Below are 72,089 nucleotides of genomic sequence, written 5' to 3' on the forward strand. Positions count from 1 at the left end.
AATATGAGGCTCTGTCAGGAAGGTCAAAAGTGGCCAAAGGGGGAAGAGGTTAAAGAGTCTATATAATATATGTATAACGTGTTATTTTGTCTCAGATTAAATTTTGTATAAAGATCTGAAGCAAGTGTGGTCTGAATCAATACGTTCTCATAGCACTGTTTTATTAGTCTATATAATACATGTATAAATTACCTATATCTATACTATAAACTTGCACTCTAGTTTAAAGAGGCTCTGTCACCAGATTTTGCAACCCCTATCTGCTATTGCAGCAGATAGGCGCTGTAATGTAGATTACAGTAACGTTTTTATTTTTTAAAAACGAGCATTTTTGGCCAAGTTATGACCATTTTCGTATTTATGCAAATGAGGCTTGCAAAAGTACAACTGGGCGTGTTGAAAAGTAAAAGTACAACTGGGCGTGTATTATGTGCGTACATCGGGGCGTGTTTACTACTTTTAATAGCTGGGCGTTCTGAAGAGAAGTATCATCCACTTCTCTTCAGAACGCCCAGCTTCTGGCAGTGCAGATCTGTGACGTCACTTCCCCAGGTCCTGCATCGTGTCGGCACCAGAGGCTACAGTTGATTCTGCAGCAGCATCAGCGTTTGCAGGTAAGTAGCTACATCGACTTACCTGCAAACGCCGATGCTGCTGCAGAATCATCTGTAGCCTCTGGTGCCGACGCGATGCAGGACCTGTGAGTGACGTCACAGATCTGCACTGCCAGAAGCTGGGCGTTCTGAAGAGAAGTGGATGACACTTCTCATCAGAAAGCCCAGCTAGTAAAAGTAGTAAACACGCCCCGATGTACGCACATAATACACGCCCAGTTGTACTTTTACTTTTCAACACGCCCAGTTGTACTTTTGCAAGCCTCATTTGCATAAATACGAAAATGGTCATAACTTGGCCAAAAATGCTAGTTTTTTAAAAATAAAAACGTTACTGTAATCTACATTGCAGCGCCTATCTGCTGCAATAGCAGATAGGGGTTGCAAAATCTGGTGACAGAGCCTCTTTAATACTTGCCAAAAGAATTAAATTATGCTTTGGATTCATGACGTTTAAAATAATAGCAGAATTTGGTGGGTAAAAATAATTAGATAAATGTGTTACTAATGACTCATATAAATGATAATTTCTATTTTCGGATGTTTCAAACACATGCACCTCTTAGATTGGATGAAAAGCAGATCTTACCTGTATGTTTTTTAATTTAGTTTTTATAAATCCCCAGGGAAATTTACATAAGCCAGGACTCGAATTTCTGCAGATGTTTCCAAGCTACTTTCCAAAGTACAAGCAACATTCTGCTACATTTCAGAGGCACATATTTAGAGTGACTTAAATGCTTTAGAAATATATGTGTATGCCATCAACTCTATAATTTCATGTGTTCAGTTATCCATATAGTAAAGATTGGCTCAACTTCTGTATTCTAGGTTTGGTTCTGGTTGTATCAATGAGGCAGATTTATTAATCTATTTGCACCAGTTATCTAATACACCTCAGTTTCTGCAGACCTGGTTTTTAAAAATAATCTGTCAAACAATTGTTGAAGAATCTTCCACTTACTCTTCTTAAAGAGGTTTTGCAGCAGCTGCAATTCTTCTTACTATAAATTATAAAGAATATAAGAAGTCACTTCAGACTTCCATGACTTATAAATACATGGCAATACACATTAAATAGAAGTTAGCCAAACCAACCATTTTCTGCAGGTTTGGCTGACTATCTAATGTGTATGAGGGTTTCCCTGGGAGATGTCATAGGGGGGGGGGGGGCGGGGGCGAATCGAGCAAGTTGGATTTTAACGGAAAATAAGTTGCTGCAAGAGGGGTCTGGCAGCGGCTTAATTCCTTCTTCTATTGAAAAACAATATGCACCTCAGCCGGGGGTGTATCATAAGGGCATGGCCAGACGTGGCGTATTTCTGCCGACACTGTCCGCATCAATGCCGCACATAATCTGCGTTGCAGATTCTGTTGCGGCTTTGCCTAAAATGTGCAGTAAATTGATGCTGATTAGCCATTGCGTATAGTACTTCCTGCTGTCTTTTAAAACATTTCATCTCAGTCTGACTATAGACTTAGAAATACATAGGTCCAGCCAGAATGAAGAAATATCCTTTTCTTAAAACCAATACGCAACGCAACACACATAACATCTGCAGATTTCATTGTGGAATTTTGAATCTCCATTGAAGTCAATGGAGAAATTCCGCAATGAGTCTGCAACAAGTCCGCTACACGTCCGCAACACGTCGGCAACAGCCAGTGTATGCTGCGGACACCAAATTCCGCACCCCAGCCTATGGTCCGCAGCGGAGTTTTCCGCCACGTGTGCACGAACCTAACTAAAAATGTGTGGAAACCAATGGAGAACATGTCCGCTGCGGATTTCCGCAGCGGACTGGCCGCAGCGGAATTCCAGAGCTATTCCGCCATGTCTGGCCATGCCCTATCAGTGGAGTATCTGCTAGCTAAGCGAGCATTCAGTTGTGAGCTGTCTAACGTGTATGGTCAGTTTTAGACTCCAAGATCCTAAACATTTGCCTGCACGGGTATGTGCTGATATTAGAAAATATTGAACAGCCAAGCTACTGGCAGGCACAGCTGGAATTGCTTAAACTTTACATATATAATAGGGTAGTGTCGGGCAAGTTTATTTGTAGGGTCAACGGAGCCGCATCCAAATGTGGCAAAAACTCCACTCGCATGCTCACTTGCTGTGGCCAATGGCACCACGATTTTGCAGGTAATACCCAACAAAATCGTGCTGTCAGTGGAAACCTCAAGTGAGCAGAGTTTCGACTGCATGTTGACACGTTGCACCGTACCCTAAGGGTTCTACCCATCAAAGACATTTATGACAAATTCACAGGATATGTCATAAATGTCTGATAGGTGTGGGTATTTTGGGGCATTTGTTGATAATAAGTAGTAACAACTACATCTGCAAAAAAAAAACAACATATATTGTACAAACATTTATTTGTCCATACTTCAGTTTGGTATATGGAAGGAGTTGAAATTAAAGTTAATATGTAAATTAAAAATGAAAGATAAATTTGTGACTGATGCAGATAAAACGAAAACACAATCTATTGACATACTTAATTACTACTTAAATGCTAAGAACACCCTAAAAAAATAATATATATCTGCAAATAAATGGCCATGATTTGCCCTCTTCCGTCAAGTTCTGATCATTATATTCAAGCATTTCCTAATCATATTTCTTTGAAGGAAAGGTGGGTGACAAACTGGTATGGCCACTATTACATCCAGTTTTCCTAAGCCCCTAAATAACAAATGTTTCTAGTAAACCAGTGATATACAGTACTCATTGCATAGCTAAGAACATTTACCATTCAGGACACCATTAAACCCCATGTGGCAGCAAAAATACACAGCCCGTGAAGGCAAAATGAAAATGGTGAAGGCAAAAAAGTGGAGTTCAAATAATACAACAAAACAGCAACCTGCGAACCGCTGAGCTCCTGCATTAGGAAATGTTGACAATGAGTGCATTTGCCGCAGATTTTGTGCATGGATTCTGCATGGAAAATATGCAGCAAACTATAGTGTCATGTAAGGGAATGCGATTTTGGAAACACCATTCATACATTAAATATAGTGAGTGCACACATATGTGCCCATGTATACTTCTATATAGTGTGCATGTTACCATGTGCGTGCGTGTGAATATACATAGTGAGGCTACATTTGTTGCATAAATGTATGTATGCAGTGAGCATGCATGCATGTGTGATCATGTATGCTACTCTGCTCATGTGGGAGTGCGTGTATGTAGTGAGCATGCACAGCAGATGTGTGGGAGTATGTATTGAATGTGCATATATATCTAATGACTACGCATGTGTGTGCTTGTATGTAGCGATCATGTGTATATGTACTCATTTTAGGTTTATGTTTTGTTTCTGTTGCGGTCCAGGGGCACTGTATATTGGTATTATTTGGACACTCTATCATGGTATTTTTTTGAGAAGCACGGTTAGCTAACTATACTATATATAGCAGAGGCTACCCTGGCTCAATGATTGGGGGTGATCCTTACAAAAATTTGCTATGGGGCCTAGTATTTTCTGGTTACGCCCCTGTGGCATATGTAATGGTACACAAGGTTCTTACTATGGTTCTCACTTAATACAGTCAACACATGAAATCACAATTATTAAATACATTAAGCTGAATATGAGATATTTAATATAAACATATAAAATGGTAGTTTAGTTTCAGGTAAATCCAAGTACTATTATACAGGTAAACAGAGTTTATTTGTGAACTGAAGCAGGAATAGCACCCATATTTCCATTACATCAGGCAAATACCATACAGCTTATTGAAGAGCAGCCCACATCAATATACCGCGGCTATGCCTGAACTATCTATTGCCTATTGAGTAAAGCTTTAGATGTACAGTATTCTGTCATTGCATAGAAATAGCATTATTTCATTTTACTGCAGCTCATGCAAAGAAGCCTAAAGTGTTATTTCTGCATACTGCCAAAAATGTTTATGCCGTTTTTTAGGACATACTTTGTAGGACATGGTTAACAAGTAATCCCAGCCATATTAATTATTATTAGTACATTCTACTATTTACATCTATTAGGAACTGTTTTCTGCCATGTTTTCTGCCAATGTTAGAGTCTTGATGTTTTGGTGATTGCAACGATCTATGACCATTTCTGTGACTGTCTTACAGTAGTATATACCCAGTCACTTGTTCACTTATCTTCGACTGCAGATGTAAGCACTAGCAGTATTCTGTCATGGGGATGTGCAGCAGGGACAGTGAAACCTGATATAGAGGGGACAGTTTCACTACTGCGTCCATATTAGTACCAAAATGATAAAATTGGGAGATGTAGTCTGCAGTCATGTGGGCTGAGGCTCTATGCCATTCAACAGACCAGAACTGCTGCAAGAAGTCCATGGGAACCACAGGGTACTTGTGGGAGCAAAAAAGGGAATGTCCACTTATCAACACCATAACAGAAGTCTGGCTGTTTAGTGTGGACCACCCCTTATAAAGCAGTCTGACTGTGTAGTCTGGTCTACCTCCTATAGCAGCAGTCTGACTGTGTGGTCTGAACTACCTCCTATAGCAGAAGTCTGGCTGTGTAGTCTGAACTACGTCCTATAGCAGCAGTCTGGCTGTGTAGTCTGAACTACCTCCTATAGCAGTAGTCTGGCTGTGTAGTCTGAACTACCCCCTATAGCAGCAGTCTGGCTGTGTAGTCTGAACTAACTCCTATAGCAGCAGTCTGACTGTGTAGTCTGAACTACCCCCTATAGCAGCAGTCTGGGTGTGTAGTCGGAACTACCTCCTATAGCAGCAGTCTGGCTGTGTAGTCTGAACTACCTCCTATAGCAGCAGTCTGACAGTGTGGTCTGAACTACCTCCTATATCAGCAGTCTGACAGTGTAGTCTGAACTACCTCCTATAGCAGCAGTCTGGCTGTGTAGTCTGAACTACCTCCTATAGCAGCAGTCTGACAGTGTGGTCTGAACTACCTCCTATATCAGCAGTCTGACAGTGTAGTCTGAACTACCTCCTATAGCAGAAGTCTGGCTGTGTAGTCTGAACTACCTCCTATATCAGCAGTCTGACAGTGTAGTCTGAACTACCTTCTATAGCTGCAGTCTGAGTGTGTAGTCTGAACTACCTCCTATAGCAGCAGTCTGGCTGTGTAGTCTGAACTACCTCCTATAGCAGCAGTCTGAGAGTGTAGTCTGGTCTACCTCCTATAGCAGCAGTCTGACTTGTGTAGTCTAAACTACCTCCTATAGCAGCAGTCCGGCTGTGTAGTCTGAAGTACCTCCTATAGCAGCAGTCTGACTGTGTAGTCTGAACTACCACCTATAGCAGCAATCTGGCTGTGTAGTCTGAACTACCTCCTATAGCAGCAGTCTGACTGTGTAGTCTGGTCCTCCCCCTGTAATAGCAGTCTGACTGTGTAGTCTGGTCCTCCCCCTGTAATAGCAGTCTGATTGTGTAGTCTGGTCCTCACCCTATAATAGCAGTCTGATTGTGTAGTCTGGTCCTCAGAGTATAATACCAGCAGTCTGGCTGTGTAGTCTGGTCTACCAGCTATAGCAGCAGTCTGGCTGTGAAGTCTGGATAACCCTTTATGTAAGCAGTCTGGCTGTGAAGTCTTGTCCATCTTCTATATCAGCAGTATGGCTGTGTAGTCTGAAGCGTGCTTATAACAGCATTCTGGGTGTGTAGTCTGGCACTTCCCCTATAATAGCAGGCTGGCTGTGTAGTCAGGTCTACATCCTATAGCAGCAGTCTGGCTGTGTAGTCTGGTCCTCCCCCTGTAATAGCAGTCTGACTGTGTAGTCTGGTCTTTCCCCTGTAATAGCAGTCTGATTGTGTAGTCTGGTCCTCCCCCTGTAATAGCAGTCTGACTGTGTAGTCTGGTCCTCCCCCTGTAATAGCAGTCTGATTGTGTAGTCTGGTCCTCACCCTATAATAGCAGTCTGATTGTGTAGTCTGGTCCTCAGAGTATAATACCAGCAGTCTGGCTGTGCAGTCTGGTCTACCAGCTATAGCAGCAGTCTGGCTGTGAAGTCTGGATAACCCTTTATGTAAGCAGTCTGGCTGTGAAGTCTTGTCCATCTTCTATATCAGCAGTATGGCTGTGTAGTCTGAAGCGTGCTTATAACAGCATTCTGGGTGTGTAGTCTGGCACTTCCCCTATAATAGCAGTCTGGCTGTGTAGTCTGGTCCTCCCCCTGTAATAGCAATCTGGCTGTGTAATCCGGTCCTCCCCCTATAATAGCAGTCTGATTGTGTAGAGTGAGAGTGTGCGGCTGAAGAGTGAGAGCGTGTGCACCATGTAATGCTTAATTTTCACTGTGGCACTGCAGGGGAACTGAACATTTGCTGAAAGATCCCCCCACAGACCACAGCTGATTGCTGGGGGTCCCCGCAGTGTGACACCCTGTGATCAGATTAAGATTCTGGGACCCCTCTAACAAAAATAAATTGTCCTTAGAGGATCCCTTTTATGCTAAACTATAATCTGCATACGGGAGGCAAGCTATAAAGTATTCTACAACAGTCTATAGTTTGTTGTCAAGCTGCGCGTAAGTAAAGGGAATATGAATTACATCTGTCTGCCATGCGCAATGTGCCTTATGAATGGAGTGATTGGGCTAATGCAAGTCACTAATATTTCTGCTCATTTCCTAGGGTTACTGCCACCGCTGTTTTCATGGCATCATCTGTTATAGGGGGTGGCTGGGGTCTCGGGAGCGCACCTCCTGGCGCATATATTTTAGAACGCTGCCCAGCTACCTCTCTCCAGCTCCATTGAGTTGTATAGATGGCTCCAGGGCATGCGTAGTAGCAGCCCTGGAGCTATTGAACATATGTGCCAACCACCTTGAGCTGCTGAGTCCTTATCAGGACTTTGATAGTCTTATATACTTATATACTGCCGATGCTTCTATGGGGATTGCATATAGCAGCGTCGGGAGCGCGCACATTGAAATGTGCCTTTCAAGATGTAGTGTCCCGCTCACCAAATACTAGAGCGATATAGGTAGTGGAAGGCAGCGGTGGTCATGACACCAAGGAAACAAGGGAGAAACCCCTTTATTAACTGATATGTAACTAAGTGTTGTGAACTGAACATATCATAGGCAACTTTGATTTTTTTTTTCCCCCTGATTTTTTCTCCATTCTGAACTACCTAACATGCTGGCATATATATTGACCTTTATAGACCCATAAGTATATGCATGGCTCAGTATCTTCATTAAAACTGTCTTATAACTTAAAGAAAACCTTTCATCTGCCCATACATGTGCAGCTGACAATTTTTTTTATACCCTCCTCCGTTATTTAGATATCGGTGGCAAGGGGCGTGTCACTGCTGCGGACAGAGCAAGAGCTAGAGAGAGGAGAGCGCGCACACTCTCACTCTTCAACTCTCGGCAGACAAGGACAAGACTGTGATGCGTATGCGCGCTCTCCTCTCCCTAGATCTTACACTGCCCGTAGCAGTGACACGCCCCCTTGCCAGTTCGGCAGACAAGTACAAGACTGTGATCTCTAACAAGAGTGCAAGAGCTGAAGTGGAGAGCGTGCATGCGCGCTCTCCTCTCTCCAGCACTTACACTGTCCGTAGCAGTAACACGCCCCCTTGCTAGTTTGGCAAACAAGTACAAGACTGTGATCTCTCGCAAGAGATCGGTCTTGTCTTTGTCTGCCGACAGCTGAAGAGTGAGAGTGTGTGGCTGAAGAGTGAGAGCGTGTGCACGCACATGCTCTCCTCTCTTCAGCTCTTGCTGCAACACTCTCCTTAGCTGATTGGACAGTGTCACAGCCATAGTAACACGCCCCCTTGCCATTACATGCTCCATTGACAGTTCAGGGGGTTATTTAAATATCAGGTGCCAACTATAACGGCACCATTATCTAAATAACAGAGGAGGGTAGAAGAATTTTTAAAGTGCCCCAGGGTTTGTGTAGCCCTGCCCATTACATGCTGCACTCAGCTGCACATGTATGGGCAGGTAAAAGGTTCTCTTTAAGGCGCTTTTACACCGGCCAATTATCAGGCAAACGAGCATTCACAGAACACTCAGTCCCGATAATATCCCTGTGTAAACAGGTCAACGATCAGCCCATGAATGAGCAAACACTCGTTCATCGGCTGATTGCATTGTTTTAAATGCCAAAACTATTATCATTATCAGCAGCACATCTCCCTGTGTAAACAGGTAGGTGTGCTGACGACATGATAAAAATAGATGGGGATGAGCGATCAGAATAACAAATGCTCATCCCCATACACAGCTCCTTATGAAAGGAGTAAACTAGCGCGATCAATGAGCTGTCTCCTGGATCGGCGCTAGTTTGCACGGCCCACATCATGTAATTTCACCTTTTGCTGGTAAGGGCATTTATGGGTCATGTGAAATTCTCATTTTAAATCTAGAATTGCAAGTATTTTTCTACATAATATATATTAGCAGCTTAGTATAAGACTTGCAGCAGTACAACAGGGCAAAAAATTCTATAATTATTAAAAAAAAGAATTAGTAATAGATATACATCTTAAGACAGGGAACTTTTGATTGCTTCTGCTGTCTTTAGAAGACGTAATATTCGATCATTTTTGGTAAGATCTGCTGGTTGTTCATTGGCCTGCAATAAAGATAAATAATGGAAAAATTATAACCTTTTGTCTTACAGTGTATCGGAGTGAGAAATTAGTTACCTCACTTCTCACGTACCTTTATGTAATCTTGGACAACACCTTTAAAGTGTATCACTGGCTTTCAAATACTCTACTAGGGAATTCTAAGGTAATAGAGGAAGGTCTCCAGTTCAGGACCTTCATCTACAAGCCAGAATGAACGGTGTCTACAAAGAATGTATCTTGCTGGAGAGGACCTAGGATGTCAGTGCATTACATCGACAGCCAATTGATTTCAATGTGCACCATGTAATACATAATTTTCCCTGTGGCACTGCAGGGGAACTGAACATTTGCTTCCAGATTCCCACACAGATCACAGCGGATTGCTGGGGGTCCCCGCAGTGTGACACTCTGTGATCAGATTAAGATTCTGGGACCCCTCTAACAAAAAGGAATTGTCCTTAGAGGATCCCTTTTATGATAAACTATAATCTGCATATGGGAGGCAAGCTATAAAGTATTCTACAACAGTCTATAGTTTGTTGTCAAGCTGCGCCTAAGTAAAGGGAATTTGAATTACATCTGTCTGCCATGCGCAATGTGGCTTATGAATGGAGTGATTGGGCTAATGCAAGTCACTAATATTTTGGCTGAGATATCTTCAAATTCTTCTAATATTAAAGAGGCTCTGTCACCAGATTATCAAATCCCTATCTCCTATTGAATCTGATCGGCGCTGCATTGTAGATAACAGCAAAGTTTTTTTTTTTTTAAAACGATCATTTTTGCCCAAGTTATGAGCAATTTTATATTTATGCAAATGAGCTTTTCAATGGACAATTGGGCGTGTTTTCTCGTTTTACCAACTGGGCGTGTATTGTGTTTTTACGAACTGGGCGTGTATTGTGTTTTTACCAACTGGGCGTTCTGAATAGAAGTGTATGACGCTGACAAATCAGCCTCATGCACTTCTCATCGTTCCCACCCAGCTTCTTTCACTGCAGACACACAGCGTGATCCCACGCTCAGGTCCTTCAACCTTGGCGTCGGACAGAGAAGATATATGGGCTCCAGCCGTCGGAGAAGGTAATATGCTCGTCTCTAGGGAGTTTGCTATGCTTACCTGCACACGGTGATGCTGCTGCAGATTCAACTGTACCCTCTGACGCCTGGAGCCGATGTATCTTCTCTCTTCTGACGACAAGGTTGAAGGACCTGTGGGTGACCGCATCATTCCCACCCAGCTTCTGTCACTGCAGACACAAAGCGTGACGTCACCCACAGGTCCTTCAACCTTGACGTCGGAAGACAGAAGACACATCGGCTCCAGGTGTCAGAGGGTACAGTTGAATCTGCAGCAGCATCACCGTGTGCAGGTAAGCCTCTTTAAAACTGGCATTCTGTAAATCAGATCTATTTGGCAATGTCTTGGGATACTGAAATCACAAGTCATAAAGTTGTAACTCACTTTATTTCTAATTGTAGGGTTAGATCCGGCTTCTAAAAGAAGAGAAACTGATTTAATGTCCCCGCCAAGAACTGCAGCATGGAGGGCTGTGGATCCATTCTAGGGAAAATAAGATATGTTATAACATACAAAGTGAAGTAACTAGTGTTACTTGATGATAATTCCTCTTACTAAGTCGAAAAATTAGCTAATTGTCTAATGAATAAATAAAACTAAGTTTTGTTTCAGATTACAATCTGTAACATTTAGCAACTATACTAACAGGTAGAATACAGGACAGATTTTTCCAGTCTGATCTATTTATTTTCTTGGAGATAAGCGGTCTTGCAGCCACTTCATTATAATATTATTGCAGCAAATTGCATTACACAATAATATATTTTGTACCCATGATTTTAGTACCAACATGCATTAATATTATATAGATTGTGGGACTGTTCTGGTATCCCAATTAAGGACTGTGTATGGTTCTAGGTTTTATATTTCCAGCATTATAAATGATTATAAACCGCACATACCTGACATCATGGAACAGCAACCTGCGGTCTCTGAGCTGTGATCTTTGATTATACAATAATTACGATTTCAGAGCTTCAGTATAAGTTATTTTTTACCTTTAAAACACCAAGTGTTGGAGAAAACTTAAGCAGCTCTTCTATTACATCACTGAAGCCTTTAGCCGCAGCTTTGAACAAAGCAGAGGTGCCATCCTGCATGCAATTGGAAATCACAAGACATGGAATAAATAAAGACATAGCTTTTATCTGCAGCTTGGCACAAACATTCGTCTTTGCTAATGGTAAAAATCATGCCCTTATCTAATGTCCAGATTTCTGAGTAATAATCAGATATTTTTTAATTGACTTTAGAAGGGTTGACCCATGGGATCTCCCACTAGGAACTTTTTGCCAGCACAGAGAGCCGCTGTAAAGAGCAATTCTCACTCAAGAGGTTTCAGTGTGGTCATTTATTTGGCTTCCCCTAGGGATAACAGAGGATTGCCAGGGGTTTTGCTACAACAGACAACCCCTTTTTTTTTAATAATAATAATAATTATTATTATTAGTAGTAGTAGTAGTAGTAGTAGTAATAATAATAATAATAATAATAATAATAATAATTAATAATGATAACAATACCATAAGTGTTTTATTCTCACCTCAGTCATTTACTAGAAATATAGAATAAATCCCATTTGAGGGAACTGAGACTCTTTTACTCATGACAGATATCTTAAAAATGGAAAAATTGTATGACATTTTTTTAAAATTAGAACATCAATGATAATAGTAGAGAACCTGGCTTTTTCAAAAATAATTATTATTATTATTACTACTACTATTATTATTGTTATTATTATTATTATTATTATTATTATTATTATTACAACAAGAAAGATCTATGCTGTACCTAAAGGCTACGGACACCTTTGCACTCACATTGTTTTCTTTGTCCATTTCATTTCTAAATGATAAATGATGCAACTTTCTATATAATCTTCATTAAAAAATTCTACAATTTTGCTGGTGTAGAGTCTGTGAAGCTTCTGGTTGTGCTACTCTTTATGACATAGAACCGACAGCACACTGCTCCTGACTATGTCATCTTTCTCTGCTCCCCCCTTCTACCCTTCTCACAGGACTCACAGGATTTATGAGTGAAGGGGAGAAAGGAGTGAATCAAAGGCAAACTGTACATGGGGAGTGACTTGTAAGGGGCAATGGTTTAAGGTTCGCAATTGCATAGGGTGTAACTGGGCCAGAAGAAGACGGGGGCCTGCCCCAGATCCCCTCTGACTCTGGAAAAGGTCTGCTCCTCGGCACACACAACGTCCTGACTTTAAGCAGCATCAGAAATTTGTATGTAGCATCAAACAAAGACATGCGCATCTAGTGTCGGGTCTTGATATGGCAGCCTGAGGGGATCCAGGATGGGCCCCATCCAGGCAAGAAAAGAGGACCAGTGAGTAAATTTTTTTATGTACGATCTTGGGGGTATGAGTATAGGACCTGGCACAGGGCCTGGCTTTATTTTGTTAAGTGCCTGGTAATTGGGGTAGGGATCTTAGGGGCAGAGAAGGGTACACCTAGGTTGTGTTGTATCTTGTCTGCGCCTTTATGTTTCCTCTATTCAGTGTTTTCCCCCTGTGGATGTTTGTTGTTGTGACACCTGTTTGTTTTACCTGTCTGCTGCTACACTGTGCCATCCTGATGGGTCCGATACTGCCAAAGCGCATTAAAAGGCATCCTGGGTTGCTATGAGACCCGCTCTCCTAGCAGCGCTGCAGGGTGGGAGAGAAATCCCGGGCGAGCTCCTTCTGAGTTCAGCCCCGACGCTTGGACAGGTGTCTTCACCGTCCTTGGGGAGTGGTGGAGCACCTGGGAGGGAAGTGCCTTTTTTTGTGGAAGGCAGGCAGGGAGGGGCAGAGAGAAGCCCATTCTAAAGTGTGAGAGAAGGACCCTGTGAAGTACAGATGGGTGCCCTAGCCCGCAACACGCGGTGGAACGTATGGATTGCAGGGATCTATAGCTGGGCAAAACAAGCCAGTGTATGGTGTAGGAAGGAGAGACTGCTTCCTGAGACAAGTTTAGGTCTTGGGACAGATGAGAGAATTTTTTGAACCCTCCTCCTCCACTCCTGAAATGAGCTCTGAGAATAAGGACTGCACTGTGATGAATAAGCCTGCTACGTTCTATTGTGCGAATTTGTGCATTTTGAAAATTGTGTGAGAACAACCTGAGCGGCTGAGGAAGACATGGTACCCCAATAAGTACTCAACTGCATGTGTGCTACTTCATGCTTGGGCCATTCTCTGTGTTGCGCGTAGAAAGTACGCAATGTGCACATTGCGCATGGCTAAGGGAGTTGAGATACGTGAAGGTAGTGACTTAGCGGCCACAGTGACCCACGGAGGCACAGTACATTCACACTTCAAAGTGACTGATGCACCCTGGGAATACTCTATACTGAACAGGACATGCTGTGTGGTAGAGGGCAGACCCTCAACCCGTAGGGGCATGGTTGTGTCAGGTTGCGGAGCCTGCATTCACTTTAGTGCAGCCCAATTTAGTGGGAACTCCTACAGTCGAGATCCCCAGTCTGATGGCTGCTCAATTAAGTAGGTGCTACTGTTAAAGGGGTTGTCTGGTTTCAGCACATTAATGTTATTTTTTGTATAATGAAAAGTTATACAATTTTAAAATTATATATTAATTCCTCACAGTTTTAAAAATCTGTTTGTGGTTTGGTGATGGTGCTGGTATTGTTAAAAGACACAGCTCTGATACACATACTGTAATTGTAACGAGTCATGCACCTGTGTGTCCATCACATGACCATGGACAGGATTTTATCCAAGCCATTCAATCAAAGAAGCAATTTGTTCAACTGTGACATCCATGTAATCTTCTGGAAGACCCTGTTAAGCCCTGTGAAGAGATTCCTTATGGGCTGTAGAAGAAGAAAGAAGTACAGGGATAAAGTTGTGCTGAAACATGAGAGCTAGTGAAGACAGCAGTATCCTGGACACACAGACGCCATATCCAGCATCTATTACTGGGAGGGACACAATGAGAAAAGTATGAAGCTAGGAGCAGGTTGCAAACTGAATATCCAGGGGTCTGAAAATTAATGAAGTAATGAAGATTTCAGACTATTTCATGTCAAAGATGTCCGTAGACTTTAATATCAGTATACAGACCTACCGAAACCTAGTGCCACAGATTTTATCCCTGATAACTATTGACAAGTCACTGTGGTCTTACATTCCTCACAGCATCACGATCGGCTCCTCTCAGCAGAAGGACTCTCACCACCTCACTGTATCCCAGCTGTGCTGCTATCCAGAGAGCTGTCGTTCCATCCTGATTAGAAAGAATGTTGCTTTAAGTTATTTATATAAAATATCACATTTGTGACAAAATTTTAAAGTGTAGCTAAACATTCGACAAACTTCTGACATGTCAAAGTGACATGTCAGAAGTTTGTATTGGTGGGGACTATCGGTGTACGGACTCAATAGAAAGCCTATGAGCCCATACTCCAATACATCATCTTTCCGGAAAAAGCCGAACAGAAACGAAGCAGCTGAGCGCTCACACGAATGCTGCAGCTGCTTCGTTCTAGCAATTGGTGGGGTTCTCCGTGCTCGGACCCCCGCCAATACAAACTTCTGACATGTCACTATGACATGTCAGAAGTTTGTCGAACATTTAGCTACACTTTAAGCACAGTGTCAGACTGGCGTTCCTTGGACCAAACAGAGGAAAAGATTCTGAGTCCCATTCTCTATCTATACAGAACATGTACATGTCCACTTGTTACTACATTATAAACTGTGTTGTTATCGTTACCCACATACAGTGGTGCTTGAAAGTTTGTGAACCCTTCAGCATTTTCTATATTTCTGCATATATTTCACCTAAAACTTCATCATTTTCACACAAGTCCTAAAAGTAAAGACGTTAAGAGAACCAAATCAAACAAATGAGTCAAAAATATTGGACTTGGTCTAATATCACATATCTGTGAGTGGCAAAAGTATGTTACCTTTAGGATTAGCAGATAATTTAAAGGTGAAATTAGAGTCAGATGTTTTCAATCTTTGGGATGACAATCAGGTGTCAGTGGACGACCTGTTTTATTTAAAAAGAGGGATCTATCAAATTCTGATCTTCACAACACGTTTGTAGAAGTTTATCATGGCATTAACAAAGGAGATTTCTGAGCACATCAGAAGAAGAGTTGTTGATGCTCAACAGGCTGGAAAAGGTTAAAAAAACAACTCTAAACAGTTTGGCCTCCACCAATCCACAGTCAGACAGAAATGTGTACAAATGGAGGAAAGTCAGGACCATTATTACCCTCGCCAGGAGTAGTCAACCAACAAAGATCAACCAAGAGCAAGGCGTATGATAGTCCGCGAGGTCACCCGAGGTAACCTCTAAGCAACTAAAGGCCTTTCTCACATTAGCTAATGTTTATGAGTCCACCATCAGGAGGACACTGAACAAAAATGGTGTACATGGCAGGATTGCAAGGAGAAAGCCGCTGCTCTCCAAAACGAACATTGTTGCCCGTCTGCAGTTTGCTAAAGATCACCTGGACAAGCCAGAAGGCTATTGGAACAATGTTTTGTGGACGGATGAGATCAAAATAAAGCTGTTTGGTTTAAATGAGAAGCGTTCTGTTTGAAGAAAGGAAAACACTGCATAATACCTAATACCATCTGTGAAACATGGTGGTGGTAGTATCATGGTTTGGGCCTGTTTTGCTGCAACTGGGACAGGACGGCTTGCCATCATTGATGGAGCAATGAATTCTGAATACCAGCAAATTCTAAAGGAAAATGTCAGGACATCTGTCCGTGAGCTGAATCTCAAGAGAACATGGGTCATGTAGCAAGACATCGACCCCAAGCAAACAAGTCGTTCCACTAAAGAATGGTTAAAGAAAAATAAAGTTAAAGTTTTGGAATGGCCAAGTCAAAGTCATGACCTTAGTATAATAGAAATGTTGTGGAAGGATCTGAAGCGAGCAGTTCATGGGAGGAAACCCGCCAACATCACAGAGGTGAAGTGGTTTTGTACGGAAGAATGGGCTAAAATTCCTCCAAGCCGAAGTGCAGGACTAATCAACGATTACCAGAAATATTTAGATGCAGTTATTGCTGCATAACGGGGTCACACCAGATACTGAAAGCAAAGGTACACATACTTTTGCCACTCACAGATATGTGATATTGGATCATTGTCCTCAATAAATAAATTACCAAGTCTAATATTCTTTACTCATTTGTTTGATTTGGTTCTTTTTATCTACTTTTAGGACTCCTGTGAAAATCTGATGTCGTTTTAGGTCAAATTTATGCAAAAATATAGAAAATTTAGAAGGGTTCACAAACTTTCAAGCACTACTGTAGGACATATCATAAATAAAGTAAAATAGGTTATTTGTGAATGAATATATAAGAAATAGATCCTAGTGGCAAGTGATTAGGGATGTCTTCTGGACCTTTGTGTCAGAGCCTGGGCCCACCAAAGGCAGTCCAACCATTTTTAAACATCAATGATGTTTAATAGCTTTATTGTAAACCTTTGACTTTGTATTGTAAGGACGCAATTCAGTGTATATATACAGCCACATAGCACTGTAGACTATTACCATATTTTTTTTTTTTTGCTGTAGTAGTATAATTCATCATAAAAATGTAATACACTATTTCTGCTGAAATGCATGCATTAACAAACATTTTATATAGATTCATTCTATATATTACATGTAAAATGGTTTCTAAAGATGGAAATGCACTTTAAAGAAAACGTTCACCTTCACAACCATTTTTATTAATATTTAAAAGTATCTAAAATAAAAAATGAAGCAACTTTGCAAAAAGTCTTAATTAAAAATCTCCTGGCATCATCCTATACTCTTTGTACACTAATGACACAGTCACACTGCCATCTGTCCCCTAATTCTTAAGTTATTTTCACTTACTGCAAAAGACTACATTTGTATACCTTTTTTCTAATTATTTAGGAAAGCGTAGACAGCTGCACTTTCCTATACAGAGGTATCGCGCAACACAACATATATCAGATTATATACTTTTTTCATCATGGGATCCTAGGAGCGACATATGCCCCTGTATGCCTGCACAATAGCATATGTCGGTGGAGGTTTACATTGGAAATATTACCAACTTATACCTCCGAAAGGAGCCTTAAACGTGATTATCTTTTACATATGAATGCTAAATTATAGCAGTAATGCCCAAAAATAATTCTGCAGGCTGGGCATAAATTGACATGTGTACATGTCACAATTTACTATAAGTATATACCTTTTAATTAGCAACTTAAAATTCTGTCACCTGATAGAACGCTTAATATTAAGACATACCCATACTCCTGATCCTCCAATCAGGAGGCTGAAAGATGCGTCAGGAGTTCTCTTGAAGTAATGCTTCCTTAATTACTCCTCTGGGGCTGGAAACTTAGATTTGCGTAAACTCTTTCAGAACTGAATGTGACCGCTATACAGGACTAAGTTGCCAGTATAGGAGACCTCTTGGCGGGCTGCTCCAAATTGCAAATGTAGGATCTGTAATTGTTTATGGGCATTTATCTCTGGTCTAACATCACAAGCCTAGTAGGTGACATATGCACTTTAGTTTTATGGTAATTTATTGGAGCAGATGTAGGTTATCATATAGGAACAACCAGTGCACATATAATCACCATTGTCTTGATGTGTATTGTGCTGTACTTCTTCAGAAAATACCTGTGAAGTGCTATGGTAAAATTACCAGCAGATGGCGATGTGTACTTTGTTATAATTTTAGTGTCTTTCAACTAGCTCACTGTCATTTCAATACTAGATTTATTAAGGCTTATGCTAGTAGTGCCACAATGAGACCCACAGCAAAAAAATAATAGCGTGTAAAAATTGCAACAGTTTTTCCTAATAGTGCTATAAACGCGCTACAGAAACACCAGGGATAGTGCTGCATTTTATAAAATATATTTTTTACACTCCTATTCACAACTATGTAACATTTAGCCTGCAGACGGCGATTAGATACAAAGGTTGAACCAGGGCCGACCTTAGGTTGGATGGTGCCCTGTGCGGGACTCTCTATTGCTGCCCCCCACAAACCAAAAATTAACCACATTTATAGACATACTGCGCATACATAAAGGCAGATATTTAGACAAACAGGCAAATATATATACACACATTCTGGAATATATACATACATAAAGGTAACTATATAAACACACATAAATACACAGACAGGAACATATACAAATACATAAAGGCACATATATAGACACACAGGCACATATATACACAAAGGCACATATATACAAGCACAAAGACACATTCAAATACAGACCCATTTATACCCACATAGGCACATATATACAGAGTACAAATAATGTAGTAGATGTTGCCTGCAGTCCCATGTAACACCACAATTAACACAGTGATAACTCTGAGTACAAATAATGTACTAGATGCTATGTGCAGTCCTATGTATTGGATAACACAGTGATAACTCTCTGACTAAACAATGTAGTTGGTGTTACCTGCAGTCCTATGTAACACCACAGACAACACAAAGGGCTACCTCTCTGAGTACAAATAATGTAGTAGATGTAACCTGAAGTCCTATGTGACACCACAGATAACACACAGTGATAACTCTTTAAATACATATAATGTAGCAGATGTTACCTGCAGTCCTATGTAGCACCACAGATAACACAGTGACAATTATCTAAGTACACATATAATGTAGTAGGTGTTACATGCAGTCCTACAGTATGTAACACCACAGATAACACACTCTGATAACTATACCCACACAGGGTACCCAAACACACAAACATATACACAGTTACACAGAGACATATATGCACATGTAGATACATATATAGACACACATATAGACACGCATACTGGAACATATTCACATACATACAAACATACACACAGAGACATATATATATATACACACAAACATAGGCACACATAGGCACTTAGCTCCTCCCTTGCTGACAGGCTTCTTGCAGGGGCGGACACAACCCTAAGGCCGGCCCTGGTTTGATCGAGGCTTTAGGTTTTTGTTTATTACAAAACTACAAACTGCAGGATCTTAATGATTTATCTGCTCACTGCAATATATGCCAATAAAAGCAAATGCATAGAATTATAACTTAGAGCGTAAAATCATTTGCTGATGTAAAACAGTAAAATAATTATGGCATGTTAATTATGTTCAGCCAATTTCTGTATAAAAGTGCAGGCAGAGTAAGTGGCCACCTAGGGCACCTGTGGGGTTTTTTTAAACTTAAAAACTCTAAGAGAAGTAGAGGATAGAGTTGTGGGAAGGAGTCAGGCAAGGAACTGCAGGAGCCAGCGGACTCATTTACATATACGTGGTAGGGTGGCCAGCTGATCCTGCATTGAGAATTGCTGATGTGTTAAGGGATAAGGCTATATGGAAATGGTGAGTATGTATTATAAATAAGAACACTAGGGTTTGGTGGGAGAGAAGAGGATGACAGAAGGTAATATACTATTGAGTTGTCATCCAACAGCTATCATGATAAACTTTATGAATCGAGGTTAGAAGGGTGCACTCTAAAACCCCTGCCTTGGGCACCAAGACAACATGCCATGCCCCTGTACTGGCTGGTACAGATGAATGGAGATTATGATCCATGAAGCTTCGCCACCATCAGTCGAGTTATATAGTAGAATATTGGGTGGATAGGAAGACCATGAAGACTAAGGGTAATTATCACGATCACAGGGTATGTGGACCCACTAGGCCGCTCCGCCGTAGCGGAGAGGCAGCTGACCAGGTCACAGTCTATATGAAAGTCAATAGTAGATAGTAACGCTTGGGTATCTGAAGTAGTTCAGACGGTGGCTGTGGCTTCAGCACGAATGGAGGCTGGTGCAGCAGGTAGCGCCAGACGTGGCGGGCAGTATCCGATGTGGCAGAAGACACTGGACGTGGCAGAAGACACTAGACGTGGCAGAAGACACTGGACGTGGCAGAAGACACTGGACGTGGCAAACGACAGCAGGTGCAGTAGGCACGACTCCAACACTGGTATGCACAGGAACAAGAACAGTATGGGACACATGAACAGGAAACAGGACACGGGTAAAAACTGGAACGGGAAACACTAAGGGACCATTTGAAAGACAGACTGGGATATGATGATGACGATTTCCTACGGGACACAGCAGAACCGAGCGGAAGTGAGCGCTGGCGTCTCCTAGGAAGGAGATGGGGACAAGCGCTCACGGATCCATGGATGCGGGCATTGGGAGGTGAGTAAACCCGACGGCCCATGGCCATGGACGCTACAGTATCCCCCCTCTTACGCCCCCTCTTCTTGGGGCCAGAGCGAGAGAGGAACTTTTTAATAAAAACAGGAGCACTGAGGCTCTCTTCTGGCTCCCAGGACCTCTCCTCAGGACCAAACGCTCTCCAGTCCACCAAATAGAAAGTCCTTCCTCCTACCCTTTTGCAGTCCAGGATCTCCTTTACCTCGAATACATCAGAAGGACCGATGGGAACAACTGTGGAACTAGAAGTCTTGCTGTAGTGGTTCAGGACCACTGGTTTCAGGAGGGACACATGGAAGAAGTTGGGGATTCTGATGGTAGGAGGCAGCCGCAGCTTGAAGGAGACAGGGTTGATTTGTTGCAGAATCTCAAAAGGACCAAGGAACCTGGGAGCAAACTTTTATGAGGGTACCTTCAAGCGGATGTTTCGAGAGGACAGCCAGACTTTAGTACCGGAAGATAGAGGCGGCTCTCTTCTCCTAGTATCTGCCTTTCGCTTCATGCGATCTACTGCCAGCAAAATAGAGGACCGGGTCTGTTGCCAGATTTGCAGGAAGTCCCCATATGCAGAGTCAGTAGCGGGTACTTGAGATGTGGTCGACACTGGAAGAGGGACTCTAGGATGTTGACCGTATACAATGTGAAATGGAGTGGAAGTGGTGGACTCACTTGTGTGGTTGTTGTATGAGAACTCGGCCCATGGAAGAAGCTGTACCCAGTTATCGTGCTGTGAAGAGATGGAGTGGTGGAGATAATTTTCCATGATCTGTTTGATCCTCTCAACTTGCCCATTGGACTGGGGGTGATAGGCTGAGGAAAAGTCCAAACTCACATCCAGGAGTTTACAAAGGGCTCTCCAGAACTTTGAGTTAACTAAACCCCTGGTCGGACACAATGTGAAGAGGCAAGCCATGCAAGCGAAACATGTGTTGAATAAAGAGACTCGCCAGTCGGGGAGCAGAAGCTAGGCCGGTCAGCGGGACAAAATGTGCCTTCTTAGAGAACCGGTCCACCACCACCCAGACGGTGTTGCATCCTGCTGAGGGGGGAAGGTCTGTGAAAAAGTCCATCGCAATGTGCTGCCAGGGGGCATTGGGTACAGGCAGAGGTTGAAGAGACACTGCAGAGGATTAGCAATGACAATACAGGATGGGTCTATGATAGTCTGAAGGGACTCCACCGTGTCTTCCGTCTCAAACTATCTGGACAGGGCATCGGCCCTCACATTCTTGTCAGCGGGACGGTAGTGGAGCAGAAATTGTAAACGGGTGAAAAACAGCGACCACCTGGCTTGATGAGGATTCAGTCTTTGAGCGGACTGAAGGTAGGTAAGGTTCTTGTGGTCGGTGTAGATCAAGATGGGGTGAGCTGCGCCCTCTAGAAGATGTCTCCACTCCTCCAGAGTCAATTTGATGGCCAGTAGCTCCCGATCTCCAATAGAGTAATTGCGCTCAGCAGAAGAAAAAAGTCTTGAGTAGTAGCCTTTCCTTTGGAGCTCCTCTGGAACAGAAGTGCACCTGCAAAAACAGAAGAAGCGTCCACCTCCAATGAGAACTGTCGAGATACGTCAGGGTGATGGAGGATCGAAGCTGAAGTGAAGGCTTTCTTGAGGCTAATGAATGCGGACTCTGCCTCTGGAGTCCATACCTTGGCGTTCACATCCTTTTTGGCAAGGGTAGAGATGGGAGCCATCAGAGATGAAAAGTTCAGAATAAACTGCTGGTAGAAATTGGCGAATCCCAGGAACTGTTGTATGGCCCTTAGGCCCTGAGGTCCTGGCCACTCCAGGACACACTTTAGTTTCTCAGGGTCCATCTTAAGACCTTGATCCGAGATGACGTAGCCCAGAAAGGGCAAATACTTATTTTCAAAGACGCACTTCTCCAACTTGGCATATAAGCGATTCTCTCTTAGTCGCAGAAGAACTTGACGGACATGCCTCCGATGGGTCATCGGATCTGGGGAGAAAATCAAAATATCATCGAGATAAACTACAACATACATATAGAGGAGATATCGGAAAATATAATTGACGAATTCCTGAAATACTGCGGGAGCGTTACACAGTCCGAAGAGCATCACTAGGTATTCGTAGTGTCCATCGCGGGTGTTAAATGCCGTCTTCCATTCGTCACCCTGGTGAATCCGGTTTAGGTTATAAGCCCCAGCTTAGAAAATGTTTTGGCTCTTCGTATGCGATCAAGCAGCTCGGCTATAAGTGGCAACGGGTATTTGTTCTTGACCGTGATATGGTTGAGATCACGGTAGTCAATGCAGGGTCAAAGAGATCCATCTCTCTTCTTAACGAAGAGGAGGCCGGCCCCAGCCGGGGAGGAAGATTTTCGAATAAAACCCCTCTCCAAATTCTCCTTGATATAGGCTGACATAGATAAAGTCTCTGGCAAGGAGAGAGGATATATTCGTTCACGGGGAAGAGAAGCATTAGGAACCAGTTCAATGGGACAGTCATAATTCCGATGTGGAGGCAACATCTCAGCCTCTCATTTGCAGAAGACATCCACAAAACTGGCATACTGAGATGGTAGAGCGGAGAGTGACTGAGGCAGAGGGGGCATTACAGGACGGACTTGTGACAGGCAATGGCTATGGCATCTGGAACCCCATTGAAGAACTTCTCTGAGACTCCAGTCAAGAAACGGGGCATGTAAGCGGAGCCATGGCAGACCCAGCAGGATAGGATTGATAGCCTTAGGTAGTACCAGGAAGGTGATATGTTCAGAGTGAAGAGCTCCGACCCGTAGTCTCAATGGCTCCGTGATGAGCATTATCGGATCAGGCAATGGTAGACCATTCACAGAGGCAACAGCCAGGGGTCTCTCCAGACGGACTGTGGGTAGACCTAAACGATCCACTAGATCCTGCTAGATGAAATTAGCAGCCGCTCCAGAGTCAAGATAGGCGGAGGAAGGATGTGACGTCTCTCCGGAGACGATGGCCACAGGAATCGATAATCTGTAAGAGGTTTTAACATTTGGAGACATTCCACCTAGAGTTTCCTCTTCAACCAACCCTAGGTACTGGAGTTTCCCGGTTTCTGTGGGCACTGGCACACAAAATGACCTTTAAGGCCACAATACATACATAGTCCAGAGGAGCGTCTGCACTGCTTCTCCTGTTCAGATAACCGGACTCTGTCTACCTGCATGGGTTCTTCAGGTAGCGCACTAGGGGAAGGCAATAGTGGTCTCTGGACCGAGGGTGCTGGTCTGTGGACCCGGCTCTCCTGTCGAACCTCTTGAGTGCGCTCCCGGATTCTCATATCAACCCGGGTGGCTAACAGGATGAGTGCATCCAAGGTAGAAGGAAGGTCGCGGGCTGCCAGTTCGTCCTTGATGGGAGAGGACAGACCCTGCCAGAAGGTCGCCACCAGTGCCTCATTGTTCCATGCCAGCTCGGCTGCTAGGGTACGGGAGATAGCATAATCCCCTACTGTGGAGCCCTCTTGCTTGAGGGTCAACAGAGTGGCTGCGGCAGAGGATGTTCGACCCGGCTCCTCGAACACGGCACGAAAGGACTGCAGGAACAAGGCTAGGTCCGAGGATACAGGTCCCTGTTGCTCCAAGATTGGGTTCGCCCATGCGAGGGCCTTGCCAGTGAAGAGGGAGATAATAAACGCCACTTTGGCCTCCTCGGAGGGGAAGAGATGAGCCCGTAGCCTAAAATTAACTGTGCATTGATGAATAAATCCTCTACATGCTCTGGGATCACCGTCATAGCGAGGAGCAACGGGCAGTGGCACAGCAACCGCTTCAGGAGGAAGAACCGGAGGTTGAACATTGAGTAGATCCAGACGGACCAGGATAGAATTCACAGCCTCAAGGAGTTGATCCTGACATGTGCGTAGGTCATGCATCTCCGTCTGTATCTTCTGGACTGCGGTCTTGGGCTGGCCAGCGGGTTCATGGCCTGAGCGTAATGTCGCGGTCACAGGGTATGTGGACCCACTAAGCCGCTCCGCCGTAGCAGAGAGGCAGCTGACCAGGTCACAGTCTATATGAAAGTCAATAGTAGATAGTAACGCTTGGGTACCTTAACTAGTCCAGACGGTGGCTGTGGCTTCAGCACGGATGGAGGCCGGTGCAGCAGGTAGCGCCAGACGAGGCGGGCAGTATCCGATGTGGCAGAAAACACTGAATGTGGTAGAAGACACTAGACGTGGCAGAAGACACATGACGTGGCAAACGACAGCAGGTGCAGTAGGCACGACTCCAACATGGTATGCACAGGAACAAGAACAGTACGGGACACAGGAACAGGAAACAGGGCACAGGTTACAACTGGAACGGGAAACACTAAGGGACCATTTGCAAGACAGACTGGGATAAACTAACAACGCTCAGCCAAGGATCAGAAGGCCTGGGGCCTTCTTATAGACCAGGAAATTATGGCAGTGGATGATGACAATTTCCTTTGTGCACGCGCTGGCCCTTTAAGGCCGGGCACAAGCGTGCGCGCACCCTACGGACACAGCAGAACGGAGCGGAAGTGAGCGCTGGCGTCTCCTAGGAAGGTGATGGGGACCAGTGCTCACGGATCCATGGCTGCCGGCGTCGGGAGGTGAGTAAACCCGATGGCCCATGGCCATGAATGCTACAGTAATTTAGCTACGCTGTGTATTGACTTTGTAGGCATCACAAAGTTGTACAAATTCGTACTGCAGAATCAGTATGAATGCATGACGGGCTCTAATCACATTCTTAGCGCTAAATATATGACTCCGCTCTAACGTGCATTATGGTCATGTGTGTGGTAATAAGGAGAACAGTATATTCAAATGAACAAATTACAAGTTACGCTGAAATTTTGCTGTGAAAAAACTATGTATCAATCTGCTCAGCTCCCTCTGAGCTATAACATGTTGCATACAGCAAAAGAGATCAGCAGCCCATCACAGTTCCAGGAAACACTCATGAGGAACCAGGGGCGTAACTAGGAAAGACTGGGCCCCATAGCAAACTTTTGACTGGGGCCCCCCTCCCCTGGGTGTCACACAACCCCCCCCCTTGTAGATAGTGCCTTTTTTACAGCCCCCCCTGTAGATAATGCCATACAACCCCCCCTGTAGATAACGCCATACAGCCCCCTCTGTAGATAACGCCATACATCCCCCCTGTAGATAACGCCATACAGCCCCCCCCTGTAGATAACGCCATACAGCCGCCTGTAGATAACGCCATACAGCCCCCTTTGTAGATACCTACAGAGGGGGCTGTATGGTGTTATCTACAAGGGGGTCTGTATGGCGTTATCTACAGGGGGCTGTATGGCGTTATCTACAGGGGGCTGTATGGCGTTATCTACAGAGGGGGCTGTATGGCGTTCTCTACAGGGGGGCTGTATGGCGTTATCTACAGGGGGGACTGTATGGCGTTATCTACAGGGTGTCTGTATGGCGTTATCTACAGAGGGGGCTGTATGCCGTTATCTACAGAGGGGGCTGTATGGCGTTATCTACAGTGGGGGCTGTATGGGGTTATCTACAGGGGGGCTGTATGGCGTTATCTACAGAGGGGGCTGTATGGCGTTATCTACAGGGGGGACTGTATGGCGTTATCTACAGGGGGGGACTGTATGGCGTTATCTACAGGGGGACTGTATGGCGTTATCTACAGGGGGGGACTGTATGGCGTTATCTACAGGGGGGGCTGTATGGCGTTCCCTAGAGGGGGGCTGTATGGCGTTCCCTACAGAGGGGGCTGTATGGCGTTATCTACAGGGGGGGACTGTATGGCGTTATCTACAGGGGGGGCTGTATGGCGTTCCTTAGAGGGGGGCTGTATGGCGTTCCCTAGAGGGGGGCTGTATGGCGTTCCCTAGAGGGGGGGCTGTATGGCGTTCCCTACTGGGGGGGCTGTATGGCATACAGCCTCCCCATGTAGGTAACGCCATACAGCCCCCCCTCTGTAGAGAACGCCATACAGCCGTGGATAGGGGATACATGTCTTTTGTTTAATGGCAGAGCAGGGAGATACCTCCCTGCTCTGCCGTAGTGTTCAGTGGCGTCCCGCTGTAGCAGCCATAGCGGCCGCTAGCGGAGCCTCCGGCCATGGTGGGGGCCCGTGCCGGCGGGCAACACGGGCCCCCTCATGCTGCCGGCCCTGTAGCAGCCGCTACTGCTGCTACGGCGATAGTTACGCCACTGTGAGGAACGTTATATCAGAAGACAATTTTCAACCGGTGCAAGCAGTGTCGAGTCGTAGCCAGTCCAACTCCAAAATAGACACAAGAAAGTAGAGAGACCGCAGCACACGTTGTTTTCAAAGTAACAAAAAGGTGTCTTTTATTTCACCATAATAAATAGCGACGTTTCGACCCAAGTGTAGGTCTTTCTTAAGCGATGATTAAGAAAGACCCACACTTGGGTCGAAACGTCGCTGTTTATTATGGTGAAATAAAAGACACCTTTTTGATACTTTGATAACAACGTGTGCTGCGGTCTCTCTACTTTCTTATGCAGCCTACAGCAATGCAATTTCAGATCCATTCGACTTTTGCTTTGAAAAAAAGAAAAATGTATAAAAAACGCATAAAAATTTCAAAAAAGTGTGAACTGGGCCTAACAGGCAAATTTTGAAACACCACGTGTATGAGAGCTGCACATTGGTTGGCTAACTGTATAGTCTAGATTACAGAAACATGTGAAAAGTGTCGAAAAAGTACAAGTACTTTGGAAAGAACCAGGATTAGTTATGACAATTATAATCATCATCGATATTTTACTGTAACTGTTTCTTGAGGTACACTAAATATTATATTACAATATATTCTCAGAGAAGGAATCCATTAAATGAGGTCTCATCTTTTATTAATGTCCTGTTAAACAGTATCTCACAAAATTTTTACCTGAAATGAGTCTTTCGTGTGGTTCTAGCTCTTACTTGGGGCCAAAGGCTGGAGCTTTAGAATACCTCCCAAAGTCACTTTTTGCAGGATTGTCTCATGAACAGGTCTCAAAGTGGGTAGGGTTTCTGGAAATTCGCATAAATTTGGGTGTTTCCTGGGCGCATAAGGGGCAGGCATAAAAGTGTTTCACAAATAGGGATGCAAATGTTAGGAGGTATGTCTTCAGTGATGGCTTTAACCAATCACATTAAGTGTTACACAGAAGTGAATTGGGAGGTCACCTGACAGGCCAATCAGCTGTTGACGTGTAGAGGAAGCTGCTAAATTATGTATTCTAGAAAGGCAAGATATCTAATGAATATTTCCGAGGAGCCATTTTGATTAAGCTATACAGATGAAATTTAGGCGGATTACAGTTATATGAAGACAAAACACTTCTAATAGAGTAGAGTAGATTTATTATATCATTCCAACATATTTTCAAAATTTATGCAAAAACAAAAAAAGAGGATTTTGGTGACATACTGTATTTTCTTTAAGAAAAATTGCTATGAAAATTGTTGATAAATTAAAAGCACTTCTTATAATAACCATAGGAAATCAAAGGCCTCATTAAAAGGCTACATACACCTTTGAAGTGAAATTTTATTTGATTGTTAATTTGCTTCCTAAATGCAAATCTAAGCAACTTTCTAAATAGTCTTCAATAAAATGGTCTTACTATTTGGCTGCTATAGAGTCTATGTAATGCCTGTAGACAGCAGATCTCCTCCAAATTCTAACTCAAATCCGTCAGTCCACTGCTCCTGACGGCTGACTCTACTGCGCTCCCTCCGCCCTTTTCTCAGTGTTAGGCCGGATTCACACGAGCGTGTGCTTTTTGCGCACGCAAAAAACGCGCGTTTTGCCTGCGCAAAAGGCACTTAACAGCTCCGTGTGGCATCAGCATTTCATGCGCGGCTGCGTGCTTTTCGCGCAGCCGCCATCATTATGACACTCTGTTTGGATGTTTGTAAACAGAAAAGCATGTGGTGCTTTTCTGTTTTCATTCATCCTTTTCACAGCTGTTGCGCGAATCACGCTTGTCCCACGGAAGTGCTTCCGTGTGGCATGCTTGATTTTCACGCACCCATTGACTTCAATGGGTGCGTGATGCGCGAAAAACGCCCAAAGAACGGACATGTCGTGACTTTTTCGCAGCGGACTCACGCTGTGGAAAAATTACACACCTGTCTGCACTGCCCCATAGACTAATATAGGTCCGTGCGACGCGCGTCTGAATAAGCCCTTAGAGATAGCAGCAGGGGGGGGAGGTTGTACACAGCAGACCAATGTGTGAAGAGGGGTGTTGAGGGAGGGCAGATCACACAAGCCGTTAGTATCATTGTGTAGATAGAGAGGAGAGTACACGGGCTATCAAGATGCTTTCTCTATACTCTGACCTGCAGTGTACAACACCCCCCTGCTGCTATCTCTAACACTGTGAGAATTGAGGGGGGAGAGCAGCTGACTCAACCTTCAATAGCAGTGGATTGAGGGGCTTGAGTTAGAATTTGCAGGAGAACAGCTGTCTATAGGAGTTACACAGGCTCTACAGCAGCCAAATGTTAGAACATTGTTCATGAAGACTATTTAGAAATTTGCTTAATTTTGCATTTAGGAAGCAAATGAACAATAAAAAAAAATTCAGTTCAAAGGTATACATAGACAGTGAAATTCCATAATATGAATAAGGGGTTGCGGTTAGCTTATAATGCGCAGCTGACTTTTGGTCATCTGAAACAATCCATATTCTTGTAACTAGTTCATAAATCTATCCATACGTTTTAGCTCTCAGAGAAACAGTTTTCTTTGTCAAACATTAAACTTATAAGAGTCGAGAGCGCGTGGAGTAGAAAAGTACACAGGCTAAGCAGGTTACACTGGCTACAGATGAAGTACAAAGTACAGGAGGTATACATTCACCTGTCGTTGTTGATTTGCCTTTGCTCCAAATGTCAGCAATAATCGAACTACATCCACAAAGCCTCCCTGGGCTGCTAGAAAGAGTGGAGTTGCCCCATCCTGAAAAATAAAATAAAAAATGAGGGTATCAAAAGTAACATTTATCCACAGCAGATCTCGATGTACTTGAAATCATGTTATATAAATATATATATATATATATATATATATATATATATATATATATATATATATATGCAAATTCTACTGAAACAGGTCAGGAATGAAGATAAGGCCTCATGCACACGACAGTAGTGTTTTTTACTGTCCGCAAATACGGATCCGTAGTCATCTGCAAGTCATCCGCATATCTGGCACTGTGTATGCAAATATGGTCCGTAGTTGTCCACAATTTTGTACGCGCCCATAGACTTCCAAGGGCAAAGCCGTGCAGCAATTGCGGACAGAAATAGGACATATTCTATATTTTGCAGATCATTTCTCCGGTCTGGACAAACATCCGTAAATATACAGAAAGGTGTCAGGGGCCTATAGGAATGAATGGGTCCGCAGATAATCAGTAAATTATGGATAAAAACTACAGTTGTGTGCATGGGTACTAAAATAAAGTTTTCAATATAGTAATCTCACTGTGTGATACTGTGGCCAGCCTAATAATGGACATTAGATATTAGATCTCTAAGATCCACCAGCAATCTAATATAATTGGGGTGCTCCAAAACCTCGTCTGACTTCTGTTGTCAAGACTGGAGAATAAATAGGACACCTTGAGGCCAACTACTCCACTTTTCCTTTGCACCAGTTTTGATACATCTTATCCAATCTATTTTTGTTTCGTCTTTTATTATTTCCCCTGCGATAAATGGCAGCAGAGGTGTATGGTAGGTGCTATTCTCATCCTTCCTCACAAAATGTGCATGTATTTTTTTCCCTGCTAAATATTGTCTACGGCCCACCTTACACAATATCAATAAGTATTGATGCTAAAAGCAGGTTAAGGCCCCGTTCACACAGTATTATTTTTGCCTTTTGCCTGAAGTCAATAGGAGGACGACGGCAGGAATAAATACGCTGCAGATTTTGCGGCAGGACCCACCACGCAAAATCTGCTGCTTTTTTGTGCATTTTTGTGGGGGGGTTTAATGGCGTATTTTAGTGCGGCCAGATGTTAATTAGAGTCTTTAGTAAAATATCAAATGCACTACATACAACTGTGGATTGCTTTGTGGCATGTAGGAGGGAATTTTTTTTGGTCTGCGGCTTTTTTATTCAAACGCAGTGTGCTCTGGGTAAGGGTTTTTTTCCAGGCGCTTTTCCCATAGACTTCTCTTTAGGACTTCAAAAACACTAGAAAAAAAGCATGTACAAAATGACACTAAATGAAAAACCTTTACAAAAACGCCATTAAAAATGCATGTTTCATTTTAATAATGCTGGAATTTTAAGAAGCATTTTGGCTGCAATTTTGCGCAAATAGCATCAAAATAGCACGGTTTTGCCACGAATTTCGGCATAAAACGCTATTTAAACGCGACTTTAGAATCAAGCCTAACAATAAACAATTAAACTATCATTTATTTTGGATGGATTTTTCAATTGCTTGTGATGCTGAATATTTTTCCCATCGGATTACATTGAAAGGTTTCCACAGTGTATTTTTTACGCTGTGGAAATACGAGGAAAAAACGCCACGTGTGACTGCACCCTTAAGACGCTATCTCAGACTGTGACTAGTATTAAGAAGCAACGCAGAATGCAAAGTGTGAATTACATTTTACTTTAGAGTGAATTTCTGAAAGTTCAATAGTAGAGAAAGTGTAAGCCTAAGGGCTTATTCAGACGAACTTGATATACGTCCGTGCAACGCGCGTGATTTTCACGCGCCTCGCACGAACCTATATTAGTCTATGGGGCCGTGCAGACAGTCCGTGATTTTTACGCAGCGTGAGTCCGCTGCATAAAACTCACGACATCTCCGTTCTTTGTGCGTATTTCGCGCATCACGCACCCATTGAAGTCAATGGGTGCGTGAAAATCACGCGCACCACACGGAAGCACTTCCGTGGGACGCGCGTGATTCGAGCAACAGCAGTAAAACTATGAATGTAAACAGAAAAGCACCACATGTTTTCTGTTTATCTGTTTCCAAACATCCAAACGGAGTGTCATAATCATATGGTGATGACACATGGAGCTGTTAAGTGCCTTTTGCGCACGCAAAATGCTGCGTTTTTTGCATGCGCAAAACGCACACGCTCGTGTGAATCCGGCCTAGAGCAGAGCAATGTATAATTTATCAATATGTAAGGGTATGTTCACACGAGGGCATCCGTAACGGCTGAAATTACGGGGATGTTTCAGCCTGAAAACATCCCCGTAATTTCAGCCGTAACGGCATGTGCAGGCGCTTGAACGCCGCGTCCATTACGGACGTAATTGCCGCTGCTATTCATTGGAGTCAATGAATAACGGCTCCAATTACGCCCAAAGAAGTGACAGGTCACTTCTTTGACGCGGGCGTCTATTTACGCGCCTTCATTTGACAGCGGCGCGTAAATTACGCCTCGTGTGAACAGACAAACGTCTGCCCATTGCTTTCAATGGGCAGATGTTTGTCAGCGCTATTGAGGCGCTATTTTCGGACGTAATTCGGGGCAAAAACGCCCGAATTACGTCCGTAAATAGGCCGTGTGAACATACCCTAAGACCCATGGTCATTTTTATAATCCATCATATTTTATTCCTTATACTCATATAGGATCCATAACACATGTTATGGTGGTTTCAACTTCCCAATATATATTCAACCAAAAAAGACCCAAATGGGAGCATAGAGGCCATGAAAGTAGTTTGCAAATATAAAAGATATATTTTATTTAAATTTCTTAAAAACAGCAATAGAATGTCACATATGTATATAAATATAAAAGAATGTATCAAAAAAGGAAGTCAACAATAAACAAGGTACACAATCGCAGTTAGTAAGTAGGGTAAATAAAACAAGACTCAAGTCCAGCAGATAAAATCTAGTTGATGCAAAAAATATCAAAAAATGTTACAGCCCAAAAATAGGGAAAGGAAAAGATGAGGCTGGGTTCACACAGAGTTTTTTGATGATTTTTTTGACTCGGAAACCGCCCCGCAAAACGCGTCAAAAACGGAACTAAAATGCCTCCCATTGATTTCAATGAGAGGCGGGGTCGGTTTTCTCCCGCGAGTGGTAAAACCGCCTTGCGGGAAAAAGAAGCGACATGCCCTATCTTCGGGCGTTTACGCCTCTGACCTCCCATTGACATCAATGGAAGGCAGAGAAAGCGTATTTCGCAGCGTTTTATGCCCGCGGCGCTCAATGGCCGCGGGCGAAAAACGCCGCGATAATCGGTGTGCAGGGAGAGGAAAATCTGCCTCAATCTTCCAAATGGAATTTTGAGGCAGAAATTCTGCCTGCAAAAAACAGTGTGAACATAGCCTAAGTCTCCAATGTTGTGATAATGATAAACAATACCAATGGTCTGTTTCAAAAAGTAAAGCTACATGTGTTATAAAGACGTGAAAAACATTGTTTCCAAACACAGACTATACGTGTCAAGGGTAATGACATCAGTATGGATTATCGAAAATCAAAAATAAAGCATCACAAATAAGTAAAATACAGCAAATAGTGCTTTTCAGCTATGAACAGGAGTCAGTTAGTGTGCAACATACTTGATCAGTATAACGCAGTGATTTCTGCAAGTGTACTGCGCCTCGACGCACGTTTTACTAAGTATTCCTCAGGAGGCGTGTTATCCTGTTCCTGTTGTTACCCTTGCCCTGCTACCTGTATCCCATATCCCATGCCGTGTCCTTGTTTCTGAGCCTGTTAGTGTTGAAGTCGTGTCCTACTGCACCAGTGTCATCCGCCAAGTCCAGTGTCATCTGCCACATCCAGTGTTATCCGCCACGTCTGGCGCAACCTGCTGCACCCACCTCCATCTGTGCTGAAGCCTCAGCCACTTTCAGGTACCCCTGTGCTTTGAACTGTTATAGACTCTTGCATAGACTGTGACTAGGCCAGCTGCCTCTCCGCTATGGTGGAGCGGCCTAGTGGGTAAAATATATATAGGGTACCTGGTAAAAAAGTGGTAATACATCTCACTCTGAATGCAACACAATGCCTTGGGTATGGGATATTCGGCATCCTGTAGCACAGCAATTATGCGGGTGTTTTTAAATGCAATGGATTTGTTCCAGATTTAAAGAATCTGGAACAAAAATAATCCAAGTAGGGTTTTGTAAAAACCCTATCACCATTTGCAATGCATTAGGGAAATCTTTCCCTAACTATGTATACTTAGGCATGGAAAATAAAGTAGTACAAGGAGCACTCTTAGTCTTAGTCTTGTGTTTACTTTGGTTGCTCTATGTACGCTTTGAAGTCTACATTTACATTTTAGAGTTGTGTTCTGCTGTCCAGCTTTCTTTATTAAGAACAGATTATTTCCCTTCTCTCCTGTATAGAATAACATATAATGGGGGAGGGTGTGGGGGGTGGGGGGCTTCCCAGAATTCTCCTGTAAATGCTGTTTTCTCCTATGTATGAATATGTGGACAGCAATCTGACTCTTTTTTTACAATTTAATTTCTGCAACTTCTTGCATGCAGGTTTCAAGCACTAGTTTATTTATCCAGACAGCAGTAATTTCAGTAATAATTTCCCTGATGAACAGAGGAAACAGGTTGCTTCTACTTTCAATCCATGTATGCTATGCTAGAAATACTGTATTTTCTGCTATTAAGGCCCTCTTCACATCACATTTGGTCTTTCCATTCTTCAGTTCTGTCAGAGAAACAGATAAACAGAAAGACAAACGGAAATTAGTGTTTCCGTTTGCAATACCATTGATTTCAATGGTATATTTTTCTCCCAGATCGTATCAGTTTATGTTGTATATGCCAGCTACCGTCAGCCGCGACCACATGCCTCTGGATCCTGGGCGGCGTATCCTCCCACAGAGATGCCGGCACACACTGCCTCTCCACCTGCTGTTGTCTGCAGGGTGCTCGTCCCCATCTTAAAGAGACAGCGCGCACCAGGAAATTCACCCCAAGCTAATCCCAGCATAGGACTTTAAAAGGAACCCTGCCTACTTCCACTTTGCCTGAGCAATTTTGTCTTTTTCCAGTGCTTGTGATGCAAATGGTTCCTTAGCTGTATCCTCTATCCCATATCCTGTATTCTGACGACTCCTGTGTTCAAGTCCATTTGTCCGAGACAACTTCTGTGTTCAAGTCCATTGTCCGAGATGACTTCTGTGTTCAAGTCCATGGTCCAAGATGACTACTGTGTTCAAGTCCATTGTGTACTGTGTCAAGTCAAGTGTCCGAGATGACTGAACCATCTGTGTCTGATGTGCTTGCCAAGTCCATTGTCCGGGACGACTTCTGTGTTCAAGTCCATTGTCTGAAACGACTTCTGTGTTCAAATCCTTTGTCCGAGACGACTTCTGTGTTCAAATCGAGTATCCGAGACAAGAAAATTTTCGCACTGTGTTTGAAGAACCTGGCCGAACATCTTCTGCAGCTGCTTCACTTCTAACTCTCCGACAAGAAAAGTTGAGGGTAGGTGAGTACGCTATCCAGTTCCGTACTTTGGCAGCAGAGGAATAATGAGGCCTTGGTGGCAACCTTCTGGCAAGGATTAGCTCCTCAAATCAAAGATTAGCAGGCGGTCCGAGATCTTCCATCTTCCGTGGATGCCCTAATTCTTCTGCCTACACGGATAAGGGGGAATAGCCTTGACACCAAATTCGAAAAGTGCATATTCAAAAATAAATCCTTGCCCTTTCTGGGCTATATAATCTCATATCGTGCACTCCAGATGGATCCGGGGAACGTGAAGTCCTTCTTAGAGTGGATACGTCCTCAAGGTCTCCCTGCCATACAGAGATTTCTTTGGTTCGCAAATTTCTACCGTCAAATTATCCCAAACTTCTCATCTTGTACTTCTCCAATCTCAGATCTCACCAAGAGGGGAGTGAACGCTTTGGTCTGGAGTCCTAAGGAAGAGTCGGCATTCACCAACCTCAAAAGAGCATTAACTTCAGCTTCCGTTCTTCCCCATCCTGATGTGTCTTGGCAGTTCTCATTGGAGGTTGATGCTTCTTCCATTGGTGCTGGAGCACTTCTCTTTCAAAGAAACTCCAAGGGTAAGGCAGTAAGCTGTGGCTTCTTCTTTAAACTCTTCTCTCCTGCAGTACGCAACTACTCTATTGAGGACTGTGAGTTACTGGCCGTCAAATTAGCCTTAGAAAAGTAGAGGCACCTGCTAGAGGGAGCTGCCCAACCTATTATCATCTACATCGATCACAAGAATCTCACTTATTTGTAGTCTACACAACGACTAAACTCTCGTCAAGCCAGATGGTCACTGTTATTTGCCACATTCCAGCTCCTACTTCACTTCCGTCCTGCTGATAAAATATAAAGCCTCTGGATCCTGGTCGGCGTCTCCTCCCACAGAGACAACAGGAACACCCTGCTCTCTCCTCCTGCTGATGTCTGTAGGGTCGTCCCTGGTCTTAAGGACCAGCGCGTGCACCAGGAAATTCACCCCAAGCCAATCCCAGCATACCCAGGACTTTAAAAGGAACCCTGCCCACTTCCACTTTGCTTAAGCAAAGTTGTGTTTTTCCAGTGTTTGTCATGCAAATGGTTCCTTAGCTGTATCCTGTATCCCGTATCCAATATCTGAGTCCATTGTCCGAGATGACTACTGTGTTCAAGTCCATTTGTTTGAGACGGTTTCTGTGTTCAAGTACATTGTCCGAGACAACTTCTGTGTTCAAGTCCATGGTCTGAGATGACTTCTGTGTTCAAGTCCATTGTCCGAGACGACTTCTGTGTTCAAGTCGAGTATCCGAGACATGTTCCGATAGTCCGGCAAAAGCCAGCTTCCAATAGTCCGGCACCAGCCTGCTTCTGATTATCCAGCACAAGCCAGGAACCCAGGTACTTTCTCCCTAGTGACTGTCATTGACATTTTGTTTGATCGGGTGCTACTCCACTACGGCGGAGCGGCTGAATGTGTCCACATACCCCATAGCCATTACAATATATACTTAACCTATGTTATGTTTTGGCTGTACGCAGTCATCAAATAGGGATTATTTTCTTGCCCAGCTGTACCAAGCAGTATTTTACATCTTCAGGTTGGTACAGGATTTATGACTAAAAATAAAGTTATCTGCAAGTGTATGTAGATTATTAGTTTTGTTGGCAAGCTTTTCCCACCTCACCCAAGTGGCTTCCTTAGCAAACTCATGTTAATATTGTAATTTATTTTAAAAGTAATAATCGTTCTGGTTAAATAAGGTCACCCAACTCTCCCTGGGGCGACAACTTTCATTGTGGAGAGGAACAGAAATCTTACATTGCATATACATGTATTGTGGAAGGTGTGCAATAAGCAGAGGCTCTGTAGTAATACGATCATTTAGAAGCTACAGGCTTCTTGTACCTTAAATTTCAGTTGTCACATGACTTGCCTGCAGCTTGATTGCAATTTGCTCTTCAACAGTCGCATGAAAATCTCACAAAAGTCATATGTACCTGCAACTCCCCATATCCCTATGGACTGCAAATTTCGTGTTAAAGCTGTCGCGCTAAAAAATCAAGCCGAATAACAGGGTAAAGGTCCACGTTTCTTGTCATGTACATGGTCCAATCAGGCAAGATCAGCCGATCACCCCACTAAGTTGCATCATGTTTCTGCAGTTTTCAAATCATGCAATGGTGCATCAGTGGCCAACTTATAAACATATATCTTCAGAGAATATGGAGGTCACATGTGGTAGATACTATAGTACTGGGCTTATTGTCTAACATCAACTTCAATATCCAGTACCAGGTTTACATCTCAAGAGAGGGAGGATCGCCCTCAGGCGACAAGCCAAATTTCCCAACTACCCAAAAAATAAATTTAAAATTTAATCTTTATTAGCTACTTGTAGCAGGACAAACCACACACACAGATTTAAAATTCTCACTATCAGAGGATCGGATGACAGTAATTTGCCTGTACAGACAAGCATTAGGTAGCTACCAATAAGGCACGTATCAATAGGTCCAGTAAGTTAGATTTTAACAGTAGTCAACTAAATGGATAGCATAGTGGATCCGATCAATGATAGGAATTAAAATGAGTTAGACAGCCCCCCCGACATGTTTCGCTACTAAGTAGCGTTCTCAGGGGTACACGTAGCCCTGTGTACCCCTGAGGACGCTACTTAGTAGCGAAACATGTCGGGGGGGGCTGTCTAACTCATTTTAATTCCTATCATTGATCGGATCCACTATGCTATCCATTTAGTTGACTACTGTTAAAATCTAACTTACTGGACCTATTGATACGTGCCTTATTGGTAGCTACCTAATGCTTGTCTGTACAGGCAAATTACTGTCATCCGATCCTCTGATAGTGAGAATTTTAAATCTGTGTGTGTGGTTTGTCCTGCTACAAGTAGCTAATAAAGATTAAATTTGAAATTTATTTTTTGGGTAGTTAGGAAATTTGGCTTGTCGCCTGAGGGCGATCCTCTCTCTCTTGTAAATTAATAGTGTGCCTGCCAACTACCTGGGGTCTCTCTCTTATTTCTCTAGGTTTACATCTCAGGAGCCTGCAGGTGCAGATTGTCCGTCTTCTAAGCCTCCGCCCATCAAACAGGTCACACCTTAAAGGCTATGTAAAACTTTGCACACTATATATTTATAGTGTTTTAGGTGGCACTGGTGTTTGCAGAGTGCTGTTGACATTTTCTTGTGTATTGTTTGCAGTCACAGGCGTACTTGCACCTCTACACTTTTTTTTCTTTTTTCATTTTGCTGGAATGTACTGACCAATCTTTCTTGTGTATTATCTATCTGCCTATCTATCTTTCCATGTCTGTGTCGCTCTCTCCATCTCTCTTTCTCTTTCTTTCTTTCTTTCTTTCTTTCTTTCTTTCTTTCTTTCTTTCTTTCTTTCTTTCTTTTTTCTTTCTCTTTCTTTCTTTCTTTCTTTCTTTCTCTTTCTTTCCTTTCCTTCTCTCTCTCACTTTCTCTCTGTCTCTCTCTCCTTCTTCGAATCTCTCTCCCTATTTTTTTTTTCTAGCTCCTATTTATCAGTTTATCTATCTTCTATTTATATATCTAGCTCATAATCTGTTTTATAGAAAATCTTGAATAATCCTTACTACTCAGTTTTATAAAATTGAGATATGCCCTAGAGAAAACTTGCCCGTTCTTGAGCTCATTATTCCAATGTAAATACATAAAGTTATTGCCTAACAAGCTGTACTTTACAGAAGATAGTAATTCCAGCCTTCCAGCAATACAGGAGGGAACCGGAGATATTAATTCACATGTTGATTTTTTATTATAGCTTGTTGATGTCGAATTCATTATCATAATGCACAAGACCACTTGTTTGTTTAACCCAAAATGCTTTCTACTGTTGTCTTTCAGCTGGTTTGGACCATATATTCAAATGCTTCTATGTCAATTTGGCACGCCCAATTATCGTAGTTAAGTAATTTTCCTAGTATACTCTATATTTGTCTATACTCTTTTTGTCTAAATGCCCTTTTGACTACTAAAAAGAACTGTTTCAGTTTTAACATGGTTATGTTTAGGCGCTGAAAACGGGACTTGGGCCCAGAACTTTGTTGGTGGGAATTATTTAGCCCCGTTATCACTGCCCACACAGGCCATCAACAATTGATCCCCCCCTTATGCATGCTAGTCCAGTGCTTTATATTTTTCCCTGATCACTCAATGGTGTCATGATCTATTCTAGTGGTTTAGTGGTTCTTTTGCAGCGCTGGTTATCCAGTGGCCATCATTAGAGGTCCGATTGTTTAGTAGCATACCTGGTGGCCACTAAGGTCAATATTGCAAAGGTTGGTCAGTATTACAGCTTCTAGGTGTGCCCAAGGGCATAGCTATGTGGGGGTGCAGAGGTAGCAGTCGCACCCAGGCCCCGGAGCCTGAGGGGGCCCAAAAGCCCCTCGGCCACATAAGAAGACACCAGTATTATAAATGATATATAGTGTGTTTGGGTCCTATTATAAATTTTGCATTGGGGTTCAAGAGTTTCAAGTTATGACTCTGAGTGTGCCCACATTATATGATTGGGTCATATAAATGGTATGTCCGGACAGGAGCACTCCTGTATCCTCTCTTTCTTCCCTATCATGGTACAGTTGCACATACACGTATATAGGGAGTATCCCATGTAGGCATGATTGTTTATGCAGGAGTTTGAAGTTACAATACTGAACAACTCCTTTTATATCCTTGGTGAGCTATGGAGCCAGGGTGGTTTAGGGTTTAATATTGACATCTCTTGTAGCTGGATAATGGCTTAATATTAATGTGTTTGGTGGTCTAGAGTAGTTTATGGGTTGATAAATAATTGTCCTAGTGGCATAGAGTAATTACTCTGAAGGTTAGTCGTTTTTTGTATTCCGATGATCTAGGACGGTTCTCAGAGGTTCATGACGGTTAGAAATTTTTTAACAGGGTTCTCCACTTTGGACAAACCTAACTTGTTAGAAAGGTCCCTTGACAATAAGCAAATCACAAAGTGTCCCCCTGCTGTAGCCCTGGTGATTAGCTGTAATCTGTAAAAGTTTTAGTAGCAGAACATTCCATCAATAAAATATATATTTTTTAAATTACAGTTGTTGCCAATATTTTGAAAGTAATTTATGTTCAACACTATTATTAGTACAAAACATTATTCTGTTATGGAGTCCATAAGCTTTACAAGGCCGATCAAAGGTTTCAGGGCACAAAAATTTTAAGAACTTCTATTTTTGTGGATTAAGTTTAATAGACTTTTAGGCCTAGGATTATATGGGGGTTAAAATGCCCTGTTGGTATAGGGTAGTTTAGAGGTTAAAATTAATATCTTTATCTTTTAGGTTAAATGTTTTAACTGTTGCGCAACATAAATTGTAGAGTATTCTAACATTATTTATAGTTTGCATTTTATACGCTACTTCTATAATATATTTTTTTAAATTATTATTATTTGCATATTAAGGGGAAAAATCTGGTTCCCGTTAATGAATGTCTTCTGATTTCCTAAAAAACATTTGTAATTTAAAATATTTTTATTGTACATGGACTTAGTGGACATCCATTCATCCATAGTAAAGTCAATTGGTTCATTAGTACATACACAAAGTTGATCATGAATGTTGGCTCCATTTTTTAGCAGGGTTTCAACGACTAGACAATGTCCATGCTGACAGGCTGCTAATAATGCTGTACCTCCATCCTATGGAGAGAAAAAGGCACGTAAGTACTTGATATTCTGACATGGTGGACTAACAAATCCACAACAAAATCTGCGACAAATCCACAGCAAATTCGCGATGTGTTAACTCTGAAAAACGGAATCAAAATCTTCAACAAATCGTGATTTGTGAAAATAGCCTGAGATGTATGTGGAAATGACTGCCTGATTGTCACCCATTGTCTCCTGTTGGAATAATAAGGGTGAGACAGGTTGGATTTTAGCCTTTGTTGCCCATGAGGATAATTAGGGATCCGGCAGCTACTTTTCTCTTCCCCCATTAAAAAAGTATGCATGCTTGGCCAAGGGTGCCCATTTTTCTGTTTTTAAATAGTGCCATTTACAGTGGCGAATTATATCTATATTTTTATTTGCACTAAGCCTTAAGGTGCCCATACAAATTAGATAGAAATGTAGCCAAACCCATCGATTTTGACAGAGTTTACATGTTAATGGAGGAGTCGGGAGGAATAGCTTGTTCGGCCGACAGCTTGATAAAATGTATGCCCACATTTTGAAGCGAACTGTGATTTATATATCTTGACTGCTGGACAATTAATCCCCTTATTCCAAACACCAGGCCTGGCACTGAGTAGAAATGGCAGTGTTACATAATGTACTATAATAGGACAGAAAAAAATTTGACGTAAATGATGGCTTTCTTTGGGTAATCCAGCACATGATGACTATTGCAAGGGGTTGCCTAGTTTCATCAAAATATATTGTAATAATTGCATGATGAATTGTAATATATTAATGTATATTTAATGTATGTGACTTTCTAATATACTTTGTGTGTTCCAATTTCCCAGTATTCCCAATATCGCCGACTGCTGTCATTGAATGGAAACTACCAGAGTTAGATTCTCTATACAGACCTAGTTCTTTTTTAGAACAGCCATAGAGCGTTGCAATGTATCATAGTGCGCAATTCTTTGTGAATTTAATGTCTGTCCTTGAATGATACATTGTAACAGACTTACGCTGTGTGAATAGGACAAGGTCACGACAGGTTTGTAGCCTCTGAAGATCAGAGATCTTAAAATTGGTGAGTACTTGAAACACAAAGTATATGAAAAAGTTGCATAACTTCGGAATGATAACCTTAAAGTGTTTCATTTCCATACATGGGAACATTGAATCAAGTCTGGCATGTCTATTTTAAATAGTGCATTGAAACATATTGAATTTTGTTAAGTAGTTGAATTACAATCTTTCCAACCAAAATTAAACAGTTCCATTTAGCCAATTCTCTCGGATAAGAAACACTGGCCATGAAGTAAATATCTTCAAGCTGGTACCTGTAATCCAGCCTCAGATGCCCTTTTACTGTCCGGAAATAAACGTGTGCATTAAACCGTAACATGCCAATGAGCCAAGTCAGCACTTTTCTGAATGGGTGCCAGGCACTCACTGAGCACAGATTCAACACCAAATGGATTTCATCTCCTTTCATAACATTTCACATATTGACTTATTACCAACTCGTAGAACAAGGCAGCCTGTTATTTATTTTTACAGGCTTTCTGCATCACCCCACGTGCACTAGTAACTTGTTCAAGCAGGATCACAACACAGAGTGATTCTGACAAGTTTCTAAAAGTTTATGTTAGACAAAGATGGTTGTAATTAAGAATATAACAAACATAATTAAGTCTTTCTTTGGATGCATTTTAAAGAGCATCTGATGCTGTTTTATGAGTTAGACTCAAAAGTATCTTATAATGTAATCTTTTCAGAACATTCAATTATATGATGTCTCTTATATCTAATCTATTGTCCTGTTTTTGTTTTTTTAGGACATTCTAATTGAAAATGGGTGTAAGGATTTTGCCAATCTCTCAGTAAAGCCTCTTTTACACGGGCCAATGTTTGGGTGAAAAAGGACGCTCCTTCATTAGCTAATCGGATCTTATGTAGCCCTAAAAATGGTCACTTGTTGGCAGCATATCTCCCTGTGTAAATGTATGGGGACGATCGATCGCAGTAACGATCAATTTCCCCCATACTCTCGATCATTTCTCCGTTTGAAGCAAACGAGTGCCGATCGACAAGGTGTTAAAAGGGCGAACATCTGCCCGTGTAAAACCATCTTTAGTCTCTGAGGTGAAGTTTGCAGGCAGAGTTTCACTGTTTGTCAGCAGTGAATCTGAGGCCAATGTGATAGGCCAAGTAACTCTTAGGATATTCATTAAATGATGTATTTTGAGAGGGTTGGACAGGGACAAGAAATAAATATATTGATACACAGTCATCTTGATTTTACATTTTTGGTGACATTTTTATGTTTTTTTTCATGTGACTCTCACATAAAAAAATCATAGTTTGTTGTAGGGCCTTAGTGGCTGTTGTGGGTATTATGTGTGGCATAATAGGCATTGTGGCTACCATGAGCAACATTGTGCCTGTTGGGGGAAGGGGGCAGCTCATGGCTGTCATGGGGAGTATGTGGTGTAAAAGTGAGAAGCCAGAGATATCTGTGTGGCAAACCCTACAAAGGTGTGTCATAGTTTGAAGTAGCCTTCATGCCAGTGTGGGTCAGATGGAAAAGACAGGGAAAGCGAACCACTACAATCAGAGAAGTCATCAACTCTTTCAATGGATTTAATGTTTATTTATTCTCTCTCTGATTGTTCCTGATCAATACTGTATCCAGTGTATGGTGGTTATAAACATTATTTATTTTATTTAAATTAAAAATATATTATATTTAATGAATAATAATAATTATTATTATTATTATTATTATTATTATTATTTATATTTAGAAGTATGCAATATGTAATTTTGATGGAACATATTTTTATAGGATCGAGCTCAGGAAGGATATATGCGAATGGAAAAAATACGACCTGAACTCTTCTGCAAAGTTGACTTACTTCCCCATGGTATCGGTGCCCCACGGTGACCCAGGTGTTGTCAAAGTATAACAATACCTCTAGGGGGCCAAAATTTGCTCCAGGACCATAGGTTATTTATTTCCCTACACCGCAGAATTCATTAACATATATTCCCCACACAAAGGTCCTTCCAGTTCCTGTATAAGAAGAGATGTGCACAGACTATAATGCATGCATCCCTACATAGGTTACAGGTAGTTAAATCTGAATTATGCTCTTTATGCACATTAGATTGGTTAGCCAAATTATAAAATATGCTGAACACGCGACTACCAATGGTGGCATGGAGCCATGTATTGAGGTAGCCAATCTGATTTCTTGGTGCTCTGAGAATCTTTACCTGAATCTTTACCAACTAAAGAATTTAACAATCATTCACAGAACGCTTGTTCCCAATCATTGCCCTGTGTAAACAGGGCAACAATCAGCCGAAGAACGAGCAAACGCTCGTTCATTGGCTGATTGTATAGTTTATGCAGCAAAATATTATTGTTGTTGGGAGCACATCTCCTTGTGTAAATAGAGAGATGTGCTGCCGACATGATAGAAATGTATGGGGACGAGCGATCATAGTAACGAGCGTTTGTCCCCATACTAAATCCTTGTGAAAGGAGCAAACGAGCGCCGATCAACAAGCTGTCTCGTTGATCGCCGCTCGTTTACATGGCCGTGTAAGAGGACCCTTAGAATCATCTTTTAACCCCAGGGTAGTGATCCGTATTCAATAATATACTGACCTTTGGTAGTATAGTGGTTTGGATCTTTATCTGTATATGATATGAAATTACTATAGAAAATTGTGACCTCCGTGGAGAAAAGTGCAGGTGGTAAACTCACTTGCATTGAACATATGTACAAAACTAGATGTTGGCAGCGAATGAAAAAGACCATGCCAGGTCATTCAGGTTTTTCATGCTCCGTTCAGGGCAAAAGAGACCAGAACCGATAGATCAGTGTCCCTCGACTTAGTTTTCCTCAATTCCCTCAAATAGGTCATGTTTTAAAGATTTCCTTTAGAGACAACATCTGATGCACTGACAGTAATGAAATCCCCTGTTCAGTCTTAAAGGAAATCTGTCACCAGTTTTATGCTGCCCTATCATAACCATAAAGTAGTGCCAGAGACCCCGATTCCAATGCTGTATTACTCACTTGTCAGCGTTTAGTAGTTATTCTAAAAATCCCTTTCTCTCCAGCAGCTTCATTTATGAGATTTGGCTAGCCCCGCCCACCGGCCACTGATTGACAGTTTTCTCCCTAAACTGTGCATGGGGAGAAAGTTGCCAATCAGCAGCTCATGAATATTGAGGACTCCTGGGAGCGAGTACATCATTAAGAGGACTCCTGGCTCGCCTCGGCTCGTCCTGCTGGAAATAAACAGCGATATTATAATAATGACTGAATATTACAAAGTAAGTGATACACTACTGGAATCAGGGTCTTTGGCAATACTTTCTGCTGCACTCAGATATGGCAGCATAAAACTGGTGACAGATTCTCTTTAAATAAGCCCTGAATTTTTAACAAACGTTGCATAAATCAATAGTACAAGCAAATAAAAAAAACTTTATGATATATCTTATTAGAGAAAAATGCCTATTTCTACACTTATCATGCTCCCCACCCCCCTCTCATAACTAATTTGTTCACACAACATAATTTGGATGCTAACAGAAAACGACTCTAAAAATGCATCATTTTTTCATGTGTTTTTTGCTTCCCATTGAATTTAATGGAATACATGAGGCATAAAATGTTCAGAGAATAGACATGACACTTTTTTTATTACACGACGCGTAATTTTATTTTACACGTGTTAAAAAAGCTCCATATGCACTAACGACAAATATTCCCATGAAAGTGAATGGGAGGCTTAATCCAAGCATTTTTTTAATTCATATTTCGGCACGTAAAACACATCAAAATACACATCGAAAATACTGCACGTGAACAAGGGCTTAGACAAGACGGACTCTAAGCTCATCGAAGGATCAGGTTATAGCTGCCCATAGAAGTCTATGGGGAGTGGGGGAGGTGATGGAGCAGGGAGAGAGAAGATTCAGGCTGCTGGTAAGATGTATATCTCACCCCCAGTGCTGGATTTACAGCTACACCTCTCTTTGCTGCTGTGTTATCTCCTCCATGTTTATATATATATATAGATATGAGAGCAGGAATCTCCTTTTCTCTGTGTGATGTGTATGGCAAACATGATAGCAATTGGGCTCCACCCACTAGCTCGGAGAAAACTGCAAAGGGGAAAAGTGCTAAGAAAAATGCAGAATGCAAGTCTTATAATAGTCAGAGAGTTATTCCTCCTGTACACACATATAACAGCTTAGGCTAAGTTCACATCTCGTTTTTACTGCACGTCTGACATGCACTTTTTGACATAATAAAACAGTGTCAAAACATGTACCACAGCATGTACATTGATTTCTTTGGTCAGGACGGATGCCTTAATGGTGTAGTTTGGTCATACGTTTTGTGTGCTTTAGTCTTATCCTTTTTTTTCCATGTCCTGAAAAACGGAGTCTACTACGCTTTTCAGTACTTTTCCAAAACGTATACCACACGTATACGTTTTAATTTGTTTTGAAGTCAAGCACTTTTCCACAACGTATACCACACATATACAATTTATTTATTTGGAAGTCAATGGCGATGTATGGGCGCATACGTAATGTATGTTTATGTATGTTTGCATAGGTAAAACGTATACGTTTGTCAGCATATATGGGAAGTCTTGACTTTACAAAGTTTGATTTAGCTAAAGAACAAAAGAAAAAGTACATGTTTTTAGAAGTAAGAACGGACACAAACGTATAAAAATGTATACGACGTATACTACAAAAAAACATAAGTGTACGTTACAAATGCATACGTTTTTGTAACTTTAAAAATGTATACGTCGTCGTATACCACAAACGTGTGAACTTAGCCTTATTCTGAAGAGTCACCTGAAAAGTTACGTATGCTTTAAAGAAATCCTCAATATATGACCTGTTGGAGGCACTTGAGGACCAGAAATCAAGGCCATTATAGAGTGTACTACAGACAGCCCTCGTCATGTGCCAAATTATGGCATAGCTAATTTATAGAGGGGTCAACAGATTTTAGTGGTAGCTCTCTTATATTATTTTCCCAACAAGGAGGCCACTCATGAACAATAGTATCAGCATACTATACCTTTTGTGTATCTTACCAGTTAATCTAATGGGGAAAAAAGGGACTTCTACAGTTACTATAAATTTACTGGAAATTCTAAAGAAAATATGTGTATACTCCCAATGATGTTATTATTTCCAGTCGAAGGTGCTAAACATATAATACAATTGCAGATAAGCAGGTAAAAAGGAAGGGTATGCCGGCAGAGAAAGAAACGCTACACTCTGAGTCTATTAGGGGGAGAACAGTAATAAAACCTTGAAAAATTAAATACACTCATGCAGGAAAAGAGACAGATAAGGAGCAAATAAGGGTTAACAATGTCATGCTTCACTTAACTTCATCAGATACATGAGGCTGAAATGATGGCATCATAATGCTACAACATTCAATATTTTTATGTTATTTTATAGATCAAACAACATCAGTTTAAGATCAGGTCAAATATGGTAAGGTACGGTAGGATGAATATAATAAATATTTTATCTATGGACTTTATACAGGGAAGAAATTAAAAAGAATCTACCCTATTATGAACCTCCATGTAACATCAACAGTGCCCAAAAGTAAGGCCTCATGCACACGAACATGCTTTTGCGCCCGCAATTCCCCCGAAAATCCACCGGAGAATTGCGGCCCCATTCATTTCTATGGGGCCATGCACACAACCATAGTTTTTACGGTCCGTGCATGGCCCAGGAGCCCGCACCGCAGAAAGAACGGACATGTCTTATTACAGCCGTGTTCTGTGGTCCGGGCTCATTGAAAATAATGGCCGCGGCCATGTGCATGGCCCGCGATTTGCGGGCGGCTCGCGGCTGACAGTCCACTGCCGGCCGACCCGAAAATCTCGGCCGTGCACATGGCTACGGTCGTGTGCATGAGGCCTAAAAGTGAAGTGCAAACCACATCACAGTGTCAGACACAATGCCATCTAAAAGTGTGAGCCGCGGTGTCCCCCATAACATTGTCAGCCACAGAGATTTCATAACATTACTCGATAGTGCCACATCACAGTAACACCCAGTAGAAAAGTTGCAAAAGGGCCAAAAAGTCACAATTTGCATTGCAAATTGCGACTTTTAGCCTTTTTACATTGCCCTCGCCAACTTTGCAAAAAGGGTGCACGGCTTTGCCAAAGCAGGCAGAGTCACAGCAGCCGCCAAATGTATTAGAATTTACGCCTGAAAACTGGTGTAACTTTTACTGGAAATCTACGCCAGATCTTAGCTGGCATCCATTTCACATTGTAGGGCATAGCAAGGAAGGGGCAATGCTGAGCCCCATACCTTGCCGCCCCCGATCCAAGCTACCCTCTTTAACCCTCTCCATTCTTTCAGACAATGAAAAAATAAATGATGCTCACCTCATTGTTTCTTTTCTCCCCTCAGTATGCTGTGTCTCATACAAGGTCCTAAAGTCGGGCAGCCTCAGGACGTTGTATGTGAAACAGCACTGATGACGTTGAGGGCTGCATCGCATTTAAAGCCCTCACACTGCTTATATGAGCCACGCGTCATGATGAGGAAGCCTGAGTGGACCCGGAGTGGTGAGGTGAGAATACTTTTTTATTTTATGTGGGGTGAGGCTGGATGGGGCATGGGAACGCCACATGGCCAGCAGCAAGATGAGATAGATTTATGCGTGCGTTTCGTAATAAATTTGTCGCACCTTACAACAGCACCACAGATATCTAAGACTGGCATATGAAATGCGAGTCTTAGTAAATCTGCCCCAAAGTTCTAGGAAAATGTTTCTTACCTTGGTAATAAATTCTGTAGACGCGCCAAATTCAAAGAGTAATTTCACAATCTCATTGTAACCTTGCTGGGCAGCAAAGAACAAAGCAGTAGCACCAGACTGCAAGACAATAACAAGAAATTATAGATAATACCAAAGAGCACATTACATTGTAGCAGCAATCAGACTTATTACAGAGTCCTCCCATATGGGCTCACAATTTTTCGTCTTTATTTTGCTTATCTCAATAATACATTGCAATCGGGTACATAAAAACAAGAACACAGCCATGTAATATTTATAGGCAATCATTGGTAGTAGAATAGATATTAACTGAAGCGCTCAGTGACTTTAAAAGTGACACTAAAAAGGAGATTTTTGAAGCAGCACTAGTCCCGAGTATGGTGCGGTGCACGCTGTCAAGCCAGGCAAACCCACTCCAGCACGATGTATATCCAAAGAAGTAGTAGGACAACAGCACACGTCTTCAAATCAGCAAAGTGGTTTTATTGTCAAGACATCCACAAACGACAAGCAACGTTTCGACCCATAGTGAGTGAAGGGTCTTGACTTTGCTGATTTGAAGACGTGTGCTGTTGTCCTACTACTTCTTTAAAAGTGACACTGTCATAGAATGCCACATTTGCCACAACGGGAATGTATACGGCGCTGCTACTCAATAATGATGCATAGGTATATTGCGATGTTTATTATATATAAAGGCTACGCGTTTCAATGCCGCACCGGCATCTTCCTCAGGCCATATAAAAACTTTATATATGGCCTGAGGAAGATGCCCGTGCGGCATTGAAACGCGTAGCCTTTATATATATAATAAACATCACAATATACCTATGCATCATTATTGAGTAGCAGCGCCGTATACATTCCCATTTTTTACTAATACTTGTTCAATTTGCACGGAGGCCAATTGGCGTAACCGTTTGGGATTTCGGCAGCAGCACTATCTGCTATTTACTTGTCTTACGTGATTGATCTACCTTCCTGTGGTAAGCATCCATTCGTCATTTATTTGAATGTCATTCTGGGCTTACTCACGCTATGTGGCGCCGTGTGTGTTTCTTGCATTTATTTACATTTGCCACAAGTCAGTTTGTGACATTTTTTACGTGCTACCCCAGTCAACTATAAACGCTATTATTGTACAGTGGAATCGTCTAGGGGTAACAACAATTCAGCCAAACAGTGGTAGACCACGAAATCTCACAGAGCAGGGCTGCCAAGTGCTGAAATGCATGGTGCATAACAGTCGTCTATGTTCCCATCACGTTTGTGATATATGTTTAGCGTGTACGCACAGAAAGCTTTCAGTGTACATGCTAAATGTGTCAATAGGGTTACATTAGCCTAATTAAGGCCAAAAAATTGTCCTTCTGTCCTCCGTCAAGCCGGTATATGATAGTAAAGTATACTGCAAAAAAAGGTATGGTATGGCATAGAGTAGTAGACTATGCTATACATACAACAGAATCTTGTGAAAAAACGTATGCCGCCCTTTTATGAATGATCCACTGTATGACATCTGTCACAGGCAGCCTTTTTAAAATATGCTTTATGAGTTTTTCATGTTGTAAAAGTTAAACGTATGCCATAATAGCCTATAAGTGATGGATGCTTCATGAAAAGCTCATGACATAAACGTTAAACTAATCCAATGATAGTCTATTGGTGACGAATGCCACTGTTAGCCTCCGTTTAACTGAGCTTTTTCTGGCATATAGCCTAAATGAATGGAAAAAACCTGATGTGAACGGCTCCTAAGATCACCACGCGCAAAGCCAAGCGTCAGCTGGAGTAGTGTAAAGCACGTCGCCACTGGATTCGGGTGCAGTAGAAACGTGTTGTCTGGAGTGATGAATCACATTTTATTCTCTGGAAGCTGGACAAACGGATCTGGGTTTGGCAGTAGCCATGAGAATGCTATGTATCTAAAGGCATAGTGCCTACTGTAAAATTTGGTGGATAGTGGTCTGTAGCTACTTTTCACTGGTTGGTCTAGGCCTCTTATTTCCAGTGAAGAGTAATGTGAATGTTACAGAATGCAAAGACAGTTTAGACAATTGTATGCTTCAAGTTTTGTGGGAACAGTTTGGGGAAGGCCCTTTTCTGTTCCAGCATGACTGTCCCCCCACTGCACAAAGCAAGGTCCACCATGGCATGGTGTGACAAGTCTGGGAAACTCGAGTGGCTCGCACAGAGCCCTGACCTCAACCCCATCAAACACCTTTAAGATAAATTTAAACATTGATTGCGAGCCAGGCCCTCTGGTCCAACATCAGTGTCTGACTTCACAAATGCTCTTTTGGCATAATAGGCACAAATTCTCACAGGCACACTCCAAAATCCTGTGGAAAACCTTCCCAGAAGAGGGAAAGCTGTTAAAGCCGCAAAAGAGGGCCAACTCCATATTAACTTCCATGGTTTTAGAATGTGATATCCAACAAGCTCAAATAGTTGTGATGGTCAGGTATCCACATATATTTGACCATATAGGATACATATATATATATATATATACAGTGGAGGAAATAAGTATTTGATCCCTTGCTGATTTTTTAAGTTTGCCCACTGTCAAAGTCATGAACAGTCTAGAATTTTTAGGCTAGGTTAATTTTACCATTGAGAGATAGATTATATTAAAAAAAAATACGAAAATCACATTGTCCACAGACTCAATTAATCAGTCTGACTCTAACCTCTACAACATGGGCAAGACCAAAGAGCTTTCTAAGGATGTCAGGGACACGATCATAGACCTGCACAAGGCTGGAATGGGCTACAAAACCATAAGTAAGACGCTGGGTGAGAAGGAGACAACTGTTGGTGCAATAGTAAGAAAATGGAAGACATACAAAATGACTGTCAACCGACATCGATCTGGGGCTCCATGCAAAATCTCACCTCGTGGGGTATCCTTGATCCTGAGGAAGGTGAGAGCTCAGCCGAAAACTACACGGGGGGAACTTGTTAATGATCTCAAGGCAGCTGGGACCACAGTCACCAAGAAAACCATTGGTAACAAATTACGCCATAATGGATTAAAATCCTGCAGTGCCCGCAAGGTCCCCCTGCTCAAGAAGGCACATGTAGAGGCCCGTCTGAAGTTTGCAAATGAACATCTGGATGATTCTGAGAGTGATTGGGAGAAGGTGCTGTGGTCAGATGCGACTAAAATTGAGCTCTTTGGCATTAACTCAACTCGCCGTGTTTGGAGGAAGAGAAATGCTGCCTATGACCCAAAGAACACCGTCTCCACTGTCAAGCATGGAGGTGGAAACATTATGTTTTGGGGGTGTTTCTCTGCTAAGGGCACAGGACTACTTCACCGCATCAATGGGAGAATGGATGGAGCCATGTACTGTCAAATCCTGGGTGACAACCTCCTTCCCTCCACCAGGACATTAACTAATGGCTCGTGGCTGGGTCTTCCAGCACGACAATGACCCGAAACATACAGCCAAGGCAACAAAGGAGTGGCTCAAAAAGAAGCACATTAAGGTCATGGAGTGGCCTAGCCAGTCCCCAGACCTTAATCCCATCGAAAACTTATGGAGGGAGCTGAAGATCCGAGTTGCCAAGCGACAGCCTCGAAATCTTAATGACTTACAGATGATCTGCAAAGAGTAGCGGGCCAAAATTCCATCTAACATGTGTGCAAACCTCATCATCAACTACTAAAAACGTCTGACTGCTGTGCGTGCCAACAAGGGTTTTGCCACCAAGTATTAAGTCTTGTTTGCCAAAGGGATCAAATACTTATTTCTCTGTGCACAATGCAAATAAATATATATAATTTTGACAATGTGATTTTTTTTTTTTTTTTTATATAATCTATCTCTCACTGGTAAAATTAACCTAGCCTAAAAATTCTAGAATGTTCATGTCTTTGACAGTGGGCAAACTTACAAAATCAGCAAGGGATCAAATACTTATTTCCTTCACTGTATATGGAAAAATAGAGCAAAGAAGCAGCACTCAATAGCAAAAAATGAAATTTATTCACCCAACACAGCAATGTTTCACTTCCTCCATGGAAGCACTTTCAAGCGCTTATATATTTTTCCATATACTACATTGGGAGAGCGTCACTCCCTGTTATTTGAAGCATAGCACCAGCCGCATTTGGTTTTCTGCACAGTGCTGCTCCTATTGTATGTTTGATCTTACATATATATATATATATATATATATATATATATATATATATATATACAGTCCAGAGTAGATGAACACAGCACTCCAATGCTATAACAAATCAGGCCATGTGCACGTTACCTGGGGGTGAATCAATTCCCCAAAATCCAATAGAGAAAAATATAGAGCGCAGAAACGGCACCAGGACTTCAAGGTAGATGAAAGCAAAAGTGGATTTATTTCACCTCAACACAGCAACGTTTCGGTTCAACAGGAACCTTTCTCAAGCCTTTCTCAAGGCTTGAGAAAGGTTCCTGTTGAACCGAAACGTTGCTGTGTTGAGGTGAAATAAATCCACTTTTGCTTTCATCTACCTTGAAGTCCTGGTGCCGTTTCTGCGCTCTATATTTTTCTATATATATATATATATATATATATATATATATATATATATATACATGCACACAGTATAAGCTTCTGAGAATAGTATATACATACATCTCTCTGGAGATTGATGTCTGCTCCTTGTAGTACCAGCTCTCGTGCACATTGTATATGTCCTGCATATGTTGCCACCATCAAAGCTGTAGCCCCAGTCTGTGAATGCAGGGTACAAAAACACCACAAAAAAGAATATATTAATTCACTAGAAAGGGCAAGTGCTGTCATAATATTAACTTCTTATAGAATGAGTTTTATTTTTTTGGACTGGAAGAACTTTGTGGGTCAAGTTATTCCTCACTTAAAGAGGCTCTGTCACCAGATTATAAGTGCCCTATCACATACGTAATGTGATTGGCGCTGTACGCTGTAATGTATATAACAGCAGTGTTTTTTATTTTGAGAAACAATCATTTTTGAGCAAGTTATGAGCAATTAAAGGTTTATGCTAACTAGTTTCTTAACAGACAAGGGGGGGTCTGTATGGAGTTATCTACTGGGAGGGGCTGTATGGCGTTATCCCCTGGGAGGGCTCTATGGCGTTATCTACAGGGGGCTGTATGGCGTTATCTACAGGGTGCTGTATGGCGTTATCTACAGGGTGCTGTATGGCGCTATCTACAGGGGTCTGTATGGTGCTACCTACAGGAAGGGGGCTGTATGGCGTTATCTATAGGGGGCAGTATGGCATTATCTACAGGGGAGCTGTATGGCGTTATCTACAGGGGGCTGTACGGCACCATCTACAGGGGGCTGTATGGCGCTATCTACAGGGGGTGTATGGCGCTATCTACAGGGGCTGTATGGCGCTATCTACAGGGAGGCTGTATGGCAGAATCTACAGGGAGGCACTATTGACAAGGGGGGGTAGCCCTGTCAATAGTTTGCTATAGGGCCCAGTATTTCCTAGTTACGCCCTTTGTTGTCCATATGTGCTTTAAGCTTGGAAGCCCCCTCTATAACCTAGAGCTATGAGCCACAGTGGAGAACCACTCTAAGAGCAAATTATTTTCAGGTGGACTTAAATAGAAGGGGGAAATGTCTGTCTGTTTTCACCCGGCTACATTATCCGCAGTGGCTCCAATATGACAGAGTCTGTGTCTGTGCTGAGATAACCCTGTTAATAGGTAAAAAATTGAGATAGGTCCTGTTCATATTTGCATTGATGAAGTCTGTCGTTGTTTTCTTTGAGCATCTGTCAAGCTTTCTAGACATTATTAACCCCTTAATGACAGCTGATAAGCCTTTTCACGGCAGTCACTAGTGGGCTTTATTCTGATGCAATAGCCTTTTCACGGCGCTGCATCAGGATAAATAAACAGAGCAGGGAGCCGTTAAATCTCCCTGCTCTCAGCTGCCAGAGGTAGCTGAGAGCTGGGGGCGTCCCTGTTCGAACGGGTGAGATCAATATTAGTATCGATCTCACCTGTTTAACCCCTCAGATGTGGCGTTCAATAGCGTGCACCGCATCTGTGTGGTTTTGGAGAGAGGGAGGGAGATCCCTCTCATCCCACTGACACCCGGTAATAAGATCGCCGAGTATCTGTGTCTCCGATGGCAGCCGGGGCCTAATAAAGGCCCCCAGGTCTGCCTGTAGTGATTGCCTGCTAGGTTATGCCGGAGGCATGGCCTAGCAGATGCCTGTCCGTTTTAAACGGACAAAAAGTAATACATTGCAATACAAAAGTATTGCAGTGTATTATAAATGTGATCGGAGGATCGCATATTAAAGTCCCCTAGTGGGACTAGTAAAAAAGTTTAAAAAAAGTTTAAGTTAATAAAAAAATATGTGAAAAAAAAAATGAAAAACCCACATTTCCCCTTACAAAATGCTTTACTATTAAAAAACAAAAGAAAGCAAGAAAGTTACACATATTTGGTATCGCCGTGTTCGTAATGACCCGAACTATAAAACTATTACATTATTTAACCCGCACAGTGAACGCCGTAAAAAATAAAATAAAAAACAATGGAAAAATTGCTGTTTTCTGTGAATCCTGACTTTAAAGAAATGTGATAAAATGTGATCAAAAAGTCGCATCTACTCTAAAATGGTGCTATTAAAAAATACACTTGTCCCGCAAAAAACAAGACCTTATGCAGCTATGTTGACGCAAAAATAAAAAAGTTATAGCTCTTCGAATGTGACGATGGAAAAACTATAATAATTTCTTGGTCATTGGGTCCCAGAATGCAAGCAGGGGGAAGGGGTTAAATCAGGTAAATAATAACATCTGGTGTACTGCTATTCTTATCTTGGCTCAATATCCTAAAACAAAATGTAATTAAACTTGAAATAAAAAAATTCTTCCTAAGGGCTCATTCAGACGAGCGTGTAACTCATCCGTGTGACAGCTGTTAAAACAACGGCCGTCACACGGACACATTTATTTAAATGGTGCCGTTTACACGGCCGTTGTTTCAATGGAGCGTGTGAAGGGTATGTGGAAAAATAGGACATGTCCTATTTTCTTGTGTTTTCCCTCATCCCCCCATAGACTGTAGTCTATGATGGATCCGTGATAATGCATCCCGGACGGCTGCACCTCGGTTGTGAAAAACGTCCATTTTTCACGTCCGAGGTTGCACACGCTCGTCTGAATGTAACCTTATAGTTTAGCACTGAGGGAGAATTTGAGGGGCACTGCGATTCACCAGTGGGATTCATGGGTACACTCTTTCAGGGCCTAAATACGTAAAAGAGAGAAACTGGGCAAGTATATAATTCCTTTCTAAATGCATATAATTATAAAACCAAAAACAAGTATTAAACATAAAATAAATTTGGAGTTGACCAGAAAATTAGCAGGAGCAGTGTATAGTAATATAGTTTCTGGAGTGTGAACCCGTATACAGAATAAGCAGATCAGCTTCCATTAACAGCAAAAACAAATTATCACCTCTTTGGATAATGTGAGTAGAACATTAAATTATATTGCTCATGCTTAGTCTCTTCCTGTGAAATACCCCCAAGGGCAGTACATTTATTATCACCTGTACTTTGATCTGCTGCTCAGAGAGATTGTTCCGCAGATACTAAACTGAGTCTGCTGAAAGGGAACAAGACAGCTAGAAAGCTCGCTCACATATAGCGTGAGATGATAACAAGAAAACGTGAGATTGGACGGGTGGAGAAAGTTTCCATAGCAGAGAATTTTTATGACTCATGCAAAACATGTTTTAAGCCAGAACTTTTCTTTCTCCCTTTGAATAGGTGTTTGTAAGAGCATGCCAGCGATCTGCAATCCTGCACGATACTCATTTTACTGGGAAACATATGAGATTGAAGTAGTATAAGAAAATTATTTTATGATAGGATCATAATTTAATATAACTATACTATAAATGTAAAGTGCATCTAGATTTTCTGTATATCATAAAAGTCTGATGTTTACAATAAAATCTTTTTGATCTTTTCTCTATATTATTATAACGAGTGACCGATGGTTTCCATAAAAGGTGAGGGTACGTTTTTAAATACTGTAGAAATCTCATTTAATAACGAAATGCTATAACCCATGCAGATATATAAATGGGACAACAGTGGCACGATGCAGACTTATTAAAGAAATATGTTCCAGAATTATTATTTCATAGGAAATACAAGTATTTACTAAAATCAACCTGTCAGGAGACATGACAGGTCCTCTTTATGGAGCATCTAACAGGATTGAAAATGTAATGAGTTCTGTTCTGGAATGTTCTGGACACCGAATAAAATATTCTACGTGAAGGTATTAAATCATTTGTGCCGACCTTCCTTTAGTTGTTTCTTTTATTTGGTTACTAGATGGCACTTTGCATTACTTAACACATAAACCACAAATCCATTACAACATCCTAGAGCCTTGTTTAAACCATTGAATAATATTGACGCTGGAAGAATAATAACAGGCCTGTTGTCTGGCCACTGTGCCATTCTGATGATGAAGATAGTGATCTGGAATTCTTGGCATACACAAGTGAAGGGCATACACTGTCTCTGCAGTCCACATCGATGCGGCCACTGTTCAACAACAGCTGGAGTAATGCCAGGTTTCCTTTACGAGCAGCCCAGAAAGCAGCATTGGCAAGAGGTGTTTCCTTCTGTGTAAAATAATAGCTCCATATTACTTTCATGGCATCCTGATTTAAAAGGCAAACGAAAACACATCACTGAAGGGATTAACACAACAATGGAGAATATATTTGGCATACAATGGGTGGTATTTGGGAAAAGTCCATGTAAAGTTCATTACCTATTAAGTGAGGTATTCAGCAGTATAAAGTAAACTTTGCTAAACTTACTGGAAGGTGAAATGTTCTTACAAGTTTTTTTAGATAACAGATCTCAACAGGTCTAGCTGTACTTTATAGGGACCAGAAAGGCTTCACACATTCCGTAAAAACCATCGAAAAGATTTGCGTGACTGGGAAAGCATCATTAAATGTTAAAATCAATGAATGTGCTAAAACATGACAATTGTTTACCCATGAAAATTAACATTGAGTACACTACACTGTACTTTCTATATGTTAAAGTAATGGGAACAATGTGCTATATCACAGTCATTACAGGATATCAGTCAACAGGAGATATACATAGACGGTATGTTGCAATTCCAACAACCCACCCCTGATTGAGCCCAAGACATCTTACATGATACCTTTTAGGCCATGTATTAGGAAAACGAGTATATTAAATATTTTTTTAAACTATATACTATATCCTCTAATATGTGATACTGTCACAATGATTTTGTAGGGAATGGTGTGATGGTTTTAATGTGATTGGGTTCTGTGGGCTTGTGCCTGTGTTATTCAAAAATGCCCTGAATATCTTAAACCATTTCTGTATTGTAGCTCAGTTATACAAAATGAATATGTCTAATATTCTAAACCTTAAAGAGGCTCTGTCACCAGATTTTGCAACCCCTATCTGCTATTGCAGCAGATCGGCGCTGCAATGTAGATTACAGTAACGTTTTTATTTTTAAAACACGAGCATTTTTGGCCAAGTTATGACCATTTTTGTATTTATGCAAATGAGGCTTGCAAAAGTCCAAGTGGGCGTGTTTAAAGTAAAAGTCCAAGTGGGCGTGTATTATGTGTGTTACATCTGGGCGTTTTTACTTCTTTTACTAGCTGGGCGTTTTGACGAGAAGTATCATCCACTTCTCTTCAGAACGCCCAGCTTCTGGCAGTGCAGACACAGCCGTGTTCTCGAGAGATCACGCTGTGTCGTCACTCACAGGTCCTGCATCGTGTCGGACGAGCGAGGACACATCGGCACCAGAGGCTACAGTTGTTTCTGCAGCAGCATCAGCGTTTGCAGGTAAGTCGATGTAGCTACTTACCTGCAAACGCTGATGCTGCTGCAGAATCAACTGTAGCCTCTGGTGCCGACACTATGCAGGACCTGGGGCAGGAAGTGAATGACGTCACAGCGTGATCTCTCGAGAACACGGCTGTGTCTGCACTGCCAGAAGCTGGGCGTTCTGAAGAGAAGTGGATGATACTTCTCGTCAGAACGCCCAGCTAGTAAAAGTAGTAAAAACGCCCCGATGTACGCACATAATACACGCCCACTTGGACTTTTACTTTAAACACGCCCACTTGGACTTTTGCAAGCCTCATTTGCATAAATACAAAAATGGTCATAACTTGGCCAAAAATGCTCGTTTTTTAAAAATAAAAACGTTACTGTAATCTACATTGCAGCGCCGATCTGCTGCAATAGCAGATAGGGGTTGCAAAATCTGGTGACAGAGCCTCTTTAAGGCTACATGCACACGTTTCGTATTTTGCTGTGGAAAATACGCACCAAAACCGCATCAATACGCAGGAAATACTCAGGTAAAAACCGCACCTAATCGTGTGTTTTTCAATGCTATTTCATGCTGCGGGTTTTGGTGCGGGTTTTGGTGCGGTTTTCCTCAGCACTAGGCATATACAATTCGCAAGCGGAAACGCAAGATAAAATCACATGCTGCGGATTTTAAAATCTGCACCGCAGGTCAATTTATGTGCAGAAAAATACTGCAGCGTGTACATGAGATTTTCTGGAATCTCATTGACTATGCTGGTACTGTATTACGCTGCGGTTTTGCCACACGCAATGTGTGCACCCTAAAAGGGTTTTCTAGCCACTAAAAATTGATGGCCTTTCCTCAGGATAGGCCATCAATAGCTGATGGGTCGGGGTCCGACTTTTGGGAGCCCCGCCGATCAACTGTTTTGAAGGGGCCGCAGCGCTCGTACGAGCGCCGCTTCCCCTTCATTTCTTCTTGCTCACTGTGAGTCGTCGACACGCATTTAGCTGCGATTCACAGGTATTGCAGCCTTTTCTCCCATGGAAGTGAATATAGTGGAGTAGTGAAGTGAAGTCATCATTACACTGTCACCAAGTGTAGTTGGGACCATGAACTGTAGTGGGGTATTCACTAGCACCTCACTAGAACTAGAAGGAGCTGAGTGAACCAAGCAAGGTGACTGGTGCAAACCACAGAGGATTCGCCACTGTTGTATCTGTAGGCTGGACTATGGAGTTCTCAGTTAGCTTGCACAGCCTGACACTGGTGCCACTTTATGGTTGAGGTTCCCCTCAGGTGCACATATGATTATATATTAAGTCTAATAAAATAAGAAGATGAACACTTAATTTACTGTGTCCCATAGACCACATAGTTGTATGAAAACCCTGTTGTGTGTAATATTTAGTTGTCTCACAATTAAAACCTTAATATGTTAATATGCCCTAATCGGGCATATGGATGTCATAGAAGTAGGTATCCGGTTCAGGACTCCCCTCTCTGAGCCAGAGTGGAGAAACAGAAGCCCTTGCAGATTTGAGACGTTCAATTATTACATGGTTGGCAATTCAGTGGAATGGCTCCAAAAAATACCACATTCCCCCTGCAGCGGCAGCGACTTTTAATTTCAGCCAAGACATCCACTTTAAAAGTTAGTCTATTCTGCTATAAACAGCAGATATGTGCATTACCCATCTATAATGGGGCAGATTTGCTATTGGTATTGCACCCTAATTTTTGCATAAATTGCTCCTTCTTTTTAGCGGAAAAATTATTTTAGACAAATTTATTAATGAAATACGCCAGAAAACTCAGATATGTCCAACAAGGTTGTGTGGCTTAGCGTGCGTTAAGATGCACCACATAGCACAAAAATTTAGACAAAAAAAGTAGCCTACAATAAGCCAACAAAGAGGTGGTATAAACTTAGACAGAAGTGTATGAGAGTGCGCCAAATTTATCATGCAGCATGAGCCACTGTTATAAATTTGGTGCATCTAGTCTAATTCTATGCGGTCTGAATTTAACACAGTTTTGGTAAATCTGCCCCAATGTGTTCCTTTACCTTTATAATTTTCCATTTGCACCAGAGCTCATAGATGAACTCTGTTCACTGTACTCCATATTCTGAAGCAGTTCTATCAGAGAAACACAAAAATTGTGTAGTGATGGCGGCACCTGATTGGGCAGGGTACACAACCAATCAGGAACATGTTACCTTCACTTTTTATCTTCCCTAAAGCTGGCTACAGACATGAGATAAATGTCTCCAAAAAATAGACGATTTCTAAGGGGGGACACCTGCCCACCAACACCAAAAGAAATGCAGCTACTTTTATTGTCTACTATAATGATAGTGAAAATGCTAGTGAAAAAAAACAAACCTCCAGGCACATGCTTGTAAAAACCAATGCAGCTATGGTGTATGACCCTACACAGCTTGACACTGTCAGCACTGATTGGACAACGTCAGAGGGTGTAGGGACACGTCCAATTGACACAGGGAATAGTAACGCCCCGTTGCTAATTTATTTATACATTTACAGGAGGTATAACAGAGGAATGGCACAATGCAGAATTCTATGAAAGGTTTGTTATTTGTTATTAATGGGGCATGCAAGTATTTATTATAATAAACATGTCAGGAAAACTGATAGCTCCTCAGTGGGTTCTCTGTGTGATGCAGAACAGGACTGAGAGCAACCCTTTGTAACCGCTCTTCACTTTAACCAAGAGATAAAGAACCTGAACAAATGACCCCTTCTATTAACTCAGAATTCCTTAATATGGTATATAAAAATGGGTTTTCAATACTAGACAACCCCTTTAAAACATGTTGACCTAAGACTGGGGCTATCCAGAGACATGTTTATGTGCATGTGACTTACATTGAAATTGTAGATGTGCTATTCTTTTTCCTTTATTTCATGCAATTTATTTTATTTATCAAAGGAAATTACAATTTACCTGCATAGTAAAATACAGCAATTTTCATGACATTTCTCTTTGTATTTCTTTAAGAAAAAGTTAACAAGTTTCTTCAAATCTAGCTGCATCAATAATAAAGATTGCATTGCTGTTGCTTGCACAATCCACCTATGTGTCGATCAATGCATTCCTAAGGAACATGACTGCTGTGCGACAGAAAATTTGAGCCAACAGTCATCATCCGATCCCTGTTTGGCATTCCCCCATTAGCTAAAGCCAAGTTCAAGTAAAAATTCAGGCAGTTTGTGCTAGTAACTATCCCAATTCAAAGGTAAAAGGCCCCAGACCTGCATACCCTTCTCTCCGTCCCCTATCTGAGTGCAGAGAACATCTATGAGCAATAGTACCTGTAAACTTTTGGGACAAGTTAGAAAAATATAGAGGAAAATCATCATGTAGCTTGACATAAATATCAGATCATACTGTATAATATAAAGAAAGTAAAGGTCAAACAAATGACTCTAAAGTACAAATGACAAGTGAAGTACATTTCGATACTATAAATTGTCTACAAAGTTAGAAATATCTTAGGTTAGGATTGATCTTTACTTTTTGAAGAATTTTTTTAATCTGTTATTATGACCTTTTTTTATATTATGTTTTTTTTTATCACCCTGTTTCTTTACACATTATGTTATATTATTGAAAAACGATTCTGTAAATAATTAACATGTTTACAATATCTAAAAAAGAATAATATAAAAAGAAACACTTTCTTTGTTAATGTAAATAAACACTTCCACTCCCTGTAGAGCAGATTAATCCAGAGTTCCCAGCATTGTCTTATACTAAGGATAATTGCTGGCTCATATCTGCAGGATTTTAAAAGTGACTGTGATTTAAGGCCTGTAACAGCAATATCTGTACTGTGCTATCCCAGAACAAGGCCTGTAAGGCAGGAACCCGGCGTGTGAGGCGTTGCCATATATTTACTGCTTACATCTGAATGTAAAACAATCATCACTTGCCTTGAAAGACATCATGCACATGTCGCAGCAGCAGCAGCAGATTTTTCCCGGTCCGAGGAGGGTATAAAGAAATGGATCAGGTCCTCAGCAGCCGCTTTGAGATCCTAAACACCAGCTCGTCTCTTCCATCAGCAGATACTGAGAGAATAAAAACTCCAAGACTTACATCAGCAGAGTTGTAGCCAGCAATATTAACGAGTTCACCGCCAGTATTCCTGGGAGAGGGAAGTGCAACCAGAAGTCTTCAATTTGTTTTCAAGATGCTTTCAAGTACAGATACAAAAAAATGTAGTAACTCATATAGTATACTGTAATGAGATAAAGTGTAAATAGCGCTGAAGGGTACCATGAGATTAACCCCCTCATTCATTTTGTAAAATGTTATTAGATTAGCAAATACTACTGTACCTTCTTGCCAGTACTAGATCAACTATAGGAAATGACTTTACCTATAACTAAGCTTGAAAGGTGCTCACAACTGTACATAAAAAAAACTTCAATGTAATGTCATTCTATGATCAAAGCAGCACTGATACATTAATCTGGTTTGAGAAATGTCCTCGTGTTAAAGGGCTTTTCCAATCAGGGCATATGAACGTCCCTTTGTATGCCACGGTTTGATTTCTATGTAGATTTTCGTGCCACGGGGCCATCACTAGAGGGAGCAAAGTGATGACGGATTTATATGGGATTATTAAACTAAATGAGTCTGTTTAAATTTGTATATAGTTTGTTCCCCCCTTGTGATGGCCACATGCCATTGAAATCTATATAGTTAGCAAACCATGGGATACATAAAGCGTTAAGGAGCTAGAGCTCCATAGAAAAAAAAAAAAGTGACAGTTTGGTATGTTAATCTGTATAACATAGGGTATTCATTTATTAAAAAAACATTTGAATGATAGGTATACATTAAAGTGTACCTAAATTTTCAGGTGACTTTTCATAATAAACTATGTGTACTATCCCACACTCTATCTCTAAGGGTATGTTCAAACGAAGTGTTCTCAGGTGTTTTTCAGTGCGTAAACGTCTCGAAAAACGCCTGAAAAAATGGAAGCTGAACACCTCCAAACATATGCCCATTGATTTCAATGGCAAAAACGGCATTTTGATCAGACGGGGCATTTTTCTTACGCGACCGTATGAAAAAACAGCGCGTAAAAAAATGCCCCGTAAAAAGAAGTGCATGTCACTTCTTGAGCCATTTTTGGAGCCGTTTTTCAGTGTGTCAATAGAAAAGCAGCACCAAAAACGGCTCCAGAAATCTGATCAAAAAACGTTTGATGCTTTAAAAAACGGCTTAAAATTAGGGGCTGTTTTCCCTTTAAAACAGCTCTGTATTTTCCAGCCGTTTTTAGTTTAGCTTGTGAACATACCATAAATCTCTGTTTTCCCTGAGATAGTGGGTGGACATCCTGCTCCCCTATTTCTTTGATGAACACCCTCGGAAGCGGTAGCAGCACGAAGAACATTTTACAACAGTTATGAGCAGTGTAGCTGAGTATCCCTCACTGGGGTGAGATAAAACACTTATTAGAAGCCGCAGCATCTCTCTCTCATTCTGCTCCTGCTCCCTGCCCCCTTTTCTCTCTATAGACTTCTAGGGGCAGTATATAACCTGATTTATTCCCATGTCACTGTGCAAACCCCTGTCTAAAGACCATTGTACGTTACAGCTTTGCGTTTTTGGAAAGTAAAGGACTACACATCTATTAAATAATAAAACTGTAATTAATGTTTGCTTTTTAGATTTCATGTGGAGCAAAACTGCTCTATTTTGTATATGTATATCAATTATTTATAAAGTGACATCATCTCCTAGCAGTTTCTGCAGAACATTTGTACTATAATTGTGATCACTTTCAACAGGATAGAAGTGATAAAGTCAGTCTATACACATTAATATGTTTTAATAAAAAACAGACACAATACAGCAGGGGTCTCAAACTCGGCCGGGTAAGTGGGCCACATATAGAAAAAATGGGAAGTTGACGGGCAACATTACTTTCAAATTTGATACAATACAAAATTATTGTTAGTCAATTAGTTATTTGAACTACTATAACACTATATTACTATTATAATAATAATACTACATTACTATAATAATAATAATAATAATAATAATAATAATAATAATACTACATTACTATAATAATACTGCTAGGTTTAAAATTTTAGAGAATCCTCCACGTGCTTATTTCAACAATCCAGTTTTCCAGTTTAAGGCCCTGTTCACACAGAGTTTTTTTTGACTAGTTTTTTGGCACTGAAACCGTCAAACTCGTCAAAAAACGGCTGAAAATGCCTCCCAGTAAAAAGAAGCGACATGACCTATCTTGAGGCGGTTTCCGCCTCCAAAACCCCATTTCAATCAGTGGGAGACGGAAAAAAAAACGCCTCGACGAGTGTTTTGACACGTTTTTGTCAAACCACTGTGCAAAAAAACGCCTGGACCAGATTTTGCAGGAGGAATTTTCCTCCTGCAAAAAAACTCTGTGTGAACTAGCCCTAAGTGTTGCTAAATGCAGTCCGGCGGCTCAGTTAGCAGTGTTTGGCAGACACACAGGGTCAAGGTTGGGCAGCTCCTTTTTAGATAGTGCCACAGTGCCCTCTGTGGATGTTGCCACAGTGCCATCTGTGGATGCTGCCACAGTGCCAACTGTGGATACTGCCACAGTGCCCTCTGTGGATGCTGCCACAGTGCCCTCTGTAGATGCTGCCACAGTGTCCTCTGTAGATCCTGCCACAGAGTCCTCTGTAGATGCTGCCACAGTGCCCTCTGCAGATAATGCCTCAGTGCCCTCTGTAGATAATGCCACAGTGCCCTCTGTAGATAATGCCACAGTGCCCTCTGTAGATGCTGCCACAGTGCCCTCTGTAGATGCTGCCAGAGTGCCCTCTGTAGATGCTGCCACAGTGTGCTCTGTAGATGCTGGCACAGTGCCCTCCATAGATGCTGGCACAGTGCCCTCCGTAGATGCTGCCCCAGTGCTCTCGCAAGATGTTGCCACAGTGCCCTCCGCAGATAATGCCACACACACCCCAAGTAGATAGCTCCATTGGGGCTCCGTCTAGGAGTGGAATCCCCAGCCAGAGCGTTGCCGACGCTTTGGCAGGGGATTCCTCTACTGTTGGAGCCCCTGACATCACTGTCCATACACAGTGATGTCAGGGGATCCTCCTGGACCGGAATGTGATATCAGGGGCAACCCCGGAGCCGGAGTCCCCGAGCAGAGCACTAATATAGGCTCTGCGCCGGAACTCTGGGAAAGCCATTAACATCAGTGTCCATATATGGACAGTCATGTCAGGGGCTTGCCCAGAACTGGAGTCCCAGAGCAGAGCCGCTTCTAGCACTCTGCCTAGGATTCCAGCACTGCTCCTGACATCTCTGTCCATATATGGACATGGATGTCAGGGGCAACCCCAGAGCTGGAGTCCCGGGCAGAGCGCTAGCAGGCTCTTCCTGGGACTCCAGCTGTGCTCCTGACATCAATGGGACTCCTGCTCTGGGGAAGCCCCTGACATCATTGTCGATGTATGGCTTCCCCAGAGTCCCAGAGCAGAGACTATACTAGCGCTCTGCCCGAGACTCCAGCTCTGGGGAAGCCCCAGACATCGCTGTCCATAGAAGATTCCACAGAGTCCCGGAGCAGAGCCTGTACTAGCGCTCTGCCCGGGACTCCGCTCTGGGGACACCGATGGACAGCGATGTCAGTGAATTCCACAGGGTCCCGGAGCAGAGCCGATACTAGCGCTCTGCCCGGTACTCCGCTCTGGGGAAGACCTTGACATCGCTGTTCATATGTGGACAGCGATGTCAGGGAATTCCAGAGTCCCGGAGCAGAGCCTATGCTAGCAGCTCTGTGTTCGCGGGCCGCAAATGACAGCCCCAGGGGAGTGCAGACTATAAAGATACACAGACATGCAGGGCCAGCTCCAGAATTACCTGGATAGAGTCCTAGCAAGCCTCCTTTTATCCTTCCTGTGTGCTATACACCAATAATACCACTAGTGGTGCTAAGGTCCACACATGGCATTACACATTGTTTTCTTCCTTACTTTTATTTTTTTTGTAAAATGTACATGAATATACTTTTCTTTCATTTTTACCAAAGAATGCCAAAAAAACACCTTAAGGAAGAAAGGCAGCTGCAAAGTTTGTAATTTAAATTGTACCTCCACTTATGATCTCCTGTTACACCAGACATTGGGTGTGGAGAGACACTCTTACACACTGGGCGGCACAGTTGCCTTGGCAACCGTACGATGCCCGTGGAGTATGGTGCATGCGTCCAATTCTAATTAACCCATGAATGGTACTCTTTTTTCAGGCACAATTTTGCGATTCACATAAATCTATTATATAACCGAGAAGGACGTGATGTCCGAAGCTCACATAGAGCTCCGCCCACATAGAGCTCCACCCACAGCCCAACCGTCAGTTAGCTCCACCCACGGCCAGAAGACTGGAAGAAGATGTGAGTGATTAGTGGCATACCTATAATGCCCCCCTCCCATACACAGTATAATGCTCCCTCCCTCCCATACACAGTATAATGCCCCCCTCCCTCCCATGCACAGTATAATGCCCCCTCACTCCCATACACACTATAATGCCCCCATCTCCCTCCCATACACAGTATAATGCCCCCATATGTATGGACCTAATAGAAAAATAATAACATACATACTTACCTATCCCCGTTCCCCGTCGGGTGTAGGATATATGATACAGGAAAGCTTTGTTACACATCATTTGAATCAAGAGTGTGAATCTGAGTAGGTGAATGGATGTTTGTATGCAGTGAAATGAGATGGGTGTGAGAGAAGCTATCAAAGGTAAATCAAGGTGAAGCTCCTTATGTCACAATGATGGATTGCAGCTTGCTGTTACAGGGTTGCTTGGCTCTTTCCTCATTCTTTAAGATCATTCCAATTACAAAAATTATAATTTTGGGCTGCTTACAGATATATACTTTAAACAAGGACATAACCATATCAGATACTGTCACTCCTATTACGTAGGTGTTGCAGTATCTTCAATAACTTCATTGGCTATTTTAGGTTTTTAGCAGGAGCTTATCTTTATACGGTTTGAAAGATTATGGGTTTCAGAAAAAGTTGGTAAATTTATTACCACCATTCTAGAGGGCCAAATTTTGTAAAAAATCACAACTAAAAAATAACACAAGAATAAAATAATCGCCTCTGTTGAGGGGTAGAAAATTACTCTCTTCCCAGCCCAAAACCCTACCCTGCCAATGTACAAAAACACATATAACTGTACAAAAACTCATAACCGTTTTTGGTTTAACTTTTGGTTTACAGATTTAAAGGTATGGCAGTTTCTGGTAATGCTGAACAGTCCACCATACTGATTCCGTTGCTCCCGTGCAAGCACTGTTTTTGCAAAAAAATATTGATTAACTAATGAATATTTACTATAGAAAATTGTTTTACCAGAGTTTCTATTTAATTTAGTCATCATTACTTATCACAAATAATAGAGATGAGTAATTAATAAACTTTGCTTCTAAAGAATCACAGCATACCCACTGAATAACTTACTTTACAATTCTCTAAAGATGGCTAAAAAAAATACGTAATACAGTGAAAGCCATTAATATTCTCTTTCCATCTTAGATAGGATATTAGCTAATTGAAAAATGAACTTATGCAGGGAAGTTATTACACAGTGTTTTCACAACTTTTCTTAGAACTGTGCATTGTGCTGTTACTCTTCTATTACTCCTGAAAATGTATAAATTAAATGATAATTGAGTGTAAGGCTGGGTTCACACTGAGTTTTTTTGCAGGCGGAAATTCTGTCTCAAAATTCCATTTGGAAGTTTGAGGCAGATTTTCCTCTCCCTGCATGCCGATTTTCATTGAGCGCCGCGGGCATAAAACACTGCGAAATACGCTTTCTCTGCCTCCCATTGATGTCAATGGGAGGTCAGAGGCGTGAACGCCCGAAGATAGGGCATGTCCCTTCTTTCTCCCACGAGACGGTTTTACCGCTCGCGGGAAAAAGACGCCTCCGCCTCCCATGGGAGGCATTTTCGGGACGTTTTTGACGAGTTTTGCGGCGCGGTTTCCGCGTAAAAAAACTCATCAAAAAACTCTGTGTGAACCCAGCCTTCCCATACCACTTCCCTACACAAGATTAAACAATGCTTTTTTGATGAAAAATAAAAAAGTTATGGCTCTCAGAATATCGTGACACAAAAAAGAAATGATTTTTTTTAAAAATGGATTTTTATTGTGCAAAATGAAGCAAAACATAAAAAAAAGATATACATATGGCATCGCCGTAATCGTATCGACGCGCAGAATGAAGTAAAATGCTATTTATAACCCACGGTGAATGCCGTAAAAAAATAATAAAAAATATTGTCAGAATTGCTGGTTTTTGGTCACCTTGCTTGCCAAAAAGATGGTACCAATGAATGGTACCGATGAAAACTACAGATCGTGCCGCAACAATTAAGCCCTCACACAGCTCTGGCGGAGAAAAAATAAAGAAGTTCTTGCTCAAAACGTGCAGAGTGTTCCAAAAGCGTATAAGATTTGGCGCCATTTATCAGTGTGACACCAGCCACACATCTATGAATTATTATTTATTATACCCTCTTATTATGCCCTGATGTTCTCCGCACAGATTACATATGCCCCCACATTATAAACTGAAATACCAGTAAAACACCAAGCAAAACTACTACCAAGATAAATCTGTGCTCCAAAAGCCAAGTAGGGCTCCCTCCCTTCTGAACCCTACAGCGTGCCCAAACAGCAGTTTACGTCCATAGATATGGCATCGCCATACCCGGGAGAACCCGCTTAACAGTTTATGAGGTATTTGTCTTCAAGGGCACAAACTGGCCACAACATATTATGCACTAAAATGGCATATGAGTGGAAAATTTCAATTTTTACTCTGCACCATACGCTACGCATTCATTTCTAATGAAAAAATATGTAGGGTCAAAATGCTCACTACACCCCTTAATATGTCCTACGGGGTGTAGTTTCCAAAATGGGGGTCTCTACTTGGGGGCTTGTTTTACTATTTGACCTCAGAGCCCTGCAATTGTGGTCTAATGCTGTGAAAATCACCAAAATCGGCCTCAAATGCGCATGGTGTTCTTCATTTCTGAGCCCTGTCATATGTCCAGGCAAATGATAAATGATAAATGCCTTGAGGGGTGTAGTTTCTAAAATAGGTTCACTTCTTGGGGGCTTCCACTGTACTCTGGTACCACAGGGTTTTGCAAATGTGACATGGTGGCCAAAAATCAATTCAGAAAGATCTGCATGCCAAATAGCATTCCTGCCTTTCTCAGCCCTGCCGTGTGTCCAAACAGCAGTTTATTACCACATATGGCGTAATCGGGAGAATGCTCACTATACCCTTCCAAAAATTACTTCAGGGGTGTAGTTTCCATAATGAAGTCACTTTTTTCACTGATTTGGTCCCGCAGGGGCTTTGCAAATGTGACATGGCGCCGCAAACCATTCTAAAATTTGAGCTCCAAAAGCCAAATAATGCTGCTTCCTTTCTAAGCCCTGCAGTGGGTAGGAACAGCAATTTATGTCCACATATGGGGTATTTCTGTGCTCAGGAGAAATTGCTTTACAAATATTGGGTTGCTATTTCTCCTTTAAGGCCCCATGCACACGAATGTGCTTTTGCGGCTGCAATTCTCCTGAAAATCCACGGGAGAATTGCGGCCCCATTCATTTCTATGGGCTCATGCACACGACCATGGTTTCCACGGTCCGTGCATGGTCCAGGAGCCTGGACCGCAGAAAGAACGGACATGTCTTACTACGGCCGTGTTCTGCGGTCCAGGCTCATAGAAAATAATGGATGCGGCCATGTGCATGGCCCGCAATTTGCGGGTGGTTCGCAGGTGACACTCCGCGGCCGGCGGATCTGAAAATCACGGCCGTGCACATGGCTACGGTCATGTGCATGAGGCCTAACCCTTGTGAAAATGAGAAAATGTAAGCTAAAAGTACATTTTATGGGAAAAATTTTGAATTTTCCTGAAAATACTCATAATACCCGTAGATTAATTCCTTGGGGGGAGGGGGTAGTTTCCAAAATGGTGTCTTTTTGACGGTTTTTCTTATGTTTTATCACCACAAGCCCTTTTCAAACCTGACACGGTGCCTAAAATATTTTCTAATGGAAAGGAGGCCTGAAAATCCACTTGGTGCTCCTTTGATTCTGAGGCCTGTGTTTCAGTCCATTAGCACACTAGGGCCACATGTGGGATATTTCTGAAAACTTCAGAATCTGTGCAATAATTATTGAGTTGCATTTCTCTGGTAAAACCTTCTGCATTACGGGAAAAAATGTATTACAAATTAATTTCAGCAAGGGAGACCAATCCCTGGAATTTCCAGGGAGACTAATCATTTCAGGTGTTGGGACTTTAACTGAGAATATTTCTGACTGGGTGGAAAATGGTGAGGTGCACACCCAGTTATGTCCAGGACACCACAGATGTACTCTGCAAACTCTCAGCCCTAGGTCCACTACCAGAGGGAATAATATTGGCAACTATGGATGTGGAGTCTCTGTATTCTAACATCCCCCATGAGGATGGCATAGCTGCATGCCAACACTTTCTTCAAAAGAACAATCGAGCGACAGAGCCAGCCCTACAACTCATCAGGTTCGTAATCCATCACAATTATTTTTTATTTGACAAAGATATATATCTGCAGTGTATAGGAAGCGCTTTGGGTAGCAGAATGTCACCACAATATGCTAACCTGTTCATGGCCAAACTAGAGGAGGAGTTTTTATCTACCTGCGCAACTAAACCTCTAGCATATTTCCGGTACATTGATGACCTGCTGATAATCTGGACAGGCTCTGGACATGAACTGCTTTCTTTCCATAAAAACTTCAACAAGTTCCATCCTACCATCAAACCCACTCTCAACTATTCAAAATCTCAAATACATTTCCTGGACATGATCATATACATGAGAAACAATACCATACAAACCACAATCTATCATAAACCTACCGGCCGTCCAGCATATCTGAGATGGAACAGCTTTCATCCGAGACACATAAAGAAATCCATCATCTACAGCCAGGCTCTGCGGTACATACGAATCTGTTCAGACAGTGAAGACAGAAAACAACACCTGCTATCACTGAGGTATACATTCTTACAACAGGGATACCATCCAAGGATTATAGATGATCAGATCTATAGAGCAACAAGAATTCCAAGAAGCAATCTTCTGAAGTACAAAAAGAAGGACGACAACAGCAGGGTGCCCCTAGTGGTCATATACAACCCACAAATGAACATCTTGAGGAAAATTGCTGCTGATCTCCAACCTATACTTAACAAAGACAATAAACTGAAGGAAATATTCCCGGATTTACCTCTCCTTGCATACAAACAGCCACCAAACCTAAGGAATCTCCTGGTCAGAAGTGCCTTCTCATCAGCATCAGAGACTGGCACTTTTCCTTGCAACAGTAGAAAGTGCAAGACCTGTACCAACTTCTTGTCATCAAACACCATCCACATACCAAACACGCAACGCGACTATAAAATCACTGGCACGTTGTCATGTACATCCTCCAATGTAGTGTACATGATCCTGTGTACAAGGTGCATCAATAAAGGAATCTACATTGGAGAAACAATACAAAAACTACTGTAGCGTCTATGGCCGCGGCCCGTCGCTCTGACTTACACCTCGACGTCCGCGTCCATGGACAT

The 72,089-nt window shown here is 42.0% G+C and overlaps 1 protein-coding gene across 1 annotated transcript; it reads right to left on the reverse strand.

The window, feature by feature from the left end:
* Positions 1 to 7,976: 7,976 nt before the first annotated feature.
* ANKRD29 (ankyrin repeat domain 29) lies at positions 7,977 to 57,194 on the reverse strand. The gene is made up of 9 exons (XM_075828129.1): positions 57,051 to 57,194; positions 53,133 to 53,231; positions 48,501 to 48,599; positions 40,555 to 40,653; positions 29,352 to 29,450; positions 14,420 to 14,518; positions 11,270 to 11,365; positions 10,656 to 10,754; positions 7,977 to 9,192 (listed from the first exon to the last, which is right to left on the reverse strand). The coding sequence occupies exons 1-9, from the start codon at positions 57,192 to 57,194 to the stop codon at positions 9,103 to 9,105; spliced, it is 924 nt and encodes a 307-aa protein (XP_075684244.1). The 3' UTR covers positions 7,977 to 9,102.
* Between the last annotated feature and the right edge of the window lie 14,895 nt (positions 57,195 to 72,089).

The sequence above is a fragment of the Rhinoderma darwinii genome, chromosome 5 (assembly GCF_050947455.1).
Source record: "Rhinoderma darwinii isolate aRhiDar2 chromosome 5, aRhiDar2.hap1, whole genome shotgun sequence".
Taxonomy (NCBI): domain Eukaryota; kingdom Metazoa; phylum Chordata; class Amphibia; order Anura; family Rhinodermatidae; genus Rhinoderma; species Rhinoderma darwinii.

Bases quoted from the DNA above. Each gene is read 5' to 3' on its own strand.
- ANKRD29 (XM_075828129.1), bottom strand. From the start codon at position 57,194: ATGAAAGTAATATGGAGCTATTATTTTACACAGAAGGAAACACCTCTT. The intron at 53,232-57,050 runs GTATGCCCTTCA...CTGCATTCACAG, and splicing joins ATGTGGACTGCAGAGACAGT to ACTGGGGCTACAGCTTTGAT. The intron at 48,600-53,132 runs GTATGTATATAC...ATTGTCTTGCAG, and splicing joins ACATCAATCTCCAGAGAGAT to TCTGGTGCTACTGCTTTGTT.